The sequence below is a fragment of the Hypanus sabinus genome, chromosome 5, assembly GCF_030144855.1.
Source record: "Hypanus sabinus isolate sHypSab1 chromosome 5, sHypSab1.hap1, whole genome shotgun sequence".
Taxonomy (NCBI): domain Eukaryota; kingdom Metazoa; phylum Chordata; class Chondrichthyes; order Myliobatiformes; family Dasyatidae; genus Hypanus; species Hypanus sabinus.
Window position 1 is genome coordinate 76,267,581 of NC_082710.1, and position 72,089 is coordinate 76,339,669.

Consider the following 72,089-nt stretch of genomic DNA (forward strand, 5'->3'; position numbering starts at 1 on the left):
TTGCTTTTACTTTGGCTCTGACTTGACTTGTCAGCCACGATGGTGTCCGTCCTTCCTTAGAAAATTTCTTCTTATTTGGATTATATCTGTCTTGCACTTTCCTCACTTTTCGAAGGAACTCTAGCCATTGCTGCTCTGCTGTCTTTCCTGCAAATGTCACTTTCAAGTCAAATTCGGCCAGTTCTCTTCTCATGCCATTGTAATTTACTCCATTGAAATGCCAACAGATTTGATTTTCCCTTTCCCTCTCAAATTTCAATGTGAACTCAATGATATTATGATCACTGTTCCCTTAACTTTACGCTGCCTTACCACCTCAGGATCATTGCACAACACCCAATCCAGCATGCCCTGGTGGGCTGAACAACACGCTCTTCTAAAAAAGCCATCCCTTAGACCTTCTACAAATTCTCTCTCTTGAGGTCCAGTACTGGCCTAGTTTTCCGAATCAACTTTCATGTTAAAGTCCCCAAGAATTATCATGACATTGCATTTCTGACAGGCTTTTTCAATCTCCTGCTGTAATTTTTAATTGGCATGCAGACTGCTTTTGAGAGGCCTGTATACAACCGCCATTAGGTTTTTTTTCATCCTTGCCATTTCTTAACTCAACCCACAGAGACTCTACACCTTCCAATCCTATGTCATCTCTTTCCAATGATGTAATATTATTTCTTGTATACCGCACCCTTTGCCAACTAAACTGTCTTTCCGATACACGCAACAACCTTGGACATTCAGTTCTCAATGGCAGCCATACTTAGCCAAGTTTCAGAGCCCGCCACAACGTCATATTTGCCAGTCTGTAGCTGAATTTCAAGATTGTCCATTTTATTCCTTTTGCTGCGTGCATTCAAATACAACACTCTCATTTGATATTCGAAATTCAAGAGACTCAAGAAAAATAATGTTAAAAGTGCGTTGATTACGAAAGTATCCTTATGTCAAATCGGTATGTAATGCCAAAACCTTTGGCACCCGTATAACACATCCCCTAAATCTGCGTGCATCCCCCAATCCATGTGAACCTCCAAAATCTGTGTGCAACTCTGCATTTTGCGACAAGCCACTAAAGCTACTCAATTCCCAAATCAGTGCACACCAATATTCTCCGCCACATTCCTAATACTGCGCACCCCAAACCCACTGACACGCACGAATGCATAATAGATTCTTTCAGAGCAGCAATCATTTCAATCCGTTCAGAAGGTGGTTGTCTCGGCAAGATAAATAGTCACGCACCCAATAATTAGCCTATAACTCCCTTTTGGCCGAAACACCAAAATCTGGGTATAATCCCACATGCGTGTGTAACCCCATATTCAACAAGATCCATAAATCTGCGCACAACACAAAATCGGAGTGAACGAGCCGAAAACGTGTGAATCCCAATATTTGCCGACACGCAACTAAATCTGCGCAATCCACAAAGCAGTGTGTACCTCAACCATGCGGATACCCCCACAAGCATAATAGATTATCTTAGAGCAGGAATCATTTTAAACAATTCAGAAAATGGCTGTCTCCACACTGAAAATCACCACGCACCCCAAAATTTGCTTGTAACACGACATCGTCTGACACATCCAAATCTGGATGTAACAACAAATGAGAGTACGCATCCATATTTCCCAGCAACTCGCCAAATCTGCTCAAATCCCCAAATCGGTACGCAACCCGATGTTTGAGAACAGACCCCTAAATCCGTGCACATCCCGATATATATGCACACCATCAAAACCATGCACACACAGATATTGACTGTCACGAATTCAGTGCTCCATCCCAAATGCAGTGCGCACCCCAAACTCATATATACACATTAGATTATCTTCGTGTAAGTATCATGTCAAACAGTTCAGAAAATGCCCACCTTAGCATTAAAAATCGCATCAAATCTTGAATACCTCCCTCCAACTTAAAAAACACAGTACGAACAGATTTGAATAATGAAAGTAAATTTATTGTTAAATTCCATAGAAAGTAAAGAAACTTGAGATTCGTCACTATCCCAAATCCACAGACACACTCAAATCCGTGCACACCACCAAACCTGTTCACCCCCCAATCCAAATCCGCTCGCACCCCATATCCGTTGGCACGGCCAAATACGCGTGGTCCCCTAAATCCCTGTAAACCTATATTTGCCTATACACTCCTAAATCTGCACACACCACCAAATCTGTGTTCAAACGTAAATCCGCTTACACCCCGCATGAAAATTAGATTACGTCAGAGCAAGAATCATTATCAACTTTTTACCAAGCAGCCGATTCTTAAATAATAGGAAGAACAAAATTCAACTTTCAACGTGCACTTCTTAAACTATAAATGAGATAACGTTCACAATTGTCACCCCGCCCAACCATCGACAGCCTAAACTCCGTGTGCACCCAGTAAATCTGTGAATATACCCAAAATCTGCGCATGCCTCCAAATCCCTGTGCAACCCTTAGCCCGTGTGTGCCTCTAATCCGAGTGCCTCCGAAAACCTCTTACATTAGATTATCCTTGAGCAAATATATTTTCAAAGACTTTCCAAAATAGTTGACAGCACATTTCTGATACAACTAGAACAATATTCAAAACTGAAAGTGCATTTAAGTATCGTTAAAAAATTGCTACGCACTGGTAAAGGCTTAATGTGGGCCATCCAGTCAGGAGAGAAGGCTGGGAGAGCGGGGTCTTCTTGTAACTGACACCGGTGGGAGTCTTTGTCTTTGTTCGGCGGGAAATGAAGAGAGAAGAAACTGGAGAGAACCGGTCCTTGGTCTCATTCCTTTGAACCACGATGCTGCAGTCATCTGTGGATCGATAAATATGATCTTTGGAAAATTTAAGCTCCAACCTGGACCGTTCACTTACAATGGGTAGTTTTTTTTTCTTTTCTCTACTAACCATTTAGTTAAGTTACCATTCATAAATATACTTGTTTTAATTGTATGCCTTCTGCGATCTGTTATTTCTTGTGCTGACCTGAAACAGGGCAGCAAATCGCACAGCTTTCAAACAAACGGGGTATGGGAGGGCGAGACATCCGAATCTCACGGATTTGGCGGGACAGACATGTGTATTCATCCCTGGGCGACCTCCTAGATCCAGGATGTGTGATAGTTTTCTGATGATGTGAAAAGATAGCGACTTGCAGAGAGTCTCAGAGGTCAGGTGCTGAGGTAATGAGATCCTTAAAGACAGAGAACCCCTTTACTACTTCGCGTGCGACATACAAGCGCGACAAAGCGTTTTCGACGCGACGGGAAGCCCAATGCAGCATATGTCGTGGTCTAGGAAAGGTTCGGGAGAAGCTTAGAAAGTTTTTGTCGACACATGTCGGCTAGAAAGACAGCTGAGTTGCTTCCGGCGTAGAGGGCCTATCTAAATGGATGTGAATCAGTTAAGGATTGACCAAGTAGCGAAAAGCACACTGTCACATGTACGATTTCAGCCTCCGAATTCCCTAAGACGCGCCCACTCCGTCGTCCGCTGAGCTAATCGGAGAAGAAAGAGCGGAGGGACATGCGATGGAGGAGCTGGAGCTCTCTGTCAGTCGGGTACATTCCTTAGTAATAGCCTTCGTTTCTGAAGTGATCCCTGATATCCCATAGCTGGGAGTGTTACAGGAGTTCGTGGCAAATTTTAGAACTGAGGTATCGCTATGTCAATCATCCACCACTACTCTCTGTCTTCTCCCACACAACCAATTTCGAATCCAGTTTAAAACCTCTCCATGGATACCTGGTGTCTGAACCTTCTGAAATAAGCTCCCATGTGGGTAGGATCCGTGCTGTACAAAGGTTTTTAGTAAATCCAGTCAAGAAATAAAGTACAGCTTACGAAAGGTTAAATAAAAAGTTAATGATGGAAATGTAGAAGATTATAGGGCTAGCAGGAAGGAGTTTAAGAATGAAATTAGGAGAGCCAGAAGGTGCCATGAGAATGCCCTGGAGGATTGGATTAAGGAGAACCCCAAGACATTCCACAAATATGTGAAGAGCAAGAGGATAGGATGTGAGAGAATAGAACCAATCCAGTCTGACATTGCAAATGCGTTTATGGAAACAGAGGAGATGTCAGGGGTAATTAATGAATACTTTGCTTCAGTATTCACTACAGAAAAAGGATCTTGGTGTTAGTCTGGATGACGTTCAGTGGACTGAAAAGCTTGTGCATATAGATGCTAAGGAAGAGGATGGGCTGGAACATTTGGAAAGCATCAAGTTGGAGAATTCACCGGGACCGGACAGGATATACCACAGGCTGCTATGAGTGCCTGTGGAGGAGATTGCTGAGCCTCTGGCAATGATCTTTGAATCATCGACGGGGACTGGAGAGGTTCTGGAGGATTGCAGGGAGGGTTGTGGACGTTGTTCCCTTATTCGAGAAAGGGAGTAGAGATAGCCCTGGAAATTTTAGAGAAGGGAGTCTTACTTCAGTGGTTGGTAAGATGATGGATAAGATCCAGAGAAGGAAGATATATGAACATTTGAAGAGGCATGCTAAGATTAGGAATAGTCAGCATAGCTTTGTCAAAGGCAGGTCTTCCGTTACGATTCTGACTGAATTTTTGGAGGATGCGACTAAGCACGTTGATGAAGGTAGAGCAGTAGAAGTAATGCGTATGCATTTTAGCAAGGCATTTGATAAGGTACCCCATGCAAGGCTTATTGAGAAAGTAAGGAGACATGGGATCCAAGAGGATATTGCTTTGTAGATCCAGAACTGGCTTGCCCACAGAAGGTAAGTGTTGTTGTAAACGGGTCAGATGCTGCAATGCTGCATGGAGGCCGGTGAGCAGTAGTGTACCTCGGCGGTCTGTTCTGGGAATTCTAATCCTGTCATTTTTTTTAAATGACCGGTGTGAGGAGGTGGATGAATGGGTTAGTTTCATTCACTGATGAAACAAAGGTGGGGTGAGTTATGGATAGTGTGGATGGCTGCCCGAAGTTACCTCAGGACATTCGCAGGATCCAAAATCGGGCTGAGAAGTGCAGATGGAGTTCAACCCAGATAAGTGTGGGGTGGTTCATTTTGGGAGGTCAAATATGTTGCAGAATATAGCCTTAATGGCAGGACTTGGCAGTGTGGATGATCAGATGGATCTTGGGATCTGAGGCCACAGTACACTCAAACTTGCTGCGCAGGTTGTCTCTGTGTTTAAGAAGACATACGGTGCATTGGCCTTCATCAGTTGTGTGATTGAGTTTATGAGCCAAGAGGTAATGTTGCAGCTATATAGGACCCTGGTCAGAATCCACTTGGAGTAATGTATTCAATTCTCTCACTTCAGGAAGAACGCAGGAACCATAGAAAGCATGCAGAGGAGACTTACAAGGATGTTGCCTGAATTAGGGAGCATGATGACGATGGACGAACTATATGACTATACTGAACTCCTGTCTCAGTTAGGAACGGGACCCATTGGAATTTGCCTGCCGTCACAATATGTCAATATATCTCTGTGGCTCTTCACACGGCTTGAGAACACCTAGTCAATACAAACATCTAAGGCAGGATGCTGCTCATCGACTATAGCTAAAAACATTTAAAACCATCATTTCCACAATCCTAATTGAGAAGTTGCAGAACATGGGTCTCAGTTCATCCTTCTGTAACTGGACCCTCGACTTGCGAATTGCATGATAACATCTGCACGTTACACATTACACGTGGGAATTGGTGATAACATCTCCTCTTCGCTGACCATCAATACTGGCGCACCTCAGGGTGTGTGCTTAGCCCACTGCTCTACTTTCTGTATACACATGACTGTGTGGCTCGGCATAGCTCAAACACCATCTATCAATTTGCTGACGATACAACCATTGTTGATAGAAGCTTTGGTGGTGAGAGGGCGTACAGGAGTGAGATATGCCAACTAGTGGAATGGTAGCGCAGCAACAACCTGACACTCAACGTCAGTAAGATGAAAGAGATTATCGTGTATTTCAAGAAGGGTAAGACAAAGGAATACAGCTCAATCTTCATAGAGGGATCAGAAGTAGAGTCATTTCAGTTGTGAGCAGGTTAAACTTTACCTGCCATTTCTTCGTCAACATTTGCTGCTGAGTCTGTAATATTTCATTATTTGAGTAATATTGTATATATATATATAGTTTCATTGTGCATCATTTGCCATTTAAGTAATTCATTGAGTGCTGTATTTAAAAGTAATTTGTTCTGGTAAATTGTTCCACGATTAAGCTATAACTAAGTTGAGTGATGGCTGGGCGGCGAGTCTCGGAGAGCCAAAAAGTCCCTTTCTGCTGAATAGTACTGTAACAAGATGTACAGAACTGTATCCCAGAATAATTTTGAATACTGCTGAAATCCCGTTTCCTCTTTTTGGTGCTACATCCCATTCAATTACTTCCATGGTCATCACCCTCTCCTGTCAGATTACCTTCTTCAGTCCTTTAGACCTTTCGTCAATCAGCTTCCCTGTTCTTTATTTAACCCCACTCCTCTCCCGGTTTAATCCATCAACTACCTCCTTGTACTTCTTCCTCCAACCCCCAAAAAACTTATTCTGATTTGTTTTCCTTTCAAGAGCTGAAGAAGTATCTTCGGTCTGACACGTCGATTCTTTCCTCTTTCCCATAGAAGCTGCCTGGCATGCTGCGTTCCTGCAGCACTTTATGTGTTTTGCCTCGGAGGACTGATTGATACCAATTCTCACGGATACGATGGCGTCTCTGTCTTGGAGGACTATTTTATGCAGGATGCAGTTTCCGGAGTTGGAGACCCGAAGGCGGCTGACTGTTGTACCCAGCACCGGCACGGCAAATCCTGCGATGCTGCCGGCAGCAAACTGTATCGACTTTCGTCGTTCCTTTGGACCTGTCATCAACATGGAGAGGGGGGTCCCACTGCATGGGCAACAGACGGATTTCCATGTCAATTCTGCCCTGGCTTGCGCACGAGAGGTGCCCACTGCAGCATCGACTTGTAGCGTCGGACAAACACGGGAAGCAGCAGGAACCGGTTATTTATGTCATCATTCTTTAATTGCATAGTGCATGGTACCAGGGTTTGCTTCCGACGGTGGGAGAGACCATCACGTTTCACTGGACAGCTATCAGCCGCCTCAAGCTGGGCAGCCCCCAGCCAATAAGGTGTTGTCTTGTCACATTCAATTTTCCTCATTAGGTGCATGGAGATAATGGATTATTCCAGGGAGAGATGTCTGTGACTACTGCATCAGACAAGAAAGAAAACAAATCCAATAAGACAACACCCCTCAAGTTGGAATGTTAGAATGTCTGCACAACGATGACTGGACGGCCAAAAGCTCAAGGATTTCGAAGATGCACAATAAGCAGTGGTCATTAACAATGAGCTCAAGGTAGATATAGCTACCTTAGAAGAAACACGTTTGGCGGATTCAGGTACACTGAAGGAAAGGGACTACACATTTTCCTGGCAGTGAAAGGACCATAACGATTCCCGCGAGCATGGAGTGGGTTTTCACATTAGGAACTCCTTGTTGCAAATTATGGAGCCACCAGAAAAATGGATCAGAATGCCTCTCCGCCTACACATCAGACATGGCCCAGTATCTCTCGTCAGTGTGTATGCCCCTACCTTGAACTCCACCTCTGAGGCAAAAGACATGTTCTCCGACAAATACGAAGACGTTGACAGGAATATTCCTAGTGATGAGCGCCTCGTTCTCCTTGGTGACTTGAACGCCAGAGCGGGAGCTGATAACGATTTCTGGCCGTCTTGTCTTGACCATTTTTGAATGGGCGAAATAACTTACAATGGACAACATCTCATGGAGTTCTGTACTCAAACGAAACCGAGGTACAAGGTCTCATGGCGAAATCCACGGTCTAAACACTGGCATCAACTAGACTTGATCATCACCAGGAACTCTTCCTTCATCTCTGTTCTATTCACCCGCTCATAACACAGTGCAGATAGCCATACGGATCATGCTTTAGTATGCTGCAAGATTAGACTACGTCTGAAGAGAATCCACCATTCCAAACAAACTGGAAAACCGTACATCAACGCAACAGAGATGCAACAGTCAGAAAAGGCTGACCAGTTTGCCAAGTCAGTACAGGGTGGTATGACAACTTCCTCAGAAGGAGAAACTGCAACAGAACAATTGTCATACCTTCGCGACACCATCCGCGAATCAACATTCTCTATCATTGGAAGAAAGAACACAAAGAGCAGTGACTGGTTTGAGGTAAATTCCGACAGCATGACTCCTGTCATCGGAGCCAAGCGTGCAGCTCTCACAGAGTACAAGCTGTCACCATCTGACCGAACACTCCAGGCACTTCGAGCTGCTAAAAGCAAAGCGATACAGGCTGCAAGGCAGTGCGCAAATGAGTACTGGCTCCATCCAATCAGCAGCTTTGACAGGCAACATCCGATCGATGTATGATGGTATCAAGAAGGCCTTTGGCCCATCGCAGAGCAAGACAGCACCCCTGAAGTTATCCAGAGGTGAAATAGTCACCGATAAAATCAAGCAGATGGAAAGTTGGTAGAACACTACTCTGAAATCTATTCGATGGAAAATGTTGTTTTTATCTCAGCCATTCATGCCATCAATTGTCTACCAGTCATGGATAAACTCGTCTCCGAACCAGCCACTGAGAACCTCAGCAAGGCAATTGACAGACTGCCCCCAGGGAAAGCCCCTGGCAATGACGGTATTCCTCCAGACGTGATCACACACTGCAAGAGCTCACTCCTCCAACCTTTACACGAAGTCCTCCTTCAGCGCTGGAAGGAAGGAGCCATACCACAGGATAAACCCAACTCCAAAATAGTCAATTTGTACAGGAACAAAGGTGACAGGAGCGACTGCAACAACTGCAGGGGTGTCTTCCTGCTGAGTATTATCGGCAAAGTCTTTGCTCGGGTAGCTTTGACGCGTCTACAGCTCTGGCAGAACGGGTCTACCCTAAGTCCCAATGCGGTTTTCGGGCAAGGCGATCAACTGTCGACATGATCTTCTCACTCCCTCAACTCCAGAAAAGGTGCAGCGAACAACAGAAACTCCTTTATGTCGCTTTCATTGCCTTGACCAAGGGATTTGACCTTGTTAGCAGAGATGGGCTCCTCAAGGTTCTTCTCAAGATCGGGTGTCCCGCGAAACTCGAAAGTATCATCAAGCCATTCCATGACGACGTGAGGGCTACTGTTCATTACGATGGCAGCGAATCAGAATCCTTCGCTATTCGCAGTGGAGTCAAACAAGTCAAATTATTCGCATCTCCTTCTCTATGCTTTTGAAGCACGCGTTTGGGGCGTCGACAGAAGGTTTCTACACGCACACCAGATCTGAAGGGCGGCTGTTCAACTCTGCTTGTCTGAGAGCAAGAACAAAGGTGCGAAAGATCTTAACACGCGACATGCTCCTTGCCGACGACGCTGCTATAACCTCGCACACTAAACAGCAACTACAAACTCCCATGAACCGCTTCTCTAGGGCATGCATGGACTTCGGGCTTACCATCAGCCTTAAGAAAACAAATGTCCTTGCCCAGAACGTAGTGGAGTCAATAGTCATTGCCATCGACAATTACGATCTAGAAGTGGTCCACGAGTTCGCATAATTGGGTCGACCATTAGCGACACTCTCTTCCTCGATGCTGAAATCAATAGGCGTATCGGCAAAGCAACATCGATCCTTGCTCGACTCTCCTCGCGGGTCTGGCAGAATCCGAAACTCGCTAAAAAGACAAAGACTGCCGTGCATATTGCATGCGTTATCAGCACGCTCCTACATGGCAGCGAGACTTGGAACAGATTCTCTAAACAGGAGAGGAAACTCAGTGGTTTTCACCTGCGCAGCCTTCGACATATCCTCGGCATTGCCTGGAGAGGCAAAGTCGCAAACTCTGAGGTCCTCTCCCGCGCTGTTCAGGCTTTTAATACAACGCAGACTGCTGGCTGGGCTACGGCCGTCGTATGAAGGATGATAGACTACCAAAGGATATCCCTGAAGGAGGACTAGCAACAGACAAGTGGAACGTTGGTAGACCCCAGCTTCGCTTCAAGGACCTCTGCAAGCGCGACATGAAAGCCTTAATAATCAACACAGTACTGGGATGATACAGCAGATGACCGCAACAAATGGCGAGGTGCTCTTCAGCAACACAGACAGCAGGGCGTAAAAGTGATCTTGAGTCAGTTGGAGGAGCGGAGAGATAAACGGAGAGCACAGCGGGCAGCGGACAACAATTCCATGAAGCCTTACACATGCAGCAACTGTGGCAGAGCCTACCGTTCCAGGATCGGCCAAATAGCCACAGTCGACTCTGTTCGACAAACCAGTGATTTTCAGAGGCGCAGTGCCCATTGTCGTCCACGACCGAAGGAGGCCACGCACACAGTTTGTGAGGGGAGGAAAGGGAACTATTTCTCTGCTCTGCTTCCCAGAGTAACTCCACAGACAAATATCTGATATCAGAATAGAAGTACTCGCTCAGCACCTCATAAACCCCGGTAGCTTGTTACACGGTTCTATTTTACCTGAGTCAAAAGTATGTGATCTCCCACAGCCCAACCACGCAGTGTCAGAACCCGCACAGAAAGCCTTGCACAGCGACCCCTCTTCTCACATTGGATGGAGTCATCAGGGCCAATATCCAGCCACCAAAACTGCTGCTTCATTGAGGAAGGAGGAACGAGAGTGACAAAGAGAGCGGGGAGATAATTCAGCTTGTGTCCAGAGTTAAACTGATCACGTTCGACATTATTTTATTGTTTTGTTGTTCAGCCGGATCTATCCCAGCGTACATTGCGGCCGTGTTTCATGTACTGTAACAGGAACAAAATTGATTTGATACAGTATTCAAAGTAAAACACTGGAAACGCTAAATAACAGATTATTTTATGTTTGATCCAAAAATATGGACTAATTGTAAGATGGTTGTCACATCCTAAACTTATTCGTCCAAATGTAGTCCATGCATTCTGTACGTTCCAACATAGGCATCATGCATTCCGTATAGTAAAAGCTCAAACCAGCCTCGCCGCCTCACCAGCTCCCGAGGCAACGCTCTTTTTGGGGTGGGGGGGAGTTACCAGAAACTGATAAAACTGTTACACATTTCTTGCAGCTCAGACGGTCACCCTGCCAGAAGAGAAACGGCAAAAATAACCGAAAAATGAAGCACAAACTCAGCCTCACATGCTTTGAGTTTCATTATGACAAATAAGAACACTGAAGACTCAGACATTTTGAAATGGTGAAACTATCATTCCAGTGGTTAGTTTTACACTGCCACGAAGAACCTTCAGTAAATCTAATGGTAGTTCCAGCTTTACACATCCTTCAGCAGTGCAGAAGCTGGTCCAAAGTCAAAAGACATTGTTGGATACGAACTGTCTGCTCCAACCCTGGCTTATGGGATTTTTTTTAAAAAGGTCTTCACACAATACATTTTCTTGATAACCTTGAAGTTCACTTCTTTGCTCAATTAATTGATTAAAATGATATAATTCCCTGTGTCTCCCAATAAGGTGGAACTACAGGGCAAGATCAGTTCTTGGTTGACATTCTGGAGGAGAAGCTCCCTAGATACAAATGAATGGATTGTGACGTTGTGCGCGCAGATCACAGTCTGCCCTACTGATGATAATATATTCTCCCGGTGGACTATATTTAGACTTCTTAGCATTTGTCACATTTTCTTTAGGTTCTTGCTCACAGTGGTCCTTCACATTCTTCAGTTTACCCCTCTGCCTCTACCTCAAACCTTACCCCACAATTCCCCATTCACACTGTCCCTTCAATCCCTTTCTTTCGACAGAAAGGAATGGTCCCGATCTTAGTGCCCGAGACCCTAATTTACGGTAGTCACGGCCTCCAGCATTTCCTGCACGCGAAGCACGAGGGCGAAGAAGGAAAGAGAATGGAAAGGGGATGAAGGGACGGGGAATGTGAGAGAAAGGAGGAGGGAGGAGTGAGCGGCGAGAGTGGAGGAGACAGCGACAATGGGAAGGTACATGCGAGAATGAACGGATTATTTAAAGATCTTGACTAATGGCTCCACAATCTCTTCAGTCACCTCTTTGCATCTATCTTCTGTTCCAAGTGACTAGTTTATCTTCCGCCCCTTCAGAGATCCAGGAACCTGCTCCTTAGTAGTGACAACTTCACACACTTCTGTCCTACGACACTACCAACACTGACAGAGAGCACCAAGTGAACAGCTTCCTTCAGCCGTCACTAGGGACAGAGAGAGCACACAGTAAATACAGTCCTTATAAAACACCACAGTGCCAGAGTGCACCCACTACACACAGTGCGTACACATCACCACAGTCAGAGCATACAACAAACTCAGTCCTTGCATATCACCACCGTGACAACCTAAGAAGAATAAAATGAGTTGCATGAATGACTATCACCTGCTTGCACTCGTAGTTACAAAGATGAAATTCTTTGAGAGCTTGGTCATGACCAGACTGATCTCCTGCCTCAGCAAGAAGTTGGACCCATTACAATATGCCAATTGCCACAATAGGTCACCGGTAGATGTAATCTCAATGGTTCTGCACACGGCTTCGGATCACCTAGACAACCCAAACATCTATGTTAGGATGCTGTTAGTCGAATATAGTTCAGCATTAAATGCAATCATTCCCTCAATCCTGATTGAGAAGTTGCAGAACCTGGGCTTCTGTATCTCCCTTTGCAGCTGGATCCTCGACAATAGGGAAATTAGGAAAAGTTAGTCAAGTCATTGATTGCACACGCAGTCCAGGAATCAAAGTCTAGGAACCTCTGATGGCTCCGGGTCATCTCTCGGTGTAATTCAGAAGGATGAGGGAGATCTCATTGAAACCTTTCGAATGTTGAAACAGCTAGACAGAGCAGATGTGGAAAGGACATTTCCCATGGTGGGAGAGTCTAGGAGAAGAGTGCACAGCCTCAGGATAGAAGTGCGCAAAAAGACCGCCAATCCCAGCTCCCAGACCCACAAGAGAAAGTAACATCCAACCCAATTGGTTAACAAATGAATCACCGTTATCAGCAACCTTAAACCCAAGCAAGCTTCGAGAGTGCTCTGCAGGAAAAGCACGCGAAAAGCACTCTCTCTCCAGTCACCATAACAAAGAAGCATTCTTACTTTTTACCAAAAAAAAAGCCATTTTGATTAACATACGCAGTCAGATGAAGAAGGAACCCCTTACAATTAAATCCAGAAATATGGTAAAGTTTTCCAGCAAATTTCCAGATTATACTGGCATGGAGTTGGATGTGGATGCAATGGGCAGCGCGAAAGGCTACCAAAGCTTGCACAACGTTGCCTACCAGCAGGAAAATTGAAGGGGGGGGGGGATGGTGGAATTAGGAGATGGCTTTTTAATGAATATAATGTCGAGCTGTTGCACTTTGACAGGACTATACTGGATATGTCTAGTATAGTGAAGAGTGTAGTATCTGCAGTGTGCTACAAAACAAACTGATATGGGAACATAAGTCCATAATTCCTTGCATGGGGCATGAGAGTTCGCTATGGCCGCAGATATACCTTTGGGCATATTGGCCTTAATGATTCAGGGTATTGAGGAGAGGAGTTCGGATGTTAATACTAAAGGTGAAAAAGACATTATGATTTCAAGTTTTTACAATGGTTTGCTGTTATGATCAGCTACTTACAGGAAAAAATATCAACAAGCTCAAAAGGGTGGAAAGAAAAGTACACGGACGGTGCTGGTATTTAGGAAACCCTGTATGAAAGATGTGTTGAATAGCTTATAGTATCATTGTTCAAAGTGAAGGAACTCAGACTTGTCTAGGTTGTGTTATGTACTCGTGACACATGACAGTGGTATCCTTGTCAAATGACTGGGGTTGAAGCTATACTGGACTTGAGGCAATGGTCTTGTGAAGGTGGAGTGACGTCATTTTCCCGCCAGTAGAGACCATGTGACAGGTTCTTTTTACAGGTTGTAAAAGGAAGACCCCACCCTGTGAGGAGGGGCAGTTCATGGCTGGATTTGCCATGTTGACTTCATGCCACTGCGTGATTTATTGTGATGACGCAGTTTAGTTGAAAGATGAAGTTTCATCTAATGCCTAAAGTTTAAAAGGTCATTGCCAGCAGGTTCTTTACAATACTGCTAGTTTGAGAATCAGTGGAGAGTGAAGATCAGAGTTGGGGAGTTAAAGATCGAGGAGGATCGATTTACGACGGTGAAACTGGTTCGACCTTATTTAATCCTTATTCGGAAGGAATTCGTGGACTGTTCTCGTGTTAATCTCTGCGGGATAGCAGAAGATTGAGAACAGTGTGATAAAGGAAAGGTCAGTGCCTTTAAGCCGTTTCGTTACGTTTCGTAAATTCTTCGTGGGAAAAGTTCGACGTCGGGGACCGAAGCAAAGCGACGTGAAAGAGAATTTAAATCGTCTTATAAAGTCTCTCCTTTTAAATGAACTGTGAGCATTTCGAACTTTTGGCAATCCTACTTAAACGAACTGTTTTTGCAACATCGCTTTAAGAACTGTTTAAGCTGCCGCACAGCAGCTGTTTCCGGTTATGTTAGTGTTTGTTTACTTTTGGGGGGGTTTGTTTACTGTGTTTAATAAACGTTTTATTTGTTGTATAAACCCTTGCCGAACTCATATATTTATTGTTGCCTGAATACGTAACAGTTGAAAAACATTTGTTAGTCATGCAGTCATAGAAAGGAAAATAGGTAGAAACAGACTTCGGCCACCAAGTCATAGAGAAAAGATTAAAGCCCAAAGCCCTGCACCGGGATCATTGCCCTCCATGCCCAACTATCCATGCCACATACTTATCCAAACTTCGCTTAAACGTTGGAATCGAGCTCACAAGCACAACTAATGGCAGTCGCTTTCAACGCTTGCTCTGAGTATTGATATTTTTCCCCCTAAGTTCCCTTTAAACTTATCACCTTTTCTTCTAAAACACACTGACGGCAGTTTGTTATCCCACCCACCCTCAGTGGAAAACGCATGCTTGATCTTACCCTACCTTTACCCCTTGTGATTGTTCTATCTCGTCTTCTCCCAATCTTCTGCGTTCCTAACTTATATATTCGTTCCTCCTAGCAGGAGCGGCAAAACTCTTGCAATTTTCCCCTGTAGTCTTTCTATGTAAATCACATAATTTCTGTACATAGTTGACAAAAACTGCACAACATTCTCGAAATTTAGTCTCAGGAAAATCTCATAGAACTTCGATGCATCATCCCTTTCATGTACTAAAATTTGAAAAGGCCAATGTACCAAAAACTCTCTTTACAACCCCATCTACCTGTCAATTCAATTCAGTTCAACGAATTATAAATTTGTAATTCCAGATCCATTTCTTCTGCTTCACTACTTACTGTCCTACTGTTCAATGTGTAAGCCCTACTCTGGTTATCCCTACTGAAGGGCGACACCTTGCACTTATCTGCATTCATTTTCGGCTGGGATTTTCAGCCCTTTCTCCCAGCGGTTCCCACTCCCCATGCGAGCCTTCCCCGTTGTTCAACTCATCCAAAACCTTGGTTTATCAGTATATTGCTGACGAAGTTCACCACATTATCATGCTGATCATTTTGCTCTCCACTAACCATAGGTCTCAAGTCGGCATCTCCCACAAAGCAATGTCTAATCCGATTTATTACGTCAACTTGAATGCCGAACGACTGAACCTCCGACCTACATGCGGAATTTTCTCAAATGCATTGCTGAAGTCCATGTAGACAACATACGGTGCTTTGCTTTCATCCAGCCCCCGTATCTTCCCCTATAAATCTATAAGGTTGGTTAGATATGATCTCCACAGACGTAATCATGATGCCTATCATTACTCAGTTCATGTCTATTCAACGTCTTATATGTCCATCCCTTATAGTACCTACGAATAACTTTCCCATACCCTATGTCAGGCTCACTGCTTAAAATCTTTCGTAAATAGCGGAACAACATTATCTATACTCCAATCCTGTGTTACCATTCCTGGCGGGCACATATAAGATTTCTACCCTTAACGTTTCACTTTTAAAGACCTCTGAGCTACCAAGTACAACCTGTCCAAATCCACACTTGCCATATCATTTCCGACACCATCACAATTGGTCTTGCTCCAATATAGAATCTCAATCCGTGGACCCAACCGCTCTTTTTGCATATCTCATTTGTAACTAATCACACTGTGATCAGAAAATGCAAAGTGTCCCGGTACACAAACTTCTGTCACCCACCCTGTTTCATTCTCTTACAGCAGTTCAAGTATCCTACACTCTCTTGTTGAAAAATCTTTGTACTGATTAAGCGATCATTCAGAAACACATTTGACAACTGTCACATTCTGTCAAATCTAGTCCTTTTACAGTATGGGTGTTTAAGTTAATATGTTGAAATTTAAAATCACTTAATATTTCAACCTTTCGTTTTTGCAACTGCCCGTGATCTCACTACAAATTTGCACTTCTAAATCCCACACATTGTAGGGTGGTCAGTAGTATAAGCCAATTGATTTTGTCGTACTTTTCTTATCTCTCGGTTTTCCCATAACGCATCAATAGAAGCGTTCAGCAGTCTGTCCTAACCATGCACTGCAGTAACATTTTTCCTGAGCCGTAACGCTGCCTCTCTTCCTTTAATCCCTCCTGTTCTGTTCTACCTAAGCACCGAATTTTGAGCAGGCCATCTTTTCCCTGTTATAACCAAGTCTCTCTAATAACTGCACATCATTATTCCAGGCGATGTCCCATGCCCTGAGCTCATCCGCCTTTCCTGCGATACATTTTGCAATGAGGTGAATACAGAACAGGACACTAGTCGCATCATGCTCAATCTTTTGATTCCTGACTTTGTCTGAGGTCTGAAGAAGAAAGGCCTTCTGAACCTCTTCACTATCTGTCCTCACACTCTGATTCCCATCCTCTTGCAACTCTCTGTTAAACCCTATCGTGCAACAGTAGTAAAACTTCCACCCAGAATAATAAACCCCTTCCAGTTTAGGTGTAAACTATCACATCAGTCGAGGTCCCAACGTTCTTGGAAGACAGCACAATGTTCCAAATATACATTTGTCCTCCCTGTTGCAGCAACCCCTTAGTCGTATGTTGAAATCCATAGTTTTCCTAACTGGAGGCTCACGAGCATGAGGCACTGTTAGCAGTCCTGAGATCACAACCATGGATTTCCTGCCATTTAACCTAGCACGCAACCGTGCTGAACTTCCTTAGCAGGCAGCAACTATGACATTCGTAACTACATGGACCATGATCTCTAACTATTCTCGCTCTTACTTTAGAAAGCTCAGGATTCTATCTGTAATGACCCAGACGCAAGTAAGATATCATCTAGGAATCTCGGTCTCATCCATAGAGGATCCACTATCTAACGAAACGCTTGCTAATACACCTCGCCTCTTCACTCACTTTCCCTTTTGAATCGCAGTCAGTTTCAATGCCAGAGACATGGCCGCTGTGATTTTCTTCTGATAGGTCACCCTTCAACAGATTGTAAATTGTTATAGCTATTTCTGAGGGGACTGGCCACAGGTGTTAACCGCACTGGATGGATAAACCCTTTGCCATTCTTAACCTCTCTCAATTTCCTGTGTCCTTCACCTTGGATGCAGCTACTTATCTAAAATGCATTGAGAATGATCCGGACTTCATTCCTCTTCTTCGGCTGTGCTTAGAGTTTATTCTCCGCAGGCAGGCTTATGGGCCATAAGACCTGCACACACCATCCAGAAACTCTACTCCAACACCCGTTACACCCTGACAAGACAGACAGTGTCGTGCCCCCACCACGCAGTCTCTCGGAGCTTCCAAATCTGATGCTACATGGTACACAGGAGTGTAACAGACTTAGCGGATAAGCAGGCAGTCCCGCAGTGACAGCTAGCTAGGCTAGTGATAACATCCGTTGACCAGCACTCTGGTTCCTGTGCATGCCATCAAGGTGGCTGTACCATTGACCCTTTTGGATTCATATGCCACAGACACCATCAGACGCCCTGCTCCCGGCGCAGCCTTTCGCTGAAGAGGCATACCCTACAAAGTAACAAAGGCATGCTTACCTCTTTGACTTACCCAGCCACGATCCTACTACTAGATCTAGTCTAGCAGTATATCGATGGAACATCACCTTCACGACTAGGTTAGACCTGCCAGAGAACGAATCTCCGCCTTATTTCGCTGATTTTTCGGCCAGTGTCAATGCTACACCACAGTGAGGCGCCTAGGTAGGATTTTGTAGGACTTCATTAAAACCTCTGTGGATGTGCATATTCTCACTGTACATTCTTACTCTACATTCCCAAACCAAAAGTCGTGGCTGAACCAGGAAGTATGTCGTCTGTGGAAGTTGCGATCTGTGGTGACCCAGACTTGTACCAGAAAATCAGGTAGAATTGGTAGAAAGGTATTCCAAAGGCGAAGTGGTAATTTCGAACGAAGTTGTAGAACACGATCTCGGATGTAAGAAAACTCTGGCAGGGTTTGAAGACATTATTTCCTACAAAGCAGAACGAAATAACATGAATGGCAGCGAAGCTTCATTACCAGAAGTACTCAACGTCTTCTATGCCGGCTTTGAAAGGGGGAATATAATGACAGCTGCACCCAATTACCCTGTCTCAGTGGTCAAAAATAGGCCGTCTTTAAAGAGTGTGAGCATTCGTAAGGCGGAAGTTCCGGATGGAGTACCTTGGAAACCTCTGCAAACGTGTGCCAAACAATTGGATGGGGTATTCAATGACATTTTCAACCTCTCACTGCTACTCACTTGCTTCAAAAAAGCACCAATCATACCAGTGCCTAAGAAAAATAATATGATCTGCCTTAATGACTATCGCTCGATGGCACTTACATCCAGTGTGATGACATGCTTTCAGAGGTTGTTCATAACTAGACTGAACTCCTGCAGCAACAAGGTCCTGGACGCAATGCAACTTGCCTGTCGCCACAATAGGTCAACGGTAGATGCAATCTCAATGGCTCTTCACACGGCTTCGGATCACCTAGACAACACAGACATCGATGTCAGGATGCTGTTAATCCACTATAGCTCAGCATTTAATGCCATCATTCCTTCAATCCTGATTGAGAAGTTACAGAACCTGGTCTCTGCCGATTGTTGATAACATCTCCTCCTAGCTGACGATCAACACTGGTGTACCTCAGTGGTAATCGGTTAGCCCACTGCTCTACTCTCTGTATACCAATGACTGTGTGATTAGGCATAGCTCATGTACCATCTATAAAGTTGCTGATGATAGAAACGTTGTTGGTACAATCTTAGATTGTGTAGACAGGGCGTACAGGAGTGAGATATGCCAAATAGTGGAGTGGTGTCGCATCAATAACCTGGCACTCAACTTCAGTAAGACGATTGCGATGACTGTGGACTTCAGGAAGGGTAAGACGAATGAACTCATATCAATCCTCATAGAGGGATCAGAAGTGCTGAGAGTGAGGAGATTCATTTGTTGATATCAAGATTCCTGAAGACCTAACCAGGTACAATTGTTGGCACAACTTTGTGGGCCAAAGGGCCAGTATTGTGCTGTAGGTTTTCTATGTTTCTATGGCCTTAACGTACTGACGCTGTTATAAATAAAGCAAGACAACGATTATATTGCATTAGGAATTGAAGAGATTTGGTACGTCGACAATACACTCCTGTACCGCGGAGAGTATTCTGACAGGTTGTATCACTATCTGGTATCGGGTGGGGGGGGGGGAGGCGGAGTGTGGGGATGGGGGGGCGGCGGTGGCTACTGCACATACCAAAGAGGATGCAGACGGTTGCAAATTTAGTCGGCTGCAGCTTGGGTACCAGCCTGCAAGAAAAACTGAACATCTTCAAGGAACCTTGTCTCAGAGGGGCACCGTCCATTATTGAGGACCTCAAGCACCCACGGCATGCCCTTTTCTCACTGTTACCATTAGGTAGGGGATACAAAAGCCTGAAGGCAGACACTCAGCGATTTAGGAACTGCTTCCTCCCCTTTGCCATTCGATTCATAAATGCACATTGAACCCTTCGACACTACCTCATTTTTCTATGTATATTACTTCTGCTTTCTGACGATTTTAAATCTATTCAATATACGTATATTGTAATTGATATACCTATTTTATTAGTATTAATTTAAGTTTTCTTCCATATTATGTATTATATTGAACTGCTGCTGTTAAGGTAACAAATTTTACGACAAATGGCAGTGATGATGAACCTAATTCTGATTCTGATTCTGGTTCTGAGTTCATCCAGTTCCAACTTCTAACGCGGATTCTTAGAAGCTGCATCTGGATGCACCTCACGGAGCTGTATTCTTCAGGGACAGTAGAGGTCTCTTGCCTTCTTATATCCTGCAAGACTATCCTTCCTGATATCTTTACTCTCGTAACTATGCTTTTATGCCCTTCTCTTACTGAAGCTTCACCTCGCTGAAGCAGCGAAGAGCTAAGGCTCAAAATTACCACTCCAGTCCTGTCCATTCCAGCGATGACTTATCCACTTACCCCAGCCTTTCATTAACTTGTTCTTGCTAATCAATGTAGAATGCAGATCGGCCAGTGTTCAAAGCTCCAAAACTGCTGCGAGTCGCTACCTTTTCGAGTTGAATGGCGAATCTGTGCTAATTACGTCATATCTGGTTTATGATATCTCCAACTGGCCGCAGCTCAAAGCTCTTCAATCCATCTTCATAACTAACCATTACTTCTTTTTAAATTTATTGTAACCTTTTTACAATATCAACCAGATTCCTTAATTTAATATCAAACTTGTTAATCGTCACTTGTACATTTATTTTCAACACAATAAAATGAATAATGTGATCTTAAGACTCATTTGGAAACCCACTCTTTCCAGATCACCTTTCTCAAAAACCAACTATAACCATTCCCCTCTGCTTCCTGTGATTGATTCAAATCGGTGTCTACTTCTCTAGCTGTCCATGAATGCCGTGTGACCTAATCGTCCAGATCAACTGGATGTTTCCAGTATTTTTTGGCTTCACTTTAAATTCTCTGGGCCAACTGTTATATTTTCAGTTCGTTTTTTTATTTTAATGCATCTTTTCCTCCCACTATTTTTCGGTTGTATATGCTCCTGAGGACATTGTCTCTACACTGGAGTGTTTTGACCAGCGAGCGATAAAATTGTGCAACACTCCTTGCAAATCTGGTGGACGGAACGGAACAAGTTCCCTTGGCAATGGAACAAGTGGATTTCAAAAACAGTGGCAAAGGGAAATATCAAACAACATCATATGCTGTGAGTTTCATTATGACACATATTAATACAGCAGCCAGTTTGTAACAGTGAAACTAACGTTGCACTGGCTGTTCTAACCCTGTGTCCTGCTTCACTCAATGAACCCTCTGATACCTCCATCTTAAATAAAAAGCAACAACGATTCCTGGAAAATTATATGAAGAAAAATCTACAAACCACTATTGTACTATGAAGACAAAGGACAGTTTGCTGATATATATTGCTGAAGTTATGGGATAACAGGCTGTGCTGAGGTTAGGCAAGATGGCAGCGAGTGGGTCGAAAGAACAAGTTGGTAGAACAAATCAATGTCAATCATTGGTGATCCTTCAGCAGTGGAGAGATTATGAATTAATAGTACATAGTACAACGTCCTAAACTAATGAAACAAGAACAATCAATAAGAACTTGGACATACCCCGCTCACCGTAACAAATTTCATGAACACACCATAAAAAGTAAGTGTTATAAGTTCTGTAATCTAGAGATGATTAAACGTTTTTCCTGTTTGATCATTGTTCGCATCGCGATTCGTTCGTTCGCTGCTTGTGTTGTGATCGAGAGGAACATGTATAGTTTTTGTTTTGGTCAATATTCCCTAAACCTTACAGTATAACAACTATTTACATAGTATTTACATTGTACTAGGTATTATAAGTAATCTAGAGATGATTTAAAGTATACAGTGGATGTGCGTAGGATATATGCAAATACTACGCCATTTTATTTAAGGGACTTGAGCATCCGCGGATTTTTGTATCCGCGGGAGGTGCCGGAACCAATCCTAGGCAGATAAGGAGGGCTGACTACATACATTCCAGTTACTTCACGCCGTCGTATGGATATTGTAAGAAACTGCTGAGAGCCATGGACACAACCGAGTACAACACAGAAACCAGTCTCATCTTCATGGATTCTGTTTACACTTCCCAGTACCTCAGTACAGAAGACATCACAATCAAAGATCCCCACAACTCTGGACATTCTCCATCCTCACCCTCTGAAATATTAAATATAAAACAGTAAAGACACCATCGGGCTGAAGGAAGGCTTCCATTCTGCTGTTCTAAACAAACTGAATGATGCACAATATGAGATGGACTCCTGATATCACAATGTAACTCGGTGCGATCTTAAGCTTAGGTCTGCTTGCACTCCATTTTCCGTGTAATCATAATGCTTTGTTACACAGTGCTATAGTTTTACCTGATATTATCTCATTGTATTGATCTGTATGGATGTTTTAGAAGACAAGATTTCCACTGTACCTCGGTGCATGCCAATGATAAACAGATTACACATTTTAATTGACTGCCTGGGTTTTCACCTGTGCAACTTCTGCAGCGAGATTTACTTGGAGTGTACAATTTTTGAGCAACCCAGTTCAATGGAAAAGGCTTAATTCTCATATAAATATGGTTATACGTCAGGAAATCTTTGTTGCACCTCAGCAGGTCATAACAATGGAACGGAGTTCAAGGGATAATATGCACAACCACAAAGAGAGGACGTGACAGACCTGGATCCCACTCCATATACACGTGGAGTAATGAGCTGAAGCAGTGATTGCTGCCTGCAAGTACGTAACAGGCCGAATTGCCACTTCCCATGTCCATGTTCTGGAATAATGTAAAATAATTATCGACCCCAAGCATCGTTGCTGATGAAGTTTCGTGCAGCTGTTCAGTTATCCCATGGGTTCTTAATCTGTTAAGCAGCATAATGTGTGGCGCTTTGTCAATGGCCCGCACACCAGCCACTGCGTAGTCAGATTGCTATTTCTTCGAAGAATTCTAATGAATTTGTCAGGCAACATTTTCTCTTATGCAAACATTAAGGGAAACATGCCCTATTTTATCATGTGCCTCCCGTTTCCACAAAACTACATCCTAAAAATATCTTCAATATCTTCAATATCTTCTTATTCAGATAATTGTTATCTGATTTAGACGCTGTTCAGATTTTCTGAAGGCATTTGACAAGTTGCCACATATGACGATGATTAGCAGGCTACTGTCCCACGGGGTTACAGCAAAGATTTTAGCATGGATGAAGTAGAGGCTGATTGGCAGGAGGCATAGAATAGGAATAAATGGTCTTTCTTCAGTCTGACGGCCGGTGACTAGTGGTGTTCCAGTTGTGTCTATGCTGGGACAGATTACGTTATATGTTGATTATCTGGATGAAGGAATTGATGGATTTGTTGCAAAGTGCGAAGAGGATGTGAAGGCAGGTGGAAGGGCAGGTCTGTTTGAGGATGTAGAAAACCTAAGGAAGGATTTATACATATTAGGAATATGGGCGAAGAGATGTCAGACCGAATGCAGAGACGTGAAGGGCATGGCTTTCACAGATATAATGAAGGGGGGACTATTCTATAAATGTAGTGAAAGTAGAAAACAATGGGGTGGACTTTGTATTCCTCGTGTATCCCTAATGGTAAATTGGCAGATTCAGTCTGTGGTGAGGACGGCAAATGCAGTGTTAAAATTCATTGCAAAATGACGAGAATATAAAAGCAAGAATGTAATGTTGAGACTTTATAAAACACTCATGGGGCCTCACTTGTAGTTTTGTGAGCGGGCTTTGGGTTCCTAATACCACAAAAAAGATGTATTGATACTGTAAAAAGTTCAAAGGATGTTCTCGAAAATTATTGCAGGATTTTGTGGTTCTCCACAAGAAGAACCCTTTCTGGCTCTAAGGTGTAATCATTGGACTTCAAAAGAATGATGGGTGACTTGATTGAAACCTATGGAATAGCGAAGGACATTGACTGAGGTGGATGTGGAGGGGGTGTTTCCTGCCTTCCGAACTTATGACCAAAGGGCTGAGTCTCAGAGTGGAGCAGTGTCCTTTTAGGAAGAAGATGAGGAGGAATGTGTTTAGTCAAAGAGTGGTGAGACTGCGGATTTTTTTTTTTTTTTTTGCAGCAGGCAGCTGAGGAGGTCCAAGTCTGTATGCATATTTACGCAGATGTAGAACGATTCAGGGGATATATAGATTAAAGGAAACGGGGAAAAGGTAGATGATTGGCATTGAAGGGAAATTGGATCAGCATTGATGTATTGGCGGAACCCACTCGATGGGCCAAATCGCCTAATTGTGTTCCTGTATCTAAGTGACGGGGTCCGGTCTGGTCCGGAGCACCCGTTCCGGGTCTTGATCCGGTCTGTGGACTACGGACTCCGGGTCTTGCAGTTGTCCCTCCCGTCACCCTTGAGCCAGTTAGGATACTCCTGGTTTTAGGAGGCACACCTGTGGCCAACTCAGCTGCAGGTGTTTATAAGGGGCCTTGGGACTGAGACCAGGCCGGTGGTCGATTGTTCCGTATCTTGCTCTCTGCCGGCTCCGTACTCTGAACCGTATCCTGTTTACTCTGCCCGGATTCTGATCTGCTTCGCATCCTGTTTACCTTGCCCGGGTTCTGACCCGCTCCGCATCCTGTTTATCCTGCCAGGATTCCGACCTGCTCAGTATTTGTTCTGTCCAGGTTGGTCTTGTTCCCCGGCTTTTTCTCGCATGCGCTGGTCCCGCTGCTCCGCCCTTTTTGCCTTGCTCCTGACCGCCTGCGTCTCTCGAGTTACCTGGGGATCATGGCTGTTGTGCTGGTCACCCCTGTCCCTCCGTCTGGCAAGTCCGGCTGGACTGCCGCTGCCCGGCGGAGTGTTCTGCCCTTTCCTATCCGTTGCATCCGTCTGGCAGGTCCGGCCAGACTACCGCTGCCCGGCGGGGTGTTCTGCCCCTTCCCCCCCCCCAACACATACGATGGGTTTTGCCCCGCACCTGCCCAGGTCTCCAATTTTCCGCCTGGGAAGCGGCCCTACCCGGGATATATGCGGCCCGACCTGGGGGTCTCTCCTCCAGCCAAGCCATGTACCTCAAGACCCCGGCTTTTGCCTGTACTCTGGGATTGTGCCCCGCACCCGCCTAGGAGTCCACATCTTGCCCAGGTCTCCGTGTTTCCGCCTGGGAAGCGGCCCTACACGGGACATATACGGCCCGCCCGGGAAGTGGGGGCTCTCCTCCAGCCAAATCATGAACCTCAGGAAGCCACCTTCTGCCCTACCTCTGGGATCCTCCTGCCTCGTCGGAACTCTGGAATCCTGCTCCGCCTGCCTCGCCTGAACTCTGGAAACCTGCTCTGCCGGCCTGAACTCGGTGCTTGCTCCGCCTGCCTCGCCTGAACTCTGGGATCCTGCTCTGCCTGCCCGACTAAGACTCTGTCTGCCTGAACCCCAGCATTACCCCTTGCATGCCATGGCATCGCCCTCCTGTACTACCCCTAGTACTTCAGTACCTGCGTCCTGCAATTGGGTCCATTCCAGTCTGCGCTCCTGACAGAATGACAACCCCACGCATGGACCCAGCAACGCAGGCACTGGAGGCTAGTTCCCGTTACCCTGGGATCTTCGATGATCTGGATATACACACCCCCCACCCGCCCGTACCGTCCCTAGCCCAACAGCCCCTCTTTGGTCGCCAGGAGGCTCCCTTGGACGAGGGGGTGGGGGGAGGTACTGTCGGTTTTCAGTCCACTCCGGAGCACGCGTTCCGGGTCTTGATCCAGTCCCCGGACTCCGAGTCTTGCAGCTGTTCATCCCGTCACCCTTGAGCCAGTTAGGATCCCACTGGCTTTAGGAGGCACACCTTTGGCCAATTCAGCAGCAGGGATTTATAAGGAGCCTTGGGACTGAGACCAGGCAGGTGGTAGTTTGTTCCGTATCCTGCTCTGACTCCTGCACTCTGCCGGCCGTACTGTGCTCCGAATCCTGTTTACCCTGCCCGGGTTCTGATCTCCGCATCCAGTTACCCTGACCGGGTTCTGACCTGCTCCGCATCCTGTTTATCCTGCCCAGGTTCCGACCTGCTCTGTATTTGTTCTGTCCGGGTTGGTCTTTTTCCCCTGATTTTTCTTGCATGCGCTGGTCCCGCTGCTCCGCCCATTTTGCCTTGCTCACGCTGTCGCGCAGTCAGTCTGCCTCTCCCGAGTTACCTGGGGATCGTTGCTGTCGTGCTGGTAAACCTGCACCTAGTCCCCGTTCTACCCCTTTGCATCCGACGGGCAGGTCCGGCCGGACTGCCGCTGCCAGGCGGGCATTCTGCCGTTTGCTATCCGTTGCCTCCGTCCGGCAGTCTTGGTCGGCCTGCCGCTGCCCTGCGGGGGGTTCTGCCCCTTTCCCCACCCCCCCCGCCCACTTCCGATGGGTTGTGCCCCGCACATGCCTAGGATTCCGTATCTTGCCCAGGCCTCCGTGTTTCCGCCTGGGAGGCGGCCCTACCCGGGACATTGAGAGGCCCAAGGGGTCTCTCCTCCAGGCAAGTCATGGACCTCAAGACACCGCTTTCGGCCTGACCTCTGGGATCATTTTGCCCGACCTCTGGGATCCTGCTGCTCGACCTCTGGGATCTTCTTGCCTCGTCTGACTCTGGAATCCGGTTCTGCCTGCCTGAACTCGGTAATCCTGCTCTGCCTGCCTGCTCCGCCTGCCTCGCTGGAACTCTGGAATCCTGCTCTGCCTGCCTGAACTCTGGGATCCTGCTCTGCCTGTCCGACTAAGACTCTCTGTCTGCCTGATCCCCAGCATTACCCATTGCATGCTATGGCATCCCCCTCCTGTCCTACCCCTAGGACTTAGAAACATAAGAACATAGAAAAAAGGTGCAGGAGTAGGCCATCCAGCCCTTCGAGCCTGCACCGCCATTAGTATGATCATGGCTGATCATCCAACTCAGAACCCTGTCCCTGCTTTCTCTCCATACCCCCTGATCCGTTAGCCACAAGGGCCATATCTAACTTCCTCTTAAATATAGCCAATGAACCGGCCTCAAAAGTTTCCTGTGGCAGAGAATTCCACAGATTCACCTCTCTCTGTGTGAAGAAGTTTTTCCTCATCTCGGTCCTAAAAGGCGTCCCCTTTATCCTTAAACAGTGACTCCTCGTTCGGGACTTCCCCAACATCGGAAAGAATCTTCCTGCATCTAGCCTGTCCAATCCCTTTAGAATTTTATACGTTTCAATAAGATCCCCCCCCCTCAATCTTCTAAATTCCAGTGAGTATAAGCCTAGTCGAACAAGTCTTTCTTCATATGCAAGTCCTGCCATCGGAGGAATCAATCTGGTGAACCTTCTCTGTACTCCCTCTATGGCAAGAATGTCTTTCCTCAGATTAGGGGAACAAAACTGCACACAATATTCTAGGTGCTGTCTCACCAAGGCCTTGTACAACTGCAGTAGAACCTCCCTGCTCCTGTACTCAAATCTTTTTGCTATGAATGCCAGCATACCATTTGCCTTTTTCACTGCCTGCTGTACCTGCATGCCCACCTTCAATGACTGGTGTACAGTGACACCCAGGTCTCTTTGCATCTGCCGTTTTCCTAATCGGCCACCGTTCAGATAATAATTTGTTTTCCTGTTCTTGCAACCAAAGTGGATAACCACACATTTATCCACATTAAATTGCATCTGCCATGAATTTGCCCACTCACCTAACCTATCCAAGTCACACTGCATCCTCTTAGCATCCTCCTCACAGCTAACACCGCTGCCCAGCTTCGTGTCATCCGCAAACTTGGAGATGCTGCTTTTAATTCCCTCAACTAAATCATTAATATATATTGTAAACAACAGGGGTCCGAACACTGAGCCTTGCGGTACCCCATTAGTCACTGCCTGCCATTCTGAAAAGGTCCCGTTTACTCCCATTCTTTGCTTCCTGTCTGCCAACCAATTCTCTATCTACATCAATACCATACCCCCAATACCGTGTGTTTTAACTTTGCACACTAATCTCCTGTTTGGGACCTTGTTAAAAGCTTTTTGAAAATCTAAATATACCACATCCACTGGCTCTCCCCTATCCACTCTACTAGTTACATGTTCAAAAAATTCTATAAGATTCGTCAGACACGATTTTCCTTTCACAAATCCATGCTGACTTGGTCTAATGATTTCACGGCTTTCCAAATGTGCTGCTAACACATCTTTGATAACCGACTCAGGCCTTTTCCCGACCACCGATGTCAGACTAATCGGTCTATAATTCCCCGGTTTCTCTCTCCCTCCTTTTTTAAAAAGTGGGGTTACATTAGCCACCCTCCAATCCTCAGGAACTAATCCAGAATCTAAGGAGTATTGAAAATTATCACTAATGCATCCACAATTTCTTGGGCTACTTCCTTAAGAACTCTGGGATGCAGACCATCTGGCTCTGGGGATTTATCTAACATGTTTTTCACTCAGTTCCTCCATCTCACTAGACCCTCGGTCCCTTACTATTTCCAAAAGATTATTTATGTCCTCCTTAGTGAAGACAGAACCAAAGTAGTTATTCAATTGGTCTGCCATGTCTTTGTTCCCTATGATCATTTCACCTGTTTCTGACTGTAAAGGACCTACATTTGTCTTGACCAATCTTTTTCTTTTCACGTATCTATAAAAGCTTGTACAGTCAGTTTTTAGGTTCCCTGCCTGCTTTCTCTCATGATCTTTTCCCCTTTCCTAATTAAGCCCTTTGTCCTCCTCTGCTGGTCTCTGAATTTCTCCCAGTCCTCGGGTGTGCCGCTTCTTTTTGCTAATTTATATGTTTCTTCTTTGGACTTGATATTATCCACAATTTCCCTTGTCAGACACGGGTGCACTAACTTCCCTGGTTTATTCTTTTGCCAAACTGGGATGGACAATCGGTGTAGTTCATCCATGCGATATTTAAATGCTTGCCATTGCATATCAACCGTCAGCCTTTTAAGTATCATTTGCCAGTCTCTTACCTAATTCACGTCTCATACCTTCAAATTAGCCCTTCTTTAAGTTCAGAACCTTTGTTTCTGAATTAACCATGTCACGCTCCATCTTAATGAATAATTCCACCATATTATGGTCACTCTTACTCAAGGGACCTTGCACGACAAGATTGCTAACTAACCCTTCCTCATTGCTCTATACCCAATCTAGAATGGCCTGCTCTCTAGTTGGTTCCTCGACATGTTGGTTCAGAAAACCATCCCGCATACGTTCCAAGAAATCCTCTTCCTCAGCACCCTTACCAATTTGGTTCACCCAATCTATATGTAGATTGAAGTCACCCATTATAACTGCTGTTCCTTTATTGTACGCTTTTCTAATTTCCTGTTTAATGCCATCCCCAACCTCACTACTACTGTTAGGTGGCCTGTACACAACTCCCACCAGCGTTTTCTCCCCTTAGTGTAATGCTGCTCTACCCATATCGATTCCACATCCTCCAGGCTAATGTCCTTCCTTTCTATTGCGTTAATCTCTCTAACCAGCAATGCTACCTCACCTCCTTTTCTTTCCAGTCTATCCCTCATGAATATTGAATATCCCTGGATGTTGAGCTCCCATCCTTGGTCACCCTGGAGCCATGTCTCTGTGATCCCAACTATATCATATTCATTAATAACTATCTGCACATTCAATTCATCCACCTTGTTAAAAATGCTCCTCGCTTTGACACAGAAAGCCTTCAGGCTTGTTTCTAGAACACTCTTAGCCCTGAGAGAATTATGTTGAAAAGTGGCCCTTTTTGCTTTTTGCCCTGGATTTCTCCCTAAATTCATCTTGTAGGACCACATCCCGTTTTTCTTACCTATATCGTTGGTACCTATGTGCACCACGACCACTGGCTATTCACCCTCCCATTCCAGAATGTTCTGCAACCGCTCAGAGACATCACTGACCGTTGCACCAGGGAGACAACATACCATCCTGGAGTCTCGTTTGCCGCCGCAGAAACGTCTATCTATTCCCCTAACAATCGAATCCCCTATCACTACAGCCCTCCAACTCCTTTTCCTTCCCTCCTGTGCCGCAGAGCCACCCATGGTGCAATGAACTCGGCTGCTGCTGCCTTCCCCTGATGAGACATTTCCCCCAACAGTATCTAAAACAGAATATCTGTTTAGGAGGGAAATGACCTCAGGGGACTCCTGTACTACCTGCCTACTGCTACGCTGTCTAGTGGCCCTTTCTGCCTGTTTAGCCTTTACCTGCGTTGTGGTCAACTCATTGAACGTGCTATTCACGACTTTGTCATCATCGCGGATGCTCCAGAATGAATCCAATCGCAGCTCCCGATGCTCAATGCGGTCTGCCAGAAGCTGCAGTTGGACACACTTCTTGCTCACATAGTCGTCAGGGACAATGGAAGTAACCCTGATTTCCCACATGCTGCAGGGTGAACACATTACGGGGCCGATCTCAGCTACCCAATACTTGCCTCAACTTTTGAAACTTTCTCCTTTGAAAGGAACTTACCCGGCCTTACCTCACTTGAAGTGAAGCTCGTCCTCCGCCTCTTCTCTTCGAAGCGTCACGAGTCAAAGCCTCAAATCTCCACTCCTTTACTGGCCCACTCACTCACTGGCGGCTGTCAACAGGCCGCTCCGCTTGAGGTAACCCTCTATTTATTAGTTTGAGCTTTTCAAACCGCTTGGTCACCTGACCTCGATTGCCCAATCAGCTGCTTTCTACTGAGTCTGAGCTATTCAAATCTTGATTGTCTAATCAACGGCTTTCTGCTGAGCTATTCAAATCTTGATTGACTTGATTGCACAGTCCAACTGCCAAAACTGCCAGAATCTCTCGAGTCAAAGCCTCAAATCTCCACTCCTTCACTGGCCCACTCACTCACTGGCCGCTTTCCACAGTGCTTGCGTCCTGCACTTGGATCCATTCCAGTCCCCGCTCCTGACACTATGTTCTTGCATACAGTTGTGATCTATTTGGTTCTCTTTTAAGTGGTTAGTGACACCTAGGTGTTCTTGTGAATATTTTTTTGGAGGACGTTATTGCGTCCGAAGACCACGCTTTTATCTGTGTGGTTGTTTATTCTCTCCCATGTGTTCCTACAAAAATACCCAATCGGATTTTGACCGCGAGTGTATTTGCAAATGCTATGGAAATACTGATTAGAAAGCTAAAGATTCTGAATGTAGATAGGTCACCTTGAAAAGATGAACGACATCACAGTGTTCCACAAGAAGCGCTTAATGGGGCAATATTATATATCATTCAAAATCAGTCTGTTCTGGAACGTTTCCAAAGGACTGGACATTTGAAAAAGTAATTCAACTTTTTAAGAAAACAGTATAGTAGAATAAAGGAGAATATATACCATTTAGCCCGACCTCAGTGGTTGGGAAAATATTTGAACTCAATATCAAGTATGCGATTTTGCACTACTTTGGAGATGCATGATAATGTAGTCCAAAGACTACATGGTTTCCTTAAAGGGGAATCTTGCCTGACACATCTGTGTGAATTCTTTGAGGAAGCAACAGAGAGGTTGGGCAAAAGAGAGTAATTAGAGGCTGTATATTGTATTTTCAGAAGGCCTTTGACAAGGTGCCATACCCAGGGCTGGTAAACAATATAAGTACCCATGGTATTACTGGGGAGATACTTGGCATAGCTGGAAGATTGGCAGTCTAGCAGGAGGCAAAATGTCAGAATAAAAGTAGCTGTCGCTGTCAGAGTTCTGAATATGTGTCAACGATTTAGATTATTTGAATGATGGAATCGATGGCTTTGTTGCAAACTTTGCAGACATTCCACAGTTACGTAGAGAAACAGATGGTGCTGAGAGAGCAGGGAGACTGCAGAAGGAATTGAACAGTAGTGTTAGATAGAATATCGCATAGGAATCTGCAAAATCATTTTGGAAAAACGAATAAAAGCATAGATTATTTGGAAACGAGGAGAAGATTGCGCTCGGCGAAGCGAACTTCCAGTGTACGTCGGGTCTGACGTACATGCAGGAAGCCACACTGGGGGCATCGGACACAGTATATGTGCAGAAAAGTCTCACAGGTGAAATGTCGCCTCACCTGGATGGAATGTTTGGCGTCCTGAGTGGTGATTAGGGAGGATTTGTCGGGACAGGCCTGCAGGGTGACTTCAGCGTCTGTACTTAGGAGTACTGCAAATAATATTTCACTCTCTATCGATGATAAAGGTGGTTGCCATTGCAGACTGAACAGAGGTGATTAATTAGAATGATTCCGGGAATGAAAGGACTGACCTATGAGGAGTGTTTCTTGCCAATAGTCACTGCAGTTTACTGTAATGTGTGGGTTGGGGGGTGGGGAGTGAATCATATAGAAACATGTTAACATTGAAATGTCTAGTTATATTGAGTAAAGGGGAATGGATTAGGGTGAGGCAAAGATGAGAGAAAGTAATACAGCTAGGAAGAGCGAGGAAAGGGGTTGCATCGTGTCGCCGGCAGAAGAGATGGTGCAAAGAGTGATGTGAAATTTGGAAAGTTTGACAGAAAGTGAGTAAGTGGAAATGGGTTAGAAAAAACGCAGAGTAATGGGGGAGATGTAGAGAGCGAAGAGGTGGAAGGGGTGAGAAAGAGTTAGGGGCAGGAAGAGGAGAAAGAACGGGGAGACAGGAGGAGAGAATGATTGTAGAAACGGGTAGAAATGAGGTGAGGTTGTATAATGAGAGAAATGGCGAGAGCGAAAGGAGAGACTGAAGGGGAAGTGGAAAAGTAGACGAGGGACATGGAGAGAGAATGGAAAGAGTGGGGTGAAGAAATACAGCGGAAGAGAAGGAAAAAACAGACGAGATCCAGGCAGAAGTGTGGAGAGGGGAGGCGACAGGGGAGGGGAAACGGAGTAGTTGTAGGTAAAGAATGGCCAGAAAAAGAGAGAGAGAGAGAGAGAGAGAGAGAGAGAGAGAGAGAGAGAGAGAGAGAGAGAGAGAGAGAGAGAGAGAGAGAGAGAGAGAGAGAGAGAGAGAGAGAGAGAGAGAGAGAGAGAGTAATCCATAAGGTGCAACGGGAGGAAAAGAAACGGAGAGTCGGAAAGGGAGGGAGGAAATGAGAAAAGGAGTGGCACGGAGTGGAGGGGTCAGAGTTACAGGGTTATAAAAGAAAGGTCTGGCTTGTGGACAGATAGAGTAAAAGAGAAAGAGGACGGAGAGGGAGAGAGATTCAACGAGGCAGCGAGTGATACGGAGGGACATGGAGGCAAACAGTACACCAATATCGTCAGACATGGAGGAAGCTGATGCATCTGCGATGATTGCAGATAATGTGAGTTATTCACATTTCCAGAAAACAAAAATCGATCTCACTATACGTGACCCGTCGCTCTCCGAATATACCTTTTTCGAAGGGGAGGGAGAGAGGAGGAGTCTGCAGAGATCTCGGGAGACGAAATCGAGGGAGAAAATTGAATAAACTTAGAGATGCGTTAAATGGTAATAGAGTCAGAGGAGGGACGATATGGCAGAGGATATAGAGACCGGAAATACGAGAATCATGTAGGAGTGAGTGTGAGGAAGGAATAGAATGGTTAATACGGAGTGAGGAAGTTGGAGGAGACACGTTGATGAAGAAGGGTATGGCTGACATGGAGAGCGGGAGGGTTAGGAAGATAAAGAGATGGGATAGGGGGGAACCGATAAAGGAAGAGTTGGACAAGGGAAAAGAGGACTGATGGAAATGGAGACAGGAGGAGGTGAGCGGTATTAGGAAGTTGAAAGAGGTGGACAGAATGTGGCAGTGAGTGGAGGGAGACGGAAGAGGAGAGTTGGGGGAAGGCGGTGGAAGAGAGACTAGCGAAGGAAGAAAGACAAGTGCAGATGAGTAAGGGAAGTCGAGGGAGGAGTGCGACGGAGAGAAGGGTGGGGAGGAATAAGAACAGGGGAAGTGTAGAGAAGTGGATGAAAGTTGGGAGGAAGGGAGTAAAACACGGAGGAAGTGGGGAGTGGGGCGAGAAAGTACACGGGGAGAGGAGAGGAACAGCAGTGGACATCGGATCACTTCTCGCGGTCGCTTCACGGAGGTACAGATAATTGTGCTACTGGTCCTGACCAGGTTAGAGATGTTGTGGAGAAAATGATCCGCGCCACGGTGGCGATATACAGGGCGAATATCTACCATACGTAGGACCATGATGGCATGACAGGGACGATATATCTGATCAAGGTAACTTCTCCACATTGGGGATCACTGAGGTAAGAGTGGCGCAACGGAGAGAGAGGTCAAGGCGCCCGGAGCGGTGTAGACAGTAAAGGTTTTATGCAGACATTAATGGATTTTGGGGGAGGAAAGGGATGATATGGACGGGAATACGTTTAGGGAAGGATGGTTTGAAGCAAATAGAGAGGGCCTTGATGACTAAGAGGGATGCAGGGGAGGGAGAGTGCGATGCAAAAGGGAAGGGATACACGGAAGGAAACCGATCATGGATTCGTGGAGTCGTGCAAGGGAGCGAATGGATCTTCCAGAAGATTGTGAGTGCAAGTGGAAAGGAACGGATAACGGAAACGAGATGGGCTCAATATGATGGGCCGGGATATATGGAGGGTTTTGACGGAGACGAGATGGGTGTGGTGGAGGAAGTTTGAGATGTAGACGGAAAAAGTTCAGAGAAGGTAGAGGGTGATGGAGACAAGCAGGATTGTAAAGGATAGAGTGGATCTTTATGGAGATAGGGAGTGATGTAGGAAATAGAGGGCTGACAGTAAAGATTGAGGGCCAATGCATGGGAGAGAAGAGGATGACAGAGATGAGAAGGGTCGGGAAGGGTTCGTGGTGGGATTTAGAGCATGTTCGTCTCTGACCGAATGCCATCTTGCAGGTGGACATTGGACTTCCAGCAACTACCTCCACATGGAAGTGTACGTTCCTCGTGACAATGAGTCCTCTGAGTCCATTCTGCTAATCGTCCTGGAAAGCTTCAAGAGTAAAGATCCACTGGACCCTTTGGTCTGAGAGACGTGAACATGCTGCCTGAGCCCTTCTCCCTGCTCTGATTATGCTTCAGCTCCTCACAAACTACCTGGCCCTGTCACACAGGGGTAGCGGTTACCCAAAAGCTCAGTCACTGATTGTTAATAGCAATTAACCGGATCTTCTTGTACACAGGTTCCTGCCACCGCCAGCACCCAATCACACCAGACACCTTCCCCACGCACAGGTATACCAGCGCCCTTGCATCTCACCGAGAAGTTACGGGTTTGCGGTTTACAACCACCAGCAGTGCAACATCTCCCTGAGACCATCGCCAGCCACGCCTACTGAACGGCACAAACCGCTCGCCAATAAAGCTGCATTGATATGATTGACTGTTTGTTTACTGATCTGCTACAATTTCCCCTCATTCAATCGCTGGAGACAAAGCAGCTGAGCAGTGTTCAAAAGGGCTTGTGAAAAGGGGAAATAATCAATTTTTAAAACATTTTGAATGGCTTTGGAACTTTGACGTGAGTCTCAAGAAGTTCCATTGCGATATAGATATTCACGGAGACAGCGAGGTTGCAGCAGAAAGAAGGGATCTAGAATGTAGGGAGAAGTAGAGTCTGGGAGGAGGAGAGGGCAGTGGGAGGAAGTACGTGGACAACTTGAGGGAGCGGAACTCTCGCGATGATGTGCTCAGTCAGTGAGAAGGACAAAAGTCATTTGTGAAGTGGCAGTGGGTGAAGGGCGTACGGGTCAAGATATGTTCAGTTGGTAGGTGTGGAATCAGTGTAAGGAAGGAGAGCGTTCAAGGTAAGAGCGATTCTGATGAGGGAGACGGGCTTTTGAGAGGATAAGGCACATTCACTAGCATGAGTGAGCTGGGTCACGCCGCAAAGTGAACAGGAACCCTTGTCGAAAGTGCAGTCTTGCGTGAGCGAGAGTCGGAGGCTTTCGGCGCGGTACGTCACCTGTAAAATTTGGCATTAATTCGCCTGGCCTGCGGAGGTTTTCCAGCATTCGGTGCAAGTTGCTGGGATTTTCAGAATATGTGGACTTCCTCTCGCTCCTGAAATGTTGTCTGACAGTGGCGTCGGCAACAAGGCCAGTGGGCGAGCGCAGACATCGTCACGTAGAAAATTGATGACCAATGTAGAGTCGGCGTGGTTGGTGAAATGTGGGATAGAGTGCGCTTGTACGCGACTTCGCACTTTCCTCCTTCACTCCAGTCTCCTGATAAAGGTTTTCGGCCCATATTTCGATCGTTTAGTTTTCGTCCGCTATTCTCCTTCACTGCCGAATTCCTCCAATTTTATGTCTATGGCTGGATATTCCCTTCTTCCAACCCTCAATCCCGCCCGGTCCCCTTTACGGACGATCGCTTACGCGGTGCTGTCAGTGTAAAGAGGACGGGTGGCCCTTACTTCAGGTAATAGCCGCCCGATTGCCACAGTAGATCCAACCGGTGTATCACGCCGTCCGGGCGTTGCGCCTGACGACTGTACGATGTGATTCTGATAGTGCGGTAGGAATGCGTGCAATTGTGCGCACGCGGGCGCTAAGCGCTCGATATATGTCACCGCCGGGGAGAAGTGCATGACGCAGGTGGAGTGCGTTCCATGTGACGTCGGTTCCCTGCCTGTCAGAGGGTTGCAGCTGGTCATTATTACCCGTCCCCTCACAAAGATGACTGTAATAACGATACAGATATCCACCCTGCCAGCCATCTGCGGAAACCTGACAGACATGGCTTTTGCTACCGAAACCTCACTAACATGACTTTTGGATCATAATTGACGCCCACACATCCATTCCTCCTTCTGTCAGTCGATATTTCCAACCAGCTACGGGTTGTTCCCTACCCTTATACACTGACGTCCTCTCTGCGAGGACTTTCCCCACAATTCATGGTGTATCTCCCGCCACAATACTCCTTACCATTCTGCAACTATGCCGTTACAGAGACCACAAGGTGTGCAAGTAATGGACGGAATCACAAGGGTGGAGAGCGATATAGGGGAGTGAAGTTGGGAAACTAGGATATACAAACTGTTCTGCGCCAAAGGAAAACAGGAGTATTTACCATCGGATTTCATCAACTTTGGTTTTGCCGGAATCCTCCCGCCCTTCCCCAGCTGGATTTTCCTTCGCTCTGGAAGATTCAGCTGGTTTAGAGGGCACCTTGATAAATCATTTGGTAGATTTGGTGTCGAGGGAGCAACTGGCTGCAGTACCCGTGTCTTCAGATAGAAAACAAACAAGCTGTGATGTGCAGTGTTGAGAAGATAGAAGGAACGGGTGTGTGTAGAAAGAAGAAGTGGAAGGCGGCAAAAGGTACAGGGACTGCCAGAATGAGACAGACAATTTCCCTGTTGTGGTCTGCGTCTCGGCTTCGTTTCGAACCACTAGCATTGCTTGCTCAGAAAAGGTAAAGGCCCTTCGGCACAACAAATCCATGCTGACGATTTCCATTAGAGACAATCTTAAAAGCCCGCATTTGATCTATATCCACCTGTCTAAGTGCCGTTTAATAGTCCTTAACATGATTGCGTCCATCACTTCCTCTGGCATCTCGAGCCATACACAAGCGAAGTTCTGGGCGGAAAGGATGACCCTCGGGTCCCCTGTTGTATCTCTTTCCCCTTCTATGCATATGCCTGAGCCTTCTAGAACTGGATTTTTGAACCGAGGGGAAAGCGACTGTGCGTGTCTGTGCCTCTCATAAATTTATAAAGCTGTTAAGGTCATCCCGACTCCCTAAGGAACTAAGTACCACCCAGATCGACGTCAGTCGGTAACGCCGTCCATTGATACACAGCAACAACCTTGTAAATCTCCATTCTTCCCTGATCAGTGACTTCTTTCTTACAGGAGGGCGACTGAAATCAAACACCGCACTCCGTGCAGTCTCTCTGACGTCTATCCAGCTACTAAGATTTTTGGGTGGTACGTGCTGCAGCCGGTTGCCGGGTGTATGCGTTGGTGTGCACGCGTGAATGAGAAAGCAGGAGATGCGCAGGGACGATGGGAGCGGAGAAAGTGAGGGAGGGGGAGAGAGAGAGAGAGAGAGAGAGACAGACAGACAGACAGACAGGGAGGAGGAGAGGCAGGCAGGAGAGTCAGCTGATTTTTTCGGAAGGCATCGTGAGAGGTGTCGGTAGGAAGGTTGTTGTGTAAAGGAGAGCTGTTGTGGAAAAGGGAGATTGGAGGAGAGAGGGAAGGAAAAAAGGTAGGGGAGAAATGGTGAGTGACAGAGGGTGTGAGAGGGTGCACGAATGATAGGATAATGGAGCTGAGATGGTTGATGCAGAGGAAATGTGGCAGAAAAAGAGATGCATAGATGGGAGGGAGTTAGAGAGAGAACGGGAATGAATCAGAGAGTGGTTGAATAGAGGATCCAAGGGAAAGGGTAAATAGGGGAATAGGGAAATACGCTAACATAGAGAAGTGGAGTTAAAGATGGGGAGGCTAGAGGGGAGAAGCGGGGAAGTATGGGAGGGGTGAAGATGAAGAAAGGAAGGGGAGGCGGAACTACAGAAAGGAAGGGGGAGAAATAAAGATGGATGAGAGGGCGAGGGAATGAAAAGTGTGAGGGAAAGCGGGCAGAGGAGACATGGGAGGGAGTGGGGAAAGAGCGGACGAGAACTGCGGGATGAAGTGTGAAGGGCTTTAGAGGAGTACGTCACTCTATCTCGACTCTCCTGGACTCTCGGGAGGTTCTCCGCTACCCCCAGTTCCCCACATCCTTCACATAGTCGCTGTCTCCTCCATCTCCCCGTTCACTCCTCCTTCACCGTCTCTTACGTTCGTCGTCCTTCCATCCGTTATCCATCTCTTCCCTGCTTCGCCCCCGCGCTTCCCGTACAGGAAATGCTGGAGGCCGTGGCTCCCGTGAGTCAGGAACTCCGTCACCATGATCTGGACCATTCCGTTCAGTCGAAATAAAGGGATTGAAGGGACGGCGCTTCAGTCCTGCCGAAGGTTCTCGGCCCGAAACGTCGACTGTACTTATTTACATAGAAGCTGCCTGGCCGGCTGAGTTCCTCCAGCATGTTCTGCATGTTGCTTGGGTTTCCAGCATTTGCAGATTCTCTCTTGCTGGGAGAATATACAGTGTGGGCGCGACAGAGACTGGAGTACTGAATATAACGGTGACAGTTACAGGGACTGATACGATAAACTATCTATCAGTCTATACAATAGTACTGACAGCGACTGGAGACTATTCAGTAAACAGGTGACGGAGGCTGGAGACGATTTGTATAAGAGGACTGTACACTTGACAGTACGTTGCAGGCAGAGACTTGAGACTATTCAGTATAGCAGAGAGACTGGAGACAGTATAGGAAGAAAACAGACGGGGAATATTAAACATAGGTGTGACAGCGACTGAAGACTATACAGTATAGGGGTGACAGACGTTGAGACTATTGAGCTTGCGTGACAGAAACAGAAGACAATACACGATAGGGTGATATAGACTAGAGACCAGATACAATGCATAGAAAAGAAGTCTATACAATATAGTGTTGTCAGAGACTGGAGTCTATACAGAATAGTGTGATGGATACTGGAGTCTATACACAATAGGGTGACTTAGACTGGAGTCTATAGATAATTAGCTGGCTTAGACTGGGGTCTATACACAATAGGTGTGACAGACTCTGGAGACTGTGCTGTATAGGAGTGAGAGAGACTGGGGAATATACAGAATCGAGATGATAGCGGCGAGAGACAATGCAGTACAGGGGTGACTGATTGGGGATTATACAGGATAGGTGTGACAGAGACTGGAGACTATACAGAATAGGTAAATCAGATACTACAGTATAGTCGTGACAATGACCAGAGACAATACGGTACATAGGTGATAGAGGCTGAAGATTACACAGTAAATGTGTGACAGAGGCTCGGGATTATACAGTATAGGATGGAGTGCCTCTGGAAACTATACTAAAGGAGGGTGACAGACTGGAGTCTAAACAAAATTGGAGTGTCAGAGACTGAGCTATATACACTATAGGCGTGACAGAGATAGGAGGCTAAACAAAATAGTGGCATCAAATAATAGATATTGTACACTATAGTGGTGACAGAGACTGATGATGACACATTATAGCAGTGACAGAGAGAGGAGGCTATGCAGTATAGTGATGACAGAGACTTGAAACTATAGACTATATGAGTGACCGAGACTTGGGGCTATATTGGAGTGACAGAGACTTTGAACTGTCCATTATACGGTGGCATAGACGAGGAATTCTGGAGTAATGGTGTAACAGAGACAGGAGACTACACAGTAAAAGTGTGAAAAATACTGGAGACTATATAGACTGTCAGAGATTGGGGACTATACAATACAAGGGTTTCAGTGATTATGGACTATACTCTAAAGGAGCGATACAAGTTGGAAAATATACAGTATAGTTGTGATTTAAAACTATAGATTATAGGGGTGACAGTGACTGGATAAAAAAATATATTGTGGTGAATGTAGCTGGGAGAATATACAGTGAGGGTGACAGAGACAAGATAATAAGCTCTAAGTGTGGCAGAGAGCGTTGACTATAGAGTATAGAGGACACAGAGACTGGGGACTTTACAGTATAGGGGTAACAGAATGGAGACTATGCACTACAGGACTGTGGACTGTGTCTCTGGACTATACACTGTAGAGGTGAAATGGACTGTGCAATATATGTATTTGTGGTGTGGGGGTATGGGCGTTGCGTTGGTAGTGGTGGCCATGAGCCTGTTCACTTTCCTTTGCTGTTTGGGATGTTTATTTTATATTAAATGCTTATTGCAAGCATTCTGTTCTGTTTTTAGCAGAGCTTCACAATGAAGAAAAGTTCAAGCACGGATTTTGTTTTTCTTTTTTGAGTCGTCTTATCTGTGTTTTAAGTTTGTGTCCTTTTTTATTGCATTGGAATGGGTATCAGAGAAAGTTCAAATTAAATATTGGCCAGACTGAAAGAGCGGTTAAGCATTAATTCTTTTTCCATATGTCAAAGCACACAAATATACGGCTGCTACTGGATGTTCGAATTAAAATAACTTGGTGAGTCAGCATTGATATCACAGGGCTGAAATACTGTTGTAAAGGGCATTGGGATTTAGATCTTCCCTGGAGATAATCTTCACTGTATTGGAGAACAGCACCTATGTCAGGATATGATAGCATATGATCTCAAGGGGATATTTGTAACAGAACAACAAGGGGTTGAAGGTTGCAGAAGATGGAATAAGATCAGATAAAGTAATGTCCGAGACCAAAGACACGAACAAATTGTGTTTGGCTGACCGGGTTTTACTGATTTACTGATTTACTGATTCTCGCCTCTACAGGACGGAGACAGTAGAACCCCATCTCCTCTGTCCCAAGCGGAATTATAATTGGAGAGTTTTTTTTTAAAGTTCGAACACTGAACTTGTGATGTCCATGGTAAAGTGAAGATTTGCAGGATCACATTCCTGTGAATATTGAGTGGATGACTGATTCAAACAAGTCATATATCACATGGGAATTTTGCAACCATTTTCCAAAGGCTGCAGTGATGATGATTAATGTCATCGGATGGGAGCGTGGCGGGGGAAGTTGATCGAAGCAGAGTTAAACTGTTCACAACATGGAAAAAGTATCATGAAAATGCATTTGTTTTCAATACGTGAGTAATCAATAATTCCTGCAAAATATGCTGTTGGGATGGACACCAAGAGATGGGAACTGTGCCCTTCGGGAAACCACAATATTTCAATTGACATCGTAACTTTAGATGTGGCTATTGTAGGGTGAATTTTGTCGCAGCCAGCCGTAGACGTGGTAACGAAGGAGAATCTGGAAATTCAAGGCACGTATATATTTATAGTTTTGTAAAACCATGTCGGTATCGAGCTGCCGTAGCTTCCACGCCTGCCTGAAGACTGGATACGGGTTGGGGCTGAAACAATGCACAAATGGATTAAACACACTAACGTAATTAAAACGTAAGGCCAATGATCTGTAAACAAACTCAGATTTTTGGAGTACGTTTTGGGACTGTGTATCAAAACATCAAATACATTGACGGGCGAGAATAGTACCACGCTGCTGTAATACTGATTTTATGTGCATTGATAACTTTACTGTTTAATCAGTATAAAATTCGAAAACGAAAGGCTGAAATTTTTGTGAACTAGAGGCGATCTTATAAAACAGATTATCGTGTAAAAAGGTTGTGGATTCAGTAAATCACTGTTACTTACTGTAGAACATCGACGTGGACTTGCACGAAAATACTACGGATGATCTGCAGAATCAGAGGAGTGTAAGATTCCTTAGGTGAATATCTTTCGGAAAAAAAAGTCTGAAAATTTGGACAGAACGGCATACAATTTTAAAATCCGTGTACAGAAATGAGGCAACGGCTGCGGAAAAAAAAAGTAATTGTTTTCACCTACCACCCCACCTGGCCCCGGGTCCAACATATATTTCTCCATAACTTCCGCCACCTCTAACACGATCCCACTACCAAGCACATCTTTCCCTCCCCCCCTTTCTGTTTTCCGCAGGGATCGCTCCATACGCGACTCCCTTGTCCATTCATAACCCTCTCCCCCATCCCCTTCCACCGATCTCCCTCCTGGCACTTATCCGGAATAAGCGGAATAAGTGCTACACCTGCCCTTACACTTGGTCCCTCACCGCCATTCAGTTCCCCAGACAGTCCTTCCAGTGAGGCGACACTTCATTTGTGAGTCGGCTGGTGTGGTATGCTGCGTTCGTTGCTCCCGGTGTGGCCTTTATCATATTTGTGAGACCCAACGCAGACTGGGAGACCGTTTCGCTGAACACCTACGCTCTGTCAGAGAAAGCAGGATCTTCCAGGGGCCACACATTTTAATTCCATGTCCCATTCCCATTCTGATATATCTATCCATGGCCTCCTCTACTGTCAAGATGAAGCCACACTCAGGTTGGAGGAACAACACCTTGCATACCGGCTGGGTAGCCTCCAACCTGATGGCATGAACATTGACTTCTCTAACTTCCGTTAATGCCTCTCCTCCCCTTCTTACCGCATCCCTGATATATTTAGTTCTTTCCCCCCACCACCTCTTCTTTTTTCTCTCTCTCTGTCCATCACTCTGCCTATTCTCCATCTCTCTCTCTGGTGCTTCCCTCCCCCTTTCTTTTTCCCTAGGCCTCCCGTCCCTTGATCTTTTCCCTTCTCCAGCTCTGTATTACTTTTGACTTTCACCTTCCTAGCTGTCAGCTTCACCCCATCTTCTCCGGTATTTTCCTATCATTTCACATTCCCCCCTACCCCTCCTACTTTCAAATCTCTTACTATCTTTCTTTTCAGTTAGGCCTGACGAAGAGTCTCGCCCGGAAACGTCGGCACTGCTTCTTCTTATAGATGCAGCCTGCCCTGCTGCGTTCCACCAGCATTTTGTGTGTGTTGGTTGGTAATTGTTTTTGCATTTGTTTTGCATGAATGGAGACGACCATTACGTGCAATTCTTTCCAGACAGAGTTAAGGAACTGAGTCTGCAACTGTATGACCTTCGACGTAAACAGGTGAATGATAGCATAATAAATAGTAGCTACAGGAAGGTAGTCACCCCTAAAGTGCAATAAGCAGGTAAACATGGCGGATGGGGTGACAAGTCTATCGCTCTGTCTATCTATCTATCTATCTATCTATCTATCTATCTATCTATCTATCTATCTATCTATCTATCTATCTATCTATCTATCTATCTATCTATCTATCTATCTATCTATCTATCTATCTATCTATCTATCTATCTATCTATCTATCTATCTATCTATCTATCTATCTATCTATCTATCTATTTATCTATCTATCTATCTATCTATCTATCTATCTATCTATCTATATATATATATATATATATGCCAACCTAAGTACCGCTCTACCTCTCCCATCACCCTCACCCATGAACCACCTCCGTATGTACAGTTGTCTGTGTCCATGCGTTCCCTTGGCGATTATGCATGTTATATCGGCGAGGAACTGGAGGATTGGAAATTTTCTATTCAGCTTCCGTAATTAGCACACAATAAAAACACAACTTAGCCATGGCAACAAAATTTATTTACTATGACGAGCAAGGCTTGTTTTGCAAAGCTGGAGGGTTTCGAAGAAGTTTAATCCTGTCGCAATCATGCTACCAATCTGGTAGTGACATCTGGAGCGGAGAAGGCCATCAGATTAATTTGTGAAGCAACAGGCGTGCAACCAGCCACACACGCCACTTACACTGAATTCGTTCCTCTCACATAAGTATATGCGGCATATCCCACCGAAACGTGTGCATATTTTTCCAATATCTGCAACAATCAAAGAACATTAAGTGAGTTTCACTTATTTTTAATTGTGAAAAAGGTGCAGAAAATGGAGCAAACAGCCGACTTCACAGCTGCAGTCCCTAGCAAAGGTTAGTATCCTACCAGGAAATAGATGCAAATTCTTTTGGAAGGTCATTATTTGATAACCGACATCTGAAGAAGAACCTCAAACGAATAGCAGGGGAAGACAATAATATATGTTTGACACATACGACAGGTAGTCGTTTTCAGCAAAATATTTTTTGTTCGCAAGGGAAAATAAAGCAGTTCTCGCCAGGAAAAGACCTGGCAACTACAGTAATGCACCTGTAATATTAGGTTCAGTGAACCACATTTTGTTGTATATTGAGTAGAAATATCATGATTTTTTCAGTAAATATATTTTGCTCAATGCTAATTTCAGTATTCTGTGGAAGTCCAGTTCTCACTATAAAGTAGGATATTGCTTCTTTGGAGATTGGTGAGCCTCAGCAGGACACTCCTGAAATCATCTGCCCAAGCACAGTACAGGCCTTTCGGCGCACAACGTTCTGCCGACCGTTAAACCCTGCCTCACATATAACCCTCCACTTTAAATTCCTCCATGTACCTGTCTATTAGTCTCTTAAATTTCACTAGTATATCAGCCTCCACCACTGACTCAAGCAGTGCATTCTATGCACCAACCACTCTCTGAGTAAAGAAAAAACATACTTTAATATCCCCCTTGAACTTTCCTCCCTGACCTTAAAGCCATGTCCTCTTGTATTGAGGAATGGTGCTCTGGGGAAGAGGCACTGGCTGTCCACTCTGTCAATTCCTCTTAATATCTTGTCTACCTCTATCACGTCCCCTCACATCTTCTTTCTCTCCAGGGAGTAAAGCCCTAGATCCCTCAATCTCTGATCATAATGCATACACTCTAAATCAGGCAGCATCCTGTTAAATCTCCTCTGTACCCTTTCCAATGCTTGGACACCCTTCCCTCAGTGAGGCGACCAGAACTGAACACAGTACTCCAAGTGTGGCCTAACCAGAGTTTTATGGAACTGCATCATTACACTGCGACTCTTAAAATCTAACCCTTGACTTATGCAAGCTAACAAACCATAAGCTTTCTTAATTATCCTATCTACCAGTGGGGCAACTTTTAGAGATCTGTAGACATGTACCCCCAAATCTCTCTGTTCCTCCACACACCCAAGTTACCTGCCATTTACATTGTAATCTGCCTTGGAGGTTGTCCTTCCAAAGAGAACCACCTCTCACTTCTTTGGGTTGAACTCCATCTGCCACTTCTCAGCCCACTTCTGTATATTGACAATGTGTCTCTGCAATCTTCGACAATCCTCTACACTATCTACAACACCACCAACCTGTCTTTCGTCTGCAAACTTGCCAACCCAGTCCTCTACACCCACCTCCTGGTTGTTGATAAAATTCACTAAAAGTAGATGTCCCAGAACCGATCCTTGTGGGACACCACTAGTCACAACCCTTCAATCCGAATGTACTCCCTCCACCACGACCCTCTGCTTTCTGCAGGCAAGCCAATTCTGAATCCACATGTCCAACCTTCCCTGGATCCCATGTTTTCTGACTTTCTGAATAAGCCTACCGTGTTGTACCTTGTGAAATGCCTTACTAAAATCCATGTAGATCACACCCACAGCAGGAACCTCATCTATATGCCTGGTCACCTCCTCAAAGAACTCTCTCAGGCTTGTTAGACACGATCTGCTCTTCACAAAATCATGCTAACTGTCCCTGATCAGACCATGATTCTCTAATTACCCATAGATTTTTTCTATAAGAATCTTTTCTAACAGCTTTCCCACCACAGTCGTAAGGCTCATTGGTCTATCATTATCCAGACTATACCTACTACCTTTTTTGAACAAGGGGCCAAAATTATCCTCTCTCCAATTTTCCGGTACCATTCCCGTGGACAGTGAGGATATTAAGATCCTAGCCAAAGACTCAGCAATCTCTTTTCTCGCCCCATGGAGCAGCCTGGGGAATATTCCGTCAGGTCCAGTGGACTTAACCGTCCTAATGTATTTTAACAAATCCAACACCTCCTCTTGCTTAATATCAACATGCTCCAGAATATCAACCTCACTCACATTGTCCTCAACGTCATTAAGTTCCCTCTCATTGGTGAATACTGAAGAGAAGTATTCATTAAGGGTCTTGCACACTTCCACAGTTGGCAGACACATCTTCCCACCTTCATCTCTAATAGGTCCTATCTTCACTCCTGTCAACCTTTTGTTCTTCACATAATTGAAGAATGCCTTGGGGTTTGCCTTTACCCTACTCGCGAAGGCCTTCTCATAACCCCTTCTTGCTCTTCACAGCCCCTTCTTAAGCTCCTTTCCTGCTACCATATATTCCTCAATAGACTCATCTGATCCTTCCTTCCTAAACCTCATGTATGCTTCTTCCATCTGACTAGATTCTGCAGCTCACTTGTCACCCATGGTTCTTTCATCCTACTATTCTTTATCTTCCTCACCGGGATAATTTATCCCTAACATCCTGCGAGAGATCCCTAAACATCAACCATATGTCCATAGAGCATTTCCCTTCAAAAAAATCATCCCAATTCACACCAGCATTTTCGAGCCTTATAGCCTCATAATTTGGCTTTCCCCAATTAAAAATATTCCTGTCTTCTCTGATTCTATCCTTTTCCATGATAATGTTAAAGACCAGGGAGCGGTGGACACTGTCCCCTCGATGATCACCCATTGAGAGATCTGTGACCTGACCCGCTTCGTTACCTAATACTGGCTCTAGTAAAGCATTCCCCCAGTCGGCCTGTCAGCATACTGAGATAGAATTCCGTCCTGGACGCACTTAACAAACTTTGCTTCATATAAACTATTGAAACTAATCAGGTGCTCATCAATATTAGGGAAGTTAAAGTCGCTCATGATGACAACCCTGTTAGTTTTGCACCTTCCCAAAAATCTGCCTATCAAATCTGCTCCTAGGTATCTCTGCTACTACCATGTGGGCCGAAAGAATACTCGCAATAGAATAACTGCTCCCTTCCTGTTCCTGTAGAGGTAGAAGCAAATTGCAATGTTTTTACTGCTAATGGAGAGGCCGAGGAAAGAGCTAATAGAAATTTATAAAAGTATGAAAAACATTAGTAAGGGGGATGGTAGGAGTCTCTGAAGCCCCATGGTGTAAATATTAAATTCCGCTATACATAGATGAACGTTGAGAGGAAAACCTTTAAAGGAAATATACGAGAATTGTTTATTTTTTGCCACAGAGAAGACGCTTCGGTCAGCGGAAGAAGTGCCGTATCGAAGTTCAACAAGCTATACGACAGACACATTGAACAAGGCTGGGGTGCAGGAGACGAACTTCTTGCTGATAGATGGGAATAGTTTTGGATTGATACAATTTGGTATACTAACACCTCAGAAATGAGTTGTAAGTGATTCGCTGTGAAATATTATGAAGCAGAAAACAAAATCGGTGGTAATACAAATTGAACAAAGCCGATGACCCCTATGTGTGGAGTCATGAAAAATGTTGCTGGATGGATATATCTCCTTTATTTGAACAATCGAGCAAAGTACTGATGAGGTCGAAACAGGAGAAGGTGTTCAGGGATATGGCGTGGAAGTGCAGGCCGTCATCAAACCAACGAAGGCATGTGGGGAAAAGTTGCTGGAGTTATTTGATGATATAACGAGTAAAGTAGATAGAGAGTAAAAAAAAATAGCCGTTATATATTGGGATATCTAGAAGGCGTTTGATAAGGTGCCACATAAAAGACTTATCCATAGATAAGGCTGCAATAAGTTGGTGGCGATGCATCAGAATGGATAAAGGATTAGTTAGCTAATAGAAATCAGAGAGTTCAGATAACTGTGTGTCAATCTTGTTGCCAATCAATTGTGAGAGGTGTATAGCAGGGGTGAGTGGTGGGCCCGCAAATGTTTGTGTTATACATTAACTATCTGGAAGAGGATAACAAGTGTATTGCATCTAAGTTTGCTGATGATGTTTGCTGATTACATTGAGTTGGAAAGCAAATTGTGCAAAAGATATGGAGAACCTACACAGAGATATAGATAAGTTACGTGAGTGGGCAAAGGTATGGCAGATGGAGTACAATGTTGGCAAACACGTCGTCAGACACATTGGAAGGGAAAACGGAAGAGCGGCTTATTATTTGAATGGCAATTAATTGCAGCATGCTGCTGTGCAGAGGGAGTGCTTGTGCCTGAATCACAACAGGTTGGTTTACAGGTGCAGTAGCTTATACAAGAACGGTCATAGCCTCCTGATTCGGAGCAGTAGATATGGGGCGAGATTAGGAGGAACTGCTTTACCTAGAGGGTGGTCAATGTGTGGTATTCTCTAACCAGTGACGGACTCGAGGCAACCTGAGTCGTATACTTGAGGCAAGGGTGGATAGATAAAATAGTGGTAGGCGGAGATGAGTTCATTGTTGAGTGGTAGGGCAGGCTCTCCGGGCCAAATCGCTAACTCCTGATTCTGATGTTCTTATGTTTTTATGCGAATTTGTAGTGCTGAGGAGGAACGATTAAAGTAAACATGCTGGACACGTCCTTACTCTATTGAGTGTCTGTAATTCGCTACCAGGTGTGAATGTGATAGCAGATACGATAGTTTTTTTTTTCTTTTAACAAGTAGGCATTGGTATAGGCAGAGGATGACGGGGTATGGACCATGTGAAGTGGAAAAGATTCATTTAATTTGACGTTCTAATTTAAATCAGCTTGGCACAGCAACTTGCGCTAAAGGTTTTGTCCCTGTCCTGCGCTGATATTTCTTTTTTTTAATGCTCAATGTTTAAAAGGAATTACAAAGGAATCTTGGTAACCTGGATGCTGTTCGGTAATGCCAAAAGGCGATTAATCCAGAAAATTGTATTTGGGTGAAGCCAATCTGAAATGGAGTTTGACAATGAATAGAGCTCTACAGGAAATATTGTATACATTTGACAAAGGAGAAGTACATGGATCTATGACAATAATGTGCAATGTAGATAGATGGAGAAGAAAGCATTATCGCCTTGAAGATCGACTATCTTGCAACAATGTAAGATATCGGTGATTCCGTATTTGGAATATCTATTCAGTCTCGGCACCTGCACATCCCCGTCCCCCTCCTCTCACAGTCCCCCTCCTCTCTCTTTTTATTTGAATTTAGGAAAGTGAGCACCCATTTTCTGAAGATTTATAAAATCATGCGTGATATAGAGAGAATGAATCCTTTATTTTATCTGAGTTTATTTATCGCTTTTCTGATTGCTTAATTCTGAACCATTTTGAACAGATTTAATAATGTTTGTGATTTACCCAACACGCCATTACATATCCTTTGCTCCTGTACAGCATATGCTTTGCTGAGCCAGCATTTAATCTGCAACCTTTTATTCTCTATTTTAATCGTTTCAGAGAAGTTTGCAACACTGAAAAGGAGCCAGTCACGAATCGTTAAACGATGAAGGCGAGGCTCAGCCATCAGAAACAACGTTGGAATGATCTGCATTCACCGAGGACCTTCCACCGAGGACGTAACGTTTGTATTGTTTTCCTTGGACGCTGCTAGGGTGTTGAAGATTTCGCGAAAATTGTGCTTTCCTTTCATTTTCAAAGCAGTTGCTATTCTGCTATTTAGTTACTTACAATTAATAACTTACAACACTACAAGACGCAATCAGCTCGAAATTCATTCTTTTCAAATCTTTATTATTACTATTGTATTATTATTATTATATTATTATTATTATTACTATTATTATTATTATTATTATTATTATCATCATCATCATCATCCAACATACAAGAGTACACCGAAGTAAGAGTACATCAGTTCGAAACTCGTACCTACCACCCTGCTACATAAAACATATCTGATCCGCTTGCACATTGTCCGTATCCCCAGCTTGCGCAGTTTGCCATCAGAAACTAATCCTGCTGCTTATATTCGTATCCAAGGACTTAATCCACATGAAACACACACGCTCCATCCTCAATCCTGCAACACACCGGAGTTGGAGGTCTCTAAACATCCATAATTACATTCTAACTACGTCCAAACCAAGATTTATCTCATTAAGATAGGAAATGGCACCAAATTTTCCCATGCACTGACCTTGGTAAAATTGAAGTAATGTCGCTGCATTTTCACAAGAGAAGTTTTGTTGCACATGAGGCAACATAAGAACGCTCAATATTAAGAGCAGCTTTCTCATCTGCAGTTGATTTCCTTGGGCACATTCAAACTGAGAGTATAACTACAATCATTTATGAGTACGCAGTGAACATTCTTTCGTGAACAATTCTAGGAAAGTTTGCTTGAAGCATTTGGCATCGTAAAATCCTGTAAGTAACTCACTACAAGTTTATCATTGCCAAATCGAGGCGCCAGTCAGCGTAATAAAATAAAAACAAAACTGAAGGTGAACATTTACACATTGCTACGTGTCACATTTCCAAACATAAATCTTTTCTTATCTCAGAACACAAACACCCCATTTTCATGCTGGTACTGAGCAGAAAAAAATATGTAAGATAGATTCTCCCACAAATCCATAATATTTTAGAATCATATAACCGTATCACAGGAAAACTGAATATTAACTCCAAATAACGAGACCTCCAACTGCTAATTAAATAATTTCAAACATGTGTATTTCAACCTGCATCTGTAGATCAGCACACAAAAATACAACTGCAGATGCTGTGCATCAAAGAATACGTACACAACGCTGGAAGAACTCAACAGGTCAGGCAGCATCCGTGAAAAAAGAATAGCCAATGTTTCGGGCCGAGATCCTTCATCAGGAATGAAGGGTCCTGAAGGCCCTCTTCCCCCCACCCCCAATTCCTGATGAAGGGTCTCGACCTGAAACTTTGGCTACTCTTTTCTCACGGATGCTGCCTGACCTGCTGAGCTCTTCCAGCGTCGTGTACGTATTCTGTAGATCAGTAATCGGAAACTAGACGACCTTCTTGTCGGGAGACCGCAGTCAGGGCGAATTCGAAATAATTTAACCTCGCTGACAATCATCACAGCCGAACATTACTGAGACTTCTGCTCGATACTTCCTTCACACAGACTGAAAGGCCAACAAATTGTCATCTGTATATTCTCCAATGACATCTATCCAAACGGCAGAATCTGAGCCAATTAAGAAAAGCTGCTCAGATTAGACGGGCTGGTTGGTTGGTGTCGCGAATCAACGCCGGTAAGACAACGCTCTTTAAAAAGGGAATGTCGGGAGAACACACACAAAATTCCTCGTTGTGGTGCCAGTAGTTGAAAGAGCGAGGACTTAGAATGTCTTTGGATTCAGTCCAAAAAGAAAAAGCTGGAGTAAGATCACAAAGCTAAGAACTTGTAATATTTTGGTTGCTGCTTCCTACCAGGAATATCGAGATTTGGTTTAGAAGGCTACAGTAAATGAAACTAAGGCAAGCCTCAGGTTTTTTTGTGCGTTTACAGAAGGGAGAACAAAAGTTGGCTAGTGCCAACTAGCTTGTCCCGATTAGGGTGACAGAGAAAATTCCAATGTCAGTCATGACTACACTTGCAGGAGTTGTTTTAGTCTGCAGCTCCAAAGCGACTGCCTAAAGGAAGAGAAGATGGATGAACTAACTATTATTCAGAAGTTCAGGGAAGAAGAGACATTTTCACAAAGGCAGTTCATCTCCAGGATGCAGTTATGTATAGTACCAGCAGAAGAATCAATGCTCCTCTTTGGAGCAACACACACAAAATACTGGAGGAACTCAGCTGGCCAGGAAGCATCGATAGAAAAGTTAGTAGTTGACCTTTCATGGGTCTCGACCAGAAACATCGACTATACTGTCTTCCATATATGTTACCTGGACTGATAAGATCCTTTGGGATTTTGAGTGTGTTTGTTGGATTTCAAGCTTCTGCAGATATTATTTTTCTTTGTATGTCTCTTTAGTTATTACTGGTGAAATTATCCACAAGAAGAAAAATGTTGCAACTAAATCTCTCCATATGCGTTTACCTTTCTGGCTCAGACGTGGTGACGAACCACTTCACTAGGAACAGTCATCATAGCTTTGTCAAATGCAGGTCGTGCCTTAGGAGCAGATGCAATTTTTTTTGCAGTCGTGACTAAACACATTGATGAAAGTAGAACAGTAAATATCTGTGTATATAGATTTCAGCAAGGCATTTGACAAGGTACCCCATGGAAGCCTTATTGAGAAAGTATAAAGGCATGGGTTCCAAGGATTAATTGCTTTGTGGATCTAGAATTGGCTTGCCCACAGAAGGCAAAGAGTGGATGTTGACGGGTCATATTCTGAATGTGTTTCGGTGAGCAGTGGTGTAACCCAGGGATCTGTTCTGCAACCCCTACTTTTAGTATTTTTTATAAATCACCCGAATGATGAGGTGGAGGGATAGAATAATAAATTTGATGATATCACAAAGGTAAATCGTAAGAGAGGGATCTTGGACTCCGAGTCCATAGGACACTCAAAGCAAGTCGACTCTGTGGTTAAGAAAGCGTACGTTGCATTGACCTTCATCAATTGTGGGATAGAGTTTAGGAGCCGAGAAGGAATGTTGCAGCTATATAGGAGCCTGGTCAGACCTCACTTAGAGTACTGTGCTCAGTTCTGGTCGCCTCACCACTGGACGGATGTGGAAACCATAGAAAGGCTACAGAGGAGATTTAAAAGGATGTTCCCTGGATTGGGGAGCATGCCTTCTGAGAATAGGTTGAGTGAACTCACCTTTCTTTTGCTTGGAGTGACGAAGGATGAGAGCTGACCTGACCGAGGTCTATAAGATGATGAGGTGCATTGATTGTTTGGATAGTCAGAGGCTCTTTCCCAGGGGTGAAATGGCCAGGACGAGAGGGCACACTTTTAAGGTGCATTGAAGTAGGTGCAGAGGAGATGTCAGAGAGTGGTGAGTGCGTTGAATGGGCTGCCGTAGACGGTTGTGGAGGCGGATACGATAAGATCTTTAAGCAACTCCTGGATAGGTACATGGAGCTTAGAAAAAAATTAGAGAGCTATGGGTAACCCTTATTCATTTCTAAGGTAAGAACATGTTCGGCTCGGCTTTGTAGGCCGGAGGACCTGTATTGTCTTGCAGGTTTTCTACCTTCTTTATGTTTCTACCCATAATCACAGACTACTGTTTGCTCAGAGGCAAAGACAAGATATTCTGTGGAAGACTACAAGAAGCCACTTTGGCTCATATGACCATAAGACATAGGTAGAAAATTAGGCTATTTGGCCCATCGAGTCTACTCTACCATTCAATTATGTCTGATCCTTTTTTTTCTCCTCCCATTTCCCGGCTTTCTCCTCGTAACCTTTTAAGCCACGTGTAATGAAGAACCTATGAATCGCTGCCTTAAGTAGAACCAATGACCTGACCTCCACAGTTGACGTGGAACCAAATCCATAACCGTCTGGTAAAGAAGTTTCTATGCGTCTGTGTCTGCGCTACTCTTGTCCTAGACCCTCCCACCATGGGAAACATCCTTTCCACATCTACTCTGCCTAGGCCATTCAACATTCGAAAGATTTCAATTAGAACCGCCCTCGTCCTTCTGAATTCCAGACAGTACAGACCAAGAGCCATCTAGCATTTCTCATATGACAACTCTTTTATTCCCGGAATCAACCTAGTGAATGAATGTTAACGTTTTACCACTGACTCAGCCTGCAATTTAACCTTTGCATCTCAGATACCTGAATTTTCTACCTGTTTACAATATAGTCCGCACATTGATTTCTACTAGCAAAGTGCATGATCATGTATTTTCCAACATTCTATTTCATTTGCCACTTCTTGCCTATTCTCCTAATCTGTCTACGTCCTTCTGCATCCTACGTGTTTCCTCGACTCTACATGTCCCTCAACCAATCTTCGTATCATCCGCAATCTTGGCAACAAAGCCATTTATTTCATTATCTAAATCATTTATATACAGCATAAAAACACGCTCTGAAACTTCTATTCCAACCCCTTACTCTGCTTCCTGCAGGTTGCTGACTCCTACACGTCGATCTACGGTTTGGTATTCGGCTCGGGTTGCCCTAGCCATGAATCCTGCTTTTTCAGCTCCTAATCCCCTGTACCTCCAGACTACGGCCACACTGGCTGAGCAACACAAACAAAGTTATGGAAACAACATCTATGGAAAAGAGTGCAGTCGACATTTCAGGTCAACCCATGACGGACTAGAGAAATAACATCGGTGAGGAGTAAAGGTGGGGCGAGAGTGTAGAGAAACACACGATGATGGGGGAAAACTAGGGGGCGAGGGGTGAAGAAAGGGGCTGGGAAATCGATTGGTAAAAGAGCAGAAGGCAATGGAAGAAAAAAACAATGGAGAGACTCCAGAGGGAGCCGACGACTGGAGATGGTGACAAGGTACGACAGGTAACATGGGAAGGGAAATGGTGAATGGGGAGGAGTGCATTACTGGCAAGTTGGAGAGATCGATACTCATGCCATCAGTTGGAGGTTCACAAACGGAATGTAAGGTGTTGTTCCTCTAACCTAAGATGATCATAACAATAGAGGAGGCCATGGATGGGCATATCAGAATAGGAATTGGAAGGGAAATTGAAAGCGATAGCCGACTGCAGATCCCGCCATTACCTGGTGGACGGGGCATAGGTGTTTGGAGAAGAGGTCTCCGAATCCACGTCATGTCATTCTCACCGATATACGGGAGGCGGAACAGGAGCACTAAAAACAGTATATGACCCCAAGAGGCTCACAGGTGAAGTCTGGTCTCACCCGGATGGATTATTTCGGGCCCTGGATGATAATGAGGGAGGAGGTGCAGGGGCAGGTGTTGCATTTGTTCTGCCAGAAGGGAGATCAGTCAGCAGCGACAAATGGACAAGCCTGTGACGTAGGGAGGGATCACTGCGGAAAGCATTAATTCATGTGGGGGGGGGAGCGTGCAAGAAAAGATGTGTTTGGTGCTGCGATACGGATACCACTCCCCTTCATCATTTCCCGTCCCTTTTTAAAGAGTTTGACCATATAATTTTAAATCAAGTGCAAGTCTGTTAATTGTGTTTGTAAAACAAATAACTTAAGTTTTCACTGCAGACAGCTTAAATCCCCATCTAATTGCCTTATTTATTGCTAACTGCATACTATATACTGTAAAATGAAACTTCGACTTCTAATCGCTAAAGCTCCATCACATGCAAGTATAGAGTTACACACCTCAGTAACCCACCTCAGACAAAATATCATTTATCATAAAATTAAATAATAAGGGGGTATAAATATTGCCTTTTCGGGCCCGAATCTCTGTCGAATAGAAACCCGAATATAATAGACAAAGGAAGGCTAACTTTGTAAAAAGAAAATGTCGGTAGTTTGTAGAGTTATGGACATTGGAGTCTGTTTCATGCTTTGGTGATTCATGTGTTCATCAAGATGCTCTTTAATCATCTGCCTCCTCAGGGAATGTGTTTCGAAATGCAACATTTCTCAGGGTGAATAACAGATTCTCCCTCAGACCCTTTCTAAACAACTTACAACCCTCCTGATACGTCTTACCTCTTGTCTGACATATCTCTTTCTACTGTCAGAGTTACTGAGCTTTGAAACAAGCTACCTAGCCCAGTTCATTCATGACTACATCAGGTGGTCCGATTTTCCCGAATTTGAAGTAAACCCATCTGCTATTTTTCCTATCCTGTACCCACACAAGTATCTTTAAAGTGTTATTCTTGTCTCCGTCTCTAATCTTTCCATGGCAGACCCTTGCAGAAATCTGTCAATCTCTGTGTGGAACAATTATCCAATTGTGGCGACCCACTTCCCAGCGCACTCGAACCGGCTCACAAAGCGGCGCGCGCCGGCATTGAGGAAGGGCCCAAAGAGGGCGCCAAGCCTGCTTCACCAGCAAGGGGAAAAGCCCGCTCGCGGGACGGGACTGTGAATACGCGCCCCCTACAGCATTCCTGCCCTGGGAGGGCGGGATCAGGAAGGCTTTAAAGTGAGGCCGCAAAGTTTGAATAAACCTCTTTTCTAACAGCAGCTCACCGACTCCGTGTCTCTATTGCAGCGCTGCGTGTCGCACGCCGCTACACCATATCCTTTATGCATTTCCCCTTTCACCTTAAACCCTATACCCCCTGCTCTATAGCTAATGTGAGTTAGACTGTTAGATCTACAACCCTCAGTAGTTTATGTACTTCTTCTATTTCATCCCCGAATCTGCTGAACTTCAATGAGAAAAGCCTGACCTTTCGAATATCAATAATTCAAGCCACCCATCCCTGAAGCATCCTTGCGACTATCTCCCGTGTAGTAACATCCTGAAGTGTGCGATCAAAAGTCGGGACACTATTCTCCCTATTGCCTAACTAATGCATTTACAAGTGCTTCCAAGCTTCTATTCTAAGGCTCATTTGACGAGTGAAACTCACATCCGCTTTCCTCTCTGTGCATGATCCATTTAACTCACAATAAAGCATAATTTCGTCATATTGTATTGTACATATTTCTGCCCAATTTATCCGCTTATCCATATTATTTTGTGCAACAATAACATACCAATTTTGTACCATCTGAACACCTGTAGAACATACACTCTACCCCTTCCCTAATCCACATCTAAACTGTTCATCTGAATGTCAGCACTGATCGTTGTGGAACATCACTGGTCATAAGCAACCCTGCACAGGAGTATGTGTCAGTACAGGACATCTGGCTTTACACTGTGGTTAGATACCCCGAGTGTTGTGTTTCCACGTGAAAGATGTCAATAGGCAAGAAGGAGTGCAAAGAGAATTGATCATAATATTTTTTATGATATGTTGGGCAGGCGATCTTAGGAGGCTAAGGATCACATATCGAGGTGCATAGATCACGAAGAGCACACACAGGGTAAGTGGACAGTCTTTCGTTCCAAGCTAAAGGAATTAAAAACTGGAAGGCATATGTTTAAAGTGAGAGGACAAATATTTAAGTAGGACCTGAGATGCTCATATTGACACTGTGTGCGAATGGCATATGGAACAAACTGCCAGGCGAAATCGTTGATTCAGACACAATAATATTGTAAAAGTAAACATGGTAAAGTAATTAGGAAAGTTTTGGAGGAATTCATGCCATCTGAAGTCAACATACCTTGCTTAGATGAGTATAATAGTCTGCACGGATGTGTTGGCCCAAATGTCTTGTTTCGTGTTCTATGAATCAATGGTTCTGTATCCTGTTATCAAGGTAGTTTTAGATTCTGTTCGTCTAACATTTCTGATCAGTATCCCATGAGGACCTTGTCGAATGCCTTACTGAAATTCATGTAAACCACATCGTCCACGCAACCCTTAGCAAATTATTTTGTTATCTCTTCCAAACAGAAAAGACAGCAATTGAAGTCATCGTGATGAAGGGAAAGGTAAACTTAGTAGAGTGATGGCTAGATAGGGAAATAGATTATGGGGTATGATTAGCTTATGATCAATTGTCTTAAAGGTACCTTATGTTATTGAGCAGTCAGAAAGAAACTACCCGGCAACAGGTGACGCACTAGGCATATCAAGCTGCTACAGGATATATGTCGGGGTATTCAAATATCTATTTGTGTAATAGTAATTCTGAACTTGCCAGTTCATAGTATATACAATATAGGGGATCCACAACAATACGAAATTGGCTGATAGAGCGAGCAACGAAATTATTGACTTTCTCCAGTTCTCCACCTCTGGATCATTCTTTTTCTCTCTGTTGTTACTGAGCCCCTGGCGAACTCTGTTCCACGCCATAATATAACTGTCTGTTAAAGGATCAAAAAGTAGAATCAAACCGATCGGCAATAAAGATGTAGTTATAGTGTTAAACATTTGGTATGCTTTCCACGCCGGGAAAGTGAGGAAGTCCATTTTGAAAATGCATCGCCAAGGAATGTTATCAATAATGAGGTAAGGTTCTATCGCAAATTCTAATGGAACACCATTTGCAAAACTTCCTAAACCCACAATTACTATCACAATAGTCGCTGTCCTCTTGGTGCAGTATTGTTCCTGCAGCTTTTGACTGCAGTTTGCAACACAGCGATCGAACGGGAAACCCACCGTGAGCCAAACAGAACAGTCCACGGTTGCGAGCCTCAGGACAAGAATCATGGCACAAAAAGGTATATTGAGCAATGCAAGAGCATAACTATAAATATTATTGATCTCAGAGAGTGCAAAAGCAAAAAATAACGCCCAGTAAATCAGCTGCTGCCATTCCCACTAGATAACGAGAGATGCATTTAGAGAGTCCGCAGTTTCATAGAGACAGGATCACAATCGCCAATAAATTAACTGCAAGGAAACAAAGACGAGTTAGTTGCATGTGCAGAAACCCTGATCAATTTTACATGAAATTTTACTAGAAATATGTTGAATCGGATTGAGTGACCTTCAGACATTTGATCCTGTGCCGCGTTAGGCAGACTTCGATTTGGAGAGCAGAAGTATTGTTCCTACGGGCTCCGTCACCGTCCTTCGATGGGAGGATAACGATAACAGTTGATCAGCAACTTTCCAGCTGACAGCACGTTTACCAATGGGCGGCTTATCGACCTATTCATGTAGGCAGACCCATCATCGTCGCGGAGAGCGTAGAAGGTTTTATATTGCGGGAATAAATTTGTCAGGGAGACTGTTTCTTCGGAGTTAACATTTCGGAGTGGAGGCACGGCAGAGCTCAATGCATGTTCGATGTACAGGTGGCAAATAAACTTGAATTTTATACGTTGCGACGGAAATGCAACACACAGGTTTTTACTCCCTCATGTTCTGAGATGGATGTAAGGTATAACACAAAACAGATCTAATCCAAATTAAATCCGCCAAAAGGAACTGGCACGGTAAAATGGAGAGAATTTTGAACGTTATTGTGGCGATTTCAAAGACAAATAAATATAGTATAGGAAAAAAATTCACATGAACATGGAGAGGGAAAAACTGGGTGGTCCCGAAAAACCGGGGAGCTCACGGAGAGAGCTGCAACGATGCTAAAGATTTTGTTCTCATGTCAGTAAACGCTTAAGTTTCCATATTGATACAACATCAGATTTAGAATAATACGTTCTGGTAAAGCTGGAAAGTCGAGTAACTTAAATTACTGGAACAGAATAATTGTTAACTCTCAATCAATTATTAATATTAACAAAATGAGCGGACATTAGAAACGAGCAATAAATCCAGAGAAAAATTAAAGCATAAAATAAAATATTTACCTAAACCTGAACCGGTTTAACACAATCAGCAGATGAAGCACCATCTGTAACAATGCTACAAGAACAAACACACACACACACACACACACACACTTCCAATTACTTACTCGGGATACCAATCGCTGCTAGTACAAGATAGTAAATACTCGCTTGTAGTAAATTGCTGGATATCCCATGATCAGTTGAAAACAGATCAACTGCCGATAACTAACACTGTTATACAGGCGAGGAAAGGGGACTCTGACGATTAATCAGATCACGTGGGTAGTCACATCAGTGACAGTCCTCTGAACAAACACTTCAGGTAAATCATTTATGTGAATTGAGTCATCGTGCAATAAAAATGGCTCCATCGGAGGAAGCAGACAATAACAATTGTTTAATTTAGTTTATTCACACCTTCAAATGAGAACGATGCACATTCTTTCTCTGTGAAATAAAGTTGATGCGCTCACATAAAATAATACTTCGTCTCAATGCATTCAGGAAGAGGACTATCATCCTCAAATAATTATCAATTGTAGCAATAGGCGAAGCGGATTAAGTTTCTGGGGTTAGGGAATTGCATTCAGTTTGATTGTTGAGTGGTATAATATTTTCCCAGAACGTGAATGTTCACACTTCCCTCGTGCATTCAGATTGGATTGGTGTTAAAATAGCGGTCAATCTGTATGAGAAATATCATAGTAAACGTTTAGGTTAGTTACGTATCTCGATGGTGATCCCCACGCCTAAATTGATATCGGGGCTGCAGGGTCATCTGTGATTAATGTAACTAGTCTGTTTTATAAAACGATCTGTAAAAATAGATAGTTCAATATCATTTTTTGGACTGTACTGCACTCTTCAAAACGAAGTACTCGTATTCCCCTACTAACATACGAATCCATTTCCTCTCTCTTCATTGGCATGTTGTTCCATTGCTTGCAGGAGTGTTGTTTTCATACATTGTTCACTGCATTCTTTTCTTTTATTGTTCTGCAAATTTTACAAGGCTCGGGTTGATCCATTCTGGGAAGGCAAATGACGTCTAATAGCAGTGAATTATCAATGGGAGATGTGGTCTACGTATTTTCCTTACTGTATTTAAGACATTTAAGACATTTAAGTTGAATGAATTCATATCTGTTAGATAAAATGACAACAGCTCATATTTGTGCTGTCTCCGTGTGTGGGAAGTTCCATGCCTTCATTATCTCTCTAATGAATCATTTCGGTACAGTTTATGTTGTCTGTAGTCCCACGTTATTTTAATAAAGAACCTTTTTCTGATAAATATTTTGTTTGGGAAGTCCCACGCCTTGATTTTATCTACATGGAGCACTGTATAGCCAGAAATGTTGTCCAATGAAAGAAGGATCTGTGATTCTACGTATTTCCTAAACAGTTCAAGCTCAATGTGAAACTTTCCCTCTGTTGTCATTATCTAAATTACACAGCTAAGTTTCTAAACTTGCCATTCATAACATCGAGTCAGCGGAATTGGAATCATTCTGTACTGTACGCTGGATTTCTCAAGTCAAGTTGTTCAGTTTTAGCTCTTTTCATAAATGTTTCATTTATTTGTGGTTAATTTAACGGCGACTGTGATCCTGTCGCGGGGAATATGTGGACTTTCGAAATGTATACCCCATACAGGTGGAAATTGGCGAAAGGAGATCTCTTGTTAGTTGTCATCGTTGAGTCTGTGTAGTTGAATTACATCTAATACTGTGCTAATTTATATATGAACACACAAATTTGCGCTCAGGCTCTTGCACTGAGTGTTCTAAATACGGACAGAGTCATTTCACTAACAATCGCTTTCATTTTCAATTGTTCTATCGCAGTTTGTTGACGAACGCTGCGAGAACGATACTGCATCAAGAGAACAGCACTGTGATTATAATGATTATGTCGTTCGCTCTATCAGCCAATTTCAATAACTTTAGTTAGTATCTTCTATCATCTAGCATTTGCAACACCACAGCTCACAGGTATGTTGCAAATGATAAATCTGTGTGCCAACTCGTGTATCCTTGGACTAACATAGGCAAAGATCAGAGAAGAGCTGAAGAATGGAATGAAGTCTGTGTGTACATTCAGTCTGCTGCTGTGCAGAGAGCATGCAACTCCTATTCCATGTTGGCGGAGATTGGAAACAAAAATTGTGGAACATTCGTGCGTTTGGCAAGTCTGCCATTTATTCATTGAACCATAGATTCATACGTTTATAGAGACTGAAATAAGCACTTTCAAATAGTTTTAATAGTCAAGACCCCTATCTATGCTCATCTCATCCTTGCCTGTCGGCCATATACAGCTAAGCCTACGTATATGTCCAAACGTCTGTTGATCATTTCAGTCTTACTTATCTCTGCCGGTTCTGTCATTGCGTTTCAAACATTCACCAATTTTTGCGAGAAAATCCTTTCATTGTTAACACGTTAAATCGTAGTGTTGACGTACTTCTTGCACCGCTATAAGCTGAGCGCACCATGTTTCCTGTCCCTTTCTAACGTAAATATATTAATTCAAGAAGGTATCTGCTTAAATTATTGTTTATTATAGGAAAGATTTGGCAGTTTTGTGTGGGTGAAGATGGGATTTTCCAGGACGCTGCCAAAACTTGCGGAAGTGTCCTATGAATGTACGTTAACCAAGAGGGACATTTTGTTTTTGGAGCAAAGACGGATTAGTAGTACATTGATAGAGGTAGCTAGGCATCGATAAAATGTAAATCCATATACTTTGTCCGCTGAACAAACACTCCGGTGAACTATTTACATGAATTGCGTCATCGTACCATTCGCATCTCACCCTCAGAAGAATCGCTAAATACAATCATGTTTCATTTTGTTTATTTACACTTTCAAACAATAACGTTGAACATTCTTCTGCTATGACGCATGCTAGTACGTTTCAAATAAAATATTTGAAATTGTATACTTTTACAACGTGCACTATCACTCTTAAATAATTATCAATTGTAGAAACAGGGAAAGAGCATTGAGATTCTGAGTTTAAGGAAGGGCATTTCGTTTGGCTGTTTAGTTCAATAATCTTTTCCAGCAAGTGGATCGTTCACACCTTTTTGAATTCAGATTGGTTTGCTGCCCTAATAGTGGTAAATTTGGATGAGAAATGACTTGCTAACCGATTAGATTTGTTATGTATCTCAAAGGCCATTTGCACCTCTGAACTGATATGGATGGGGAAGGGAGTTTTCATCTGTGATAAATATATAAAAAACTAATTTCAATACATTTATTTTGCGAAGTTCTATACTGGTTAACACGAAATACTCGTATTTCTCCCACTAACAAACCAATCATCTTCCCCTCTCTCCATTGATATTTTGTGCCACTTCCTGCAGGTGTGTTATTTTTATTCATTGTTCACTGCATTTTGTTCTGTTTTTATCTTGCAATTTGTACAGAGCACACAATGTTCATTGTGAGGAGGCAAGTGACGTCTAACAGCGGTGGTTTTTCCACAGGTGATGCGGTCTCCACATTTTCCTCACTGGATTTAAGACTCGTTGTTTTTCAAGCAATGAATTGAAATCCGACTCAAGAAAGTGACATAATATGACAATAACATACCCGCGATTTCCTTATATGTGGGAAGTTCCATGCCTTCATGAGGTCTCGACTAAATCATGTCGGAACAGTATTTTTAGGTCTCCAGTCCCAGGTTACTTTATTCCAGAATCTTTTTCTAATAACTGTTTTGTTTAGGAAGTCCCGCGCCTTGATTAAATCTACATAAAACACTGTACGGCCAGTTAAGTTGTCCGATAAAAGAAGGATTACCGTATGTAGTGTCTATGTCGTTGATTGCACCTTTAGAAAAAACAATGAGACTCCACATCATCAACAACAAGGCGGCTTATTCGGTGAACTTGTGAGTTGGTTTTGGACAATCGGGTCTTTTCATTTTATATCAACAAATAAGAACTCGTGTTTTATGTCGGTTCAAATGTCTCTTCAATATCAAAAAAATGGAATTGCGCTTTCTCCTCTGGTGTTCTTTCACAAGTTTCAACTTTTGGACCATAAGATATAGGAGCAGATTTTGGCTATTTGGCCTATAGAGTCTGCTTCGTCATTTTCCAGTTTTCCTCTGAGCCCCAACATCCTGCCTTCTGCTCACATCCCTTCATGCCCTGAACAATCAAGAATCGGTTAAAATCTGCCTTAAATATACGTAAAAAATGGCTTCCAGAACTACATTTTGCAAAGAATTCCACATGTTTACCATCATCTGGATAAAGAAATTACTTATCATCTCCTTTCAAAAGGGAAGTCCCCCATCCCCCATTTCTGAGACTATGCTCTCTGGTTTTATATTCTCCCACCACAGGAAACATCCCATGTTAAGACCCACGCCTTAATTATACTTACACGTGAAAAACTGGTCGGCCGGTCATGCTGTCTAATGAAAGCAACCTGTGTAGTTACAAAACATTTATGCTCAAAAAGAGAATTTCCTCTGCGTTGCATTTATCAATGTTCGAACGGCAAGTTTGTTAACTAACCATTTGCAACAAAGAATCAGAGGAATTCGAACTATTCTGTACTGTACAATACGTCAAACGGTTCACTTTTGGTTCTGCTGCAATAAGTTTTAATTTATTTTTGGTTAACTTAAAGGCGATTGTGATCCTGTCTCGGGACATCTAGATTTTTGAAATGCATCTCCCTTACCAGGCGGAAACGGCAAAGGGAGACCTTATATTAGTTATCTTCGTTGCGATTCTGTCGGCGAATTACGTTAATCATTATGCTAATTCATTACTGATCACTCATATATTTGTTCAGGCTCTTGCACCGAGTGTTCTAACTCGGGACAGTGTCATTTCACGAACAGCGGGTTTCACTTTCAATTGCTCTATCGCAGTTTAAGAAGCGCTGCGGGAACGATGCTGCACCAAGAGGACAGCCAATGTCGTTATAATGATTATGTCATTCACTCTATCGGCCAATTTCAACAACCCAAATTAGCATCTCCTATCATCTGGCATATACCATACAACAGCTCTCATGTATGTTGCAAATGATGAGTATGTGGGCCTACGCGTGAATCTATGGCCTTCTCTATGCCACGTACAGACAAAAGCTAAAGACTGGAATGAAGTCTATGCTTATATTCAGTCGTCTGCTAAGCAGATAACGCGCGATTCCTATTGCACATTGGTGGAGTACGGAAACAAATGTTGTAAACATGGGATTATTGAGACTGAAATAAGCATTTCCGCCCAACAGGTTTTTATAGTCAAGACCCCGAGTTAGTCTAATATCATACCCGCTTGCCAGCTGAACCTAGTCCAACCATATAACTGTCCAAATGTGGGTTAGTCATTTCAATTTTACTTATCTCCACCCGTTCTGCAGTTCAATTCATAATTCCACCATTTTTCTTTGAGAATCCTTCTTTGTTAGGATGTTAAGTCGTAGTAATGACACATTTTAGGGCACAACTGTAAGCTGAACGCGCCATATTTCCCGTCCCTTTCCATAGTAAATGTATTAATATATGAAGGCATCTGTTTGACCATTGGATCAATTTATATTCGCCGAGAATTGTACATTTGTTTAGTTAGGATGGGAACATGGATCAAACTACAAAGTATTGTCGATATTATTTCTTATGCCTTATGCCTTACCCAGTAGTGTTACTGGATTGGTAGACGTTTATTAAAGGGATGATTGGGCGGTTTTTTTTTTTGGGTTGCAGAGGGATGTAGCAGGACATATAGCCTGGACTTGAGGTAATGTCCGATGTAGGTAAGTGGAATATTTCCTTTGAGGCGTGAATTGATAGAGGTATACTAGATGATGAGAGGCATTGAGAGAATGTATAGCCATTGCAAAATGGCTAATATAAGAGGGCATTATTTTCAGGTGATTGGAAGTAAGTATAGCCGTGTGTGTCAGTGGAAAACTGTTTTTAGATTGGTTGGTGTGTGCAACATCCTGCTAGCGGCGGTGAATAAGCTAGATGCGATATGAGTGTTTATCAAAGTCTCCACATACAAATAAATGTCATCAAAATGGATGTCTATGCCGTAGTAATCGGTTACTTTGCTGTAATGATTTTTCTTTCAGTTGTTTGCGATTTTTCTGAAGAAGGAAAATCGGAGCATGGACATTTGAGTTGTCTTACCTGTTTTACTTTTAAATCTAATATATATTTTTAAAATTTCATTTGCCCATGAGTAATCCATGATAAGCTGTTGGAAATGTGATGGTCTCTCTTCTGGGTGCGAGTTTACCAAATTCTGAGAGAATTGATTATTGGGGAAATTAGTGATTAGTGTTAATTTAAATAAGGAATTTATTTGTAGATGTGGTATTTTGGGATCGGTATAATTCGGAAACAATCTGAAAAACATTCCACACTGCGTTTCTATAGAATAGTAAAACATGTTGCACCAGATTTCTAGCATATTAGTATTAAATTTCGAGTTATAGAAAATTGATTTTATGGAGGCACTGTGTTTGTCGTCTAAAATGCTAATAAGCAGAGAAGATTTCTCTCAATTAGTTTATCGGCGTGTAGTTGTAATATTATAATGACATTTATGAAATATTATTGTTGCCGTCAGTTATACAAGAAACTTTAGCCTTTCAGCTTGGAATTAATGAGATGCTGAGACGATTAGATTCCAGCTACAGAATGCGAGATCTTTTTACTCTGTTTTTGCATAATCTCATAAATTAAACCAAACCTGATTGCGCCATAATATCGTAAAATATGTGGATATTAAAATGCGTGTTCAGAATGAAATGTGACAAATTACGTTTCGGCTGCTGAGAAAAGTGTCAGTGACACTCCACGTTCCGAAAAGCGAGTATTTCGCTTCTCACGACAATGTGACACCCACATGCGCTGCCAAGACACATTCGTAAAGAACTTTCTATATATAGGACAATTGAGCAGAAATCACATAGAAGCTATCAGATCATTCAGTTTATTGTCATTTATAAACCACAAATGCAATGCAGTTAAAAAATGAGACAACGTTCTCCGGAATGATATCACGATTAAGCACAAAATAGACCACACAAGAAAAACCACATAACGTTTGGTAATCCCCAATCCAGAGTCCGGAGAGGCTGCTGCGTATCGATATCGTGCTACCATCTTAGCACGTTCCCTGGAAAGGAATTACAAACCCACTCAGACAAAACTAAAGCTACAAGACCTACACAAAACCACATAGCTACATATAGTTATAGTTAACATATAGTTGCAACAGTGCAGACGATATTATAATTGATAAAAGACTAACCGACAAGAACTTATAATTATAACACATTGTTTCAACAGTGCAGAGCAATGCCGTAATCTAATCTAACGTAATCTAGGTATGGCTAATAGCGGACGTGTATAAGTACGTAGAGCTGGTTGTCATATTTTCCTTACTGGATTAACAACTCTTAGTAGGCAAATGGATAATAATCGCGAGAACAAAGCGGCCTGGCATGACGATAACTTCTGTCTGCATTACTTTTATTATTGTAATAAACACTATCGAATTAACTGATCAAACTGAGCTGTCTATGTGATCCCCTCATACTCATCTATTATCAACCAATCCCGTCTTTACTGAGAAAATGCTTCTGTCATGGCAGGAATTGGCACAGTAAACCACGTTCCACTTCCTCGTGACCGAGGTGACATTTCATCCATTCTTTTCCAGTTCAAGACACAATGGAATTCAGACCCGCATGCCATTCAGACTCTGTAGACAAGTACTCTGCCAGAGAGATCCAAGTCCACTCCGAATCGCAACACCTTTTTTTTTCTTTTCCGAAGTCTATCCCATTTCAGTTCATAATGTATTTTGCTTCTGGAACCAAAATAACTCATTTCATATTTCTTCGACGTTGGACTGTATGATCTCTAATTTTCCACACAGTACCTTCTCCAAACCAATTTCGAGATTGATTTCATCTTACTTATAACTCAGTTACACAACACCCTGTCCCCCGTTGAATCTACTGCTCAGGCTACTTTCGTTAGTAAGATCGGAGATGTTAGATGAGTATTGCAAATGACAGATGGTAGACACTGAACACTGCATTCTTCCACTGGCCACATCCTCAACAATAAATCATCCGTAACATTCTCATATGTTCAGCTAATTCAGTTGAACATATTTTATCCCCGTCTTCAATTCTAGGATCAAAGTGAAGCTCGCAGATAACTTCCAAAAGTTAAACTATGAATTATCTGGTTATCATTATGTTATTCTTGTTGACCAATGTATCCCGGAATATGGTCAATATAAATATTTAGCAGTCTTACTGACAGGGGGTGATATTCGAATTGCAGCTCCGGCGTACAAAGCAATGCTGTCTCTCACAATCACGGATGGCTATTTATGATAATGTTTTCATTTTGGAGCGGGAGAAGCAGTGATTTACCCGGCACCAGAGAATTTTTTTTTTTGGGAAATTTTCGCCCCATTCTGTCAACGACTCAAATGCGCAGGGCGTCTTGAATAAGCTATTCCACTTAGTAAACAAGGTCTTCATTTAGATTTCACTTATTAAATCACCGATTAAGTCACATTAGAGACAGCCAACAGAAGAAACATTCCAGGTAAACAATTGTTAACAGTTCTGGCATTGTGTAATGAAAATCGCTCTCCTAGAAAACACAAAAAATGTTTAATTTTGTTGGCCTACACTGCCAAAGGGGATTAGAATCATACAGCCCATAAGCAGGCCCTTTGACACATCTTGTGTTGATATCCGTCTGTCTGGAAAGGCAATGGGTGATGATGATCATCATCATAAGTCTGGGCGGAATGTATGGAGAGCCTGAAATTCCCAATCGTGAATAGCCTGAATAGTGTAGTTCAAAAGAAAGTTTATGAAGCAATAATTGTGGAGCCAGCTCAGCAGCAGAGCCTCCGTAAGAATGTTCAATGTCGTTCAGCCTCCGTAGGAGCTGCACTATGGTCTGGCTCTCTGCGTTTACTACTGCAGCCGTCGTCTCTAGCGAGACTCCGCTCAAGGCAGCGTAGCTATTTACCTATAGCTGAGGATCTGCTTCACCAGTACCAGGGCGTGTCCACACACCTGCGTGGTCCTGCGTGCCACGTCTGCATGGCTTAGAACTCCTCCCTGTCCTCTGTAAGGAGTCAGTAAGGAGTTCAGTTCTGTGTGTCACCAGCTCGGAGGCTGCTGGAGAGGCTATGTACTGGCAGGGAGCGACTTACAGATTCAACTTTTCTTTACGCAAAACTGCTAACCAGAGTTTAAGCTGAACGTAAGAGGGACAAACACTACCCACTACACTATCACTCTAGACGCGTCACAACGACCATTTTGACAGAACAGGGAGGGCTATGGACCCCGGTGCAGGTCGTTGACCCATCTAGTCCATGCCGAAACCATATATACTCTCTACTTCCATCGGCCTGCACCAGGGCCACTGCCCTCCATGTTTTATATTCTTCCTACACAGAGTTTGCACATTTCAAGTTAAACAATTGCATGTCTCCATATATTTGTACAACGTGCACTATCATCCTCAAATAATTAACAGTAGGCGCAGTATATTGAGAATTTCTTTATGTTATGGAAAGGCATGTAGTTTGGCTGCTAATTGCGAGAATATTTTCCAGAAAAGGGGAATGTTCACGCCTCTTTGCTTTAGTTTGGTTTGGTGCCACGACAGCGGCGAACGTGGAAGAGAAACAACTTAACAAATAGTTGGTATAGTTATATTACCGAAGGGAACCACCACACACACAATGACATGAGGGTCATCTGTGATTAATTAAAAGAGGCGCTTTCATGAAACCGCTGAAACAAATGGACATATTAAATGCTAGAATTTCCGTCATAGAAATGCACTGGGATTTCTCCCAGTGACATACCAGCCCATCTTCCTTCTCACATTTTGTGCCATTTCTTGAAGTTGTATTATTTTCATTCATTGTTTTATGTATGTTTTTTTTTAATTTTTATTTCATTTTTCAAAAGTTACAAGACACATAAACTACTAGAAATTTTATTAAGTCTGAAGCCAACGTACGGCTAATAGCGGACGTGTATAAGTACGTGGAGCTGGATGACATATTTTCCTTACTGGATTAAAGACGCTTAGCGGACAAATGGATAATAATCGCGAGAACAAAGTGGCCTGAAAGGACGATAACTTCTGTCCGAACCTGTCCCTGTGTGAAGGATAAATGGCATATAGTGTACTGTGTTGGAGGCTGAATCTTGACAAAAACGAGACTTTACAACAACAACAACATGGCAGCTCTTCTGGTGAACTAATTGCCTTTAGTTAAACTGTTTGATTCGATCGCATATCAACAAATGAGAACTCGTGCTTTATATCGGTCAGAATGTTTCTTACCTCTGGTGGAGAAGCGTAAGGAGGGGCAAAAGGGCTCTGTGGCATTTGTGTGTGGCCATGTCCCTGTATAGTGGATGCAATGGATTACAGAAGCATTGTTGAACTTCAACCACACCATCAACCTCAGAAGACAATGGACACGGGAACTGATCAGTGATCTCTGCCCCAGTCATGTTGGTTTCATGTCATTTATGAAACAAGAAATTCAATCATGTTTGCAATCCACTGTGTAATTCATCGCCAAATCTTGCAGCCAAAATCTCCAGCCAGCATATTTCTCAAGCATGCCTGTTGTAATATCTGCATTCAACAAAATTAAAGCTCACCCATTACATAGCCAGTCACATCAAGATAACGATTAAGAGTATGCAAACCTGCCTCCTCACAGTGAATTGAGTCAGGTGTCAAATGGCTGCTGTTTAACACATTTATTTCACTTTTTTGATACTGTGCTCAAAATAGACAAGAGTGTTGGAAACAACATTGATCTTATACGTCGAGATGTATAAGATCTCGACGTATAAGATGTATATCTAATACCTAACCGATCCATATGACACAACCAATGTTCTAAATCAGAAACTGCTAGGCGAGAATTACAATTTATCCAGAAAATAAAGTGGCGTACCTATTTCTTCAGAAAATTAGAAATCAGCAAGACTTTGAGAAACGAATGTTCCCAAGTTTCCCTGTGAAAGTGGCAGTCTGTTTCACAGATGGTAATTTGAAAGAGCACTGCTTATTCCCGCAATCACTGAAAGAGTTTTCAGAATCAGTTCAAAGATCTGAACGATATGAAAATTTCGGAATGCGTAACTAACTTATTTATTTGCAAGGAGGAAGAAGACGAAGAGAACCTGTAAAAAGAATTATCGACATTCAAAATTATGAACTAACAAAAACGCTTTTCAAAAATGTCGGCTTTTGTGGTATTTGGGTGCACTGTCATAGGAAGTTTTGCTGGTCTTTGGAGAAGTTCCAATCCGTCTTTCACTGCATATCCATCCTTCTAACTTGTTGGAAGAGGCATTTGTACACTGAACAACATACTCACGAAAACACAAGCTGTTCGAATATTTAAGGCTTTTGTTGTCACAATTTGAAACTGATTTTTCAACTCTTATTTTAAAAGAGAACACGCTTATATCCTTAAAATCTTTTGAGTTAGTTTTAACGACAAACAAGAATTTAAGCAGAATTACTTTTCAAGTTTTTAAAAAAAAATTTATTCAATTTTCAAATTAGTTACATAGAATAATATCTACCCTCTCCCCCCCCCCCCCCTTTGACCTTAAAAACTGGAAAAAAAGACAGAAAGAAGAAAGAAAGAGTGACTGCCTGGATATCGGAAGGTCTTTACATGCTCCATGGGATTCAAAATAAATTTAATATATGTATTTGTTTCTTTCCTCAGAGTACCAACATCTTTATCATCGGAGCACCTATATATGCAATCCTATCTTTGGTAAATAAGGGCACCAAAACTCAAAAATGTAACATTTATATTCTTTAAATTATAAATAATTTTTGAAGTGGAATACAGCTAAATAATTCATCATTCCAACGATCCATACTTAAATACCAATCTGATTTCCAAGTAACTGCAATAGCCTTCCTGGCTACTGCCAATGCAATTTTTATAAATTCTTTCTGATATTTATTCAATTTAAGTTTCGGTTTTATCTCTTCAATGTCACCTAATAAAAATAATATTGGATTATGTGGAAGTTGTGTTCCAATAATTTGTTCCAATAGAACTCTTAAATTTATCCAAAAAGGTTGAATTTTGAAACAAGACCAAGTAGAATGTAATGAAGTACCAATTTCTTGATTACATCGAAAACATTGATCAGATAAGTTTGGGTTTAATCTATTTATTTTTGCTGTGTAATATATAATTGATGTAAAAAGTTATATTGTACTAATCTGAGTCAAACATTTATTGTTTTTGTCATACTGTCAAGACATAGTCTTGACAAACTTGTTTCATCAATATTAATATTCAAATCCGTTTCCCATTTTTGTCTTGACTTATGGATGCCTTGTTTAAGTGTCTGCTTTTGAATCAGATTATACATAAAAGAAATATTTTTTTAATTTTTCCTTGTTGAATTAAAGTTTCAATTTCATTAGATTTCGGCAATACATACTTTGACCCAGTTTATCTCTTAA